The sequence below is a fragment of the Rhizophagus irregularis genome, chromosome 3 (genome assembly GCF_026210795.1).
Source record: "Rhizophagus irregularis chromosome 3, complete sequence".
NCBI classification, from domain to species: domain Eukaryota; kingdom Fungi; phylum Glomeromycota; class Glomeromycetes; order Glomerales; family Glomeraceae; genus Rhizophagus; species Rhizophagus irregularis.
The window spans coordinates 1,629,404-1,700,619 of NC_089431.1; the positions used below are offsets into that span (position 1 = coordinate 1,629,404).

The 71,216-nt window shown below is 32.1% G+C and overlaps 18 protein-coding genes across 18 annotated transcripts; 16 read left to right on the forward strand and 2 right to left on the reverse strand.

Annotated features, from left to right (window-relative positions):
• Positions 1 to 12,233: 12,233 nt before the first annotated feature.
• OCT59_020417 (uncharacterized protein) lies at positions 12,234 to 13,100 on the reverse strand (the record flags this gene model as incomplete). The annotated part of the gene is made up of 5 exons (XM_025329051.1): positions 12,234 to 12,262; positions 12,325 to 12,546; positions 12,615 to 12,684; positions 12,820 to 12,926; positions 13,001 to 13,100. 5 exons carry the CDS (start codon positions 13,098 to 13,100, stop codon positions 12,234 to 12,236), a joined length of 528 nt encoding a protein of 175 aa, XP_025164219.1.
• A 5,196-nt stretch (positions 13,101 to 18,296) lies between these two features.
• OCT59_020418 (uncharacterized protein) lies at positions 18,297 to 20,102 on the forward strand (the record flags this gene model as incomplete). The annotated part of the gene is made up of 6 exons (XM_066149165.1): positions 18,297 to 18,429; positions 18,511 to 19,013; positions 19,164 to 19,333; positions 19,425 to 19,758; positions 19,839 to 19,988; positions 20,073 to 20,102. 6 exons carry the CDS (start codon positions 18,297 to 18,299, stop codon positions 20,100 to 20,102), a joined length of 1,320 nt encoding a protein of 439 aa, XP_065990106.1.
• A 4,686-nt stretch (positions 20,103 to 24,788) lies between these two features.
• Positions 24,789 to 25,929, forward strand: OCT59_020419 (uncharacterized protein; the record flags this gene model as incomplete). The annotated part of the gene is made up of 2 exons (XM_066149166.1): positions 24,789 to 24,850; positions 24,906 to 25,929. The coding sequence occupies 2 exons, from the start codon at positions 24,789 to 24,791 to the stop codon at positions 25,927 to 25,929; spliced, it is 1,086 nt and encodes a 361-aa protein (XP_065990107.1).
• Positions 25,930 to 26,069: 140 nt separating this feature from the next.
• On the forward strand, positions 26,070 to 26,654 carry OCT59_020420 (uncharacterized protein; the record flags this gene model as incomplete). Its single annotated transcript, XM_066149167.1, has 1 exon — positions 26,070 to 26,654. The coding sequence occupies one exon, from the start codon at positions 26,070 to 26,072 to the stop codon at positions 26,652 to 26,654; it is 585 nt and encodes a 194-aa protein (XP_065990108.1).
• A 2,866-nt stretch (positions 26,655 to 29,520) lies between these two features.
• OCT59_020421 (uncharacterized protein) lies at positions 29,521 to 30,674 on the forward strand (the record flags this gene model as incomplete). Its single annotated transcript, XM_025323920.1, has 2 exons — positions 29,521 to 30,404; positions 30,485 to 30,674. 2 exons carry the CDS (start codon positions 29,521 to 29,523, stop codon positions 30,672 to 30,674), a joined length of 1,074 nt encoding a protein of 357 aa, XP_025189156.1.
• A 693-nt stretch (positions 30,675 to 31,367) lies between these two features.
• OCT59_020422 (uncharacterized protein) lies at positions 31,368 to 31,730 on the forward strand (the record flags this gene model as incomplete). Its single annotated transcript, XM_066149169.1, has 1 exon — positions 31,368 to 31,730. One exon carries the CDS (start codon positions 31,368 to 31,370, stop codon positions 31,728 to 31,730), a length of 363 nt encoding a protein of 120 aa, XP_065990109.1.
• Positions 31,731 to 31,923: 193 nt separating this feature from the next.
• OCT59_020423 (uncharacterized protein) lies at positions 31,924 to 33,114 on the forward strand (the record flags this gene model as incomplete). Its single annotated transcript, XM_025323919.1, has 1 exon — positions 31,924 to 33,114. The coding sequence occupies one exon, from the start codon at positions 31,924 to 31,926 to the stop codon at positions 33,112 to 33,114; it is 1,191 nt and encodes a 396-aa protein (XP_025189155.1).
• Positions 33,115 to 33,307: 193 nt separating this feature from the next.
• Positions 33,308 to 33,691, forward strand: OCT59_020424 (uncharacterized protein; the record flags this gene model as incomplete). The annotated part of the gene is made up of 1 exon (XM_066149170.1): positions 33,308 to 33,691. One exon carries the CDS (start codon positions 33,308 to 33,310, stop codon positions 33,689 to 33,691), a length of 384 nt encoding a protein of 127 aa, XP_065990110.1.
• A 131-nt stretch (positions 33,692 to 33,822) lies between these two features.
• OCT59_020425 (uncharacterized protein) lies at positions 33,823 to 34,663 on the forward strand. The gene is made up of 3 exons (XM_066149171.1): positions 33,823 to 34,010; positions 34,104 to 34,185; positions 34,252 to 34,663. Exon 3 carries the CDS (start codon positions 34,261 to 34,263, stop codon positions 34,549 to 34,551), a length of 291 nt encoding a protein of 96 aa, XP_065990111.1. The 5' UTR covers positions 33,823 to 34,010; positions 34,104 to 34,185; positions 34,252 to 34,260; the 3' UTR covers positions 34,552 to 34,663.
• Positions 34,664 to 34,761: 98 nt separating this feature from the next.
• OCT59_020426 (uncharacterized protein) lies at positions 34,762 to 36,135 on the forward strand. Its single transcript, XM_066149172.1, has 3 exons — positions 34,762 to 35,257; positions 35,322 to 35,632; positions 35,714 to 36,135. Exons 1-3 carry the CDS (start codon positions 34,867 to 34,869, stop codon positions 36,050 to 36,052), a joined length of 1,041 nt encoding a protein of 346 aa, XP_065990112.1. The 5' UTR covers positions 34,762 to 34,866; the 3' UTR covers positions 36,053 to 36,135.
• A 488-nt stretch (positions 36,136 to 36,623) lies between these two features.
• On the forward strand, positions 36,624 to 37,094 carry OCT59_020427 (uncharacterized protein; the record flags this gene model as incomplete). The annotated part of the gene is made up of 1 exon (XM_066149173.1): positions 36,624 to 37,094. One exon carries the CDS (start codon positions 36,624 to 36,626, stop codon positions 37,092 to 37,094), a length of 471 nt encoding a protein of 156 aa, XP_065990113.1.
• Positions 37,095 to 37,346: 252 nt separating this feature from the next.
• Positions 37,347 to 37,805, forward strand: OCT59_020428 (uncharacterized protein; the record flags this gene model as incomplete). Its single annotated transcript, XM_066149174.1, has 1 exon — positions 37,347 to 37,805. One exon carries the CDS (start codon positions 37,347 to 37,349, stop codon positions 37,803 to 37,805), a length of 459 nt encoding a protein of 152 aa, XP_065990114.1.
• Positions 37,806 to 45,277: 7,472 nt separating this feature from the next.
• Positions 45,278 to 46,832, forward strand: OCT59_020429 (uncharacterized protein; the record flags this gene model as incomplete). Its single annotated transcript, XM_066149175.1, has 6 exons — positions 45,278 to 45,313; positions 45,372 to 45,522; positions 45,600 to 45,769; positions 45,827 to 45,997; positions 46,055 to 46,426; positions 46,503 to 46,832. 6 exons carry the CDS (start codon positions 45,278 to 45,280, stop codon positions 46,830 to 46,832), a joined length of 1,230 nt encoding a protein of 409 aa, XP_065990115.1.
• Positions 46,833 to 50,868: 4,036 nt separating this feature from the next.
• On the forward strand, positions 50,869 to 53,606 carry OCT59_020430 (uncharacterized protein; the record flags this gene model as incomplete). Its single annotated transcript, XM_066149177.1, has 2 exons — positions 50,869 to 53,518; positions 53,593 to 53,606. The coding sequence occupies 2 exons, from the start codon at positions 50,869 to 50,871 to the stop codon at positions 53,604 to 53,606; spliced, it is 2,664 nt and encodes an 887-aa protein (XP_065990116.1).
• Positions 53,607 to 60,591: 6,985 nt separating this feature from the next.
• Positions 60,592 to 61,413, forward strand: OCT59_020431 (uncharacterized protein; the record flags this gene model as incomplete). Its single annotated transcript, XM_025329758.2, has 2 exons — positions 60,592 to 60,953; positions 61,032 to 61,413. The coding sequence occupies 2 exons, from the start codon at positions 60,592 to 60,594 to the stop codon at positions 61,411 to 61,413; spliced, it is 744 nt and encodes a 247-aa protein (XP_025164317.2).
• A 690-nt stretch (positions 61,414 to 62,103) lies between these two features.
• OCT59_020432 (uncharacterized protein) lies at positions 62,104 to 63,629 on the reverse strand (the record flags this gene model as incomplete). Its single annotated transcript, XM_025323148.2, has 6 exons — positions 62,104 to 62,519; positions 62,595 to 62,654; positions 62,728 to 62,895; positions 62,974 to 63,068; positions 63,138 to 63,364; positions 63,436 to 63,629. 6 exons carry the CDS (start codon positions 63,627 to 63,629, stop codon positions 62,292 to 62,294), a joined length of 972 nt encoding a protein of 323 aa, XP_025164318.2. The 3' UTR covers positions 62,104 to 62,291.
• Positions 63,630 to 64,173: 544 nt separating this feature from the next.
• OCT59_020433 (uncharacterized protein) lies at positions 64,174 to 65,298 on the forward strand (the record flags this gene model as incomplete). The annotated part of the gene is made up of 4 exons (XM_066149178.1): positions 64,174 to 64,306; positions 64,578 to 64,610; positions 64,778 to 64,846; positions 65,231 to 65,298. 4 exons carry the CDS (start codon positions 64,174 to 64,176, stop codon positions 65,296 to 65,298), a joined length of 303 nt encoding a protein of 100 aa, XP_065990117.1.
• A 1,093-nt stretch (positions 65,299 to 66,391) lies between these two features.
• On the forward strand, positions 66,392 to 67,033 carry OCT59_020434 (uncharacterized protein; the record flags this gene model as incomplete). The annotated part of the gene is made up of 1 exon (XM_025329028.2): positions 66,392 to 67,033. One exon carries the CDS (start codon positions 66,392 to 66,394, stop codon positions 67,031 to 67,033), a length of 642 nt encoding a protein of 213 aa, XP_025164319.2.
• Positions 67,034 to 71,216: the final 4,183 nt, after the last annotated feature.

Sequence of the window (71,216 nt, forward strand, 5' to 3'; positions counted from 1 at the left end):
TTTCTTCTGCTGGTAATAAACTTCTACTTGCATATGCTATTACTACTTCTTTTCCTTTTTCATCTTTTTGACTTAATACTGCACCTAATCCTTTCCCTGATGCATCTGTTATTAATAAAAATTCTTTCTTCCAATCTGGATGTTGCAATATTGGATATTGTATTAACTTTTCTTTCAATTTTTCAAACGCTTCTTGTTGTTCTCTTCTCCAAATGAAAGGTATTCCCTTCTTTCTCAAATCACTTATTGGTCTTGCTATCTTTGAAAAATTCTTCACAAATTTTCTGTAATATGAACAAAGTCCCAAAAATGATCTTACTTCTTTCACTGTTGTTGGTGCCTTCATTTCTTTTATCTTTTCTATCTTTTTATCGTCTGGCCTTAATCCATCATTTCCTACTATATGTCCTAAAAATTCTATATTTCTTTCCAAAAATCTACATTTCTTTAGTTTTATTATTAAATTATTCTCCTGTAACTTCTTTAATACTTTTTCCACATGTTCCATATGGTCTTTTAAATTTTCTGAATATATCATAATATCGTCAATATATACTACTACAAAATCGTTTATGTATTCTTCTAATATTTCATCCATTAATCTTTGAAATGTTGCTGGTGCATTAGTTAAACCGAACGGCATTACATTATACTCAAATAATCCTTTTGAACATACAAATGCTGTTTTTTCTTTGTCTTCTTCTTTCATTTCTACTTGATTAAATCCTGCCGCTAAATCTATACTTGAAAACCATTTTGCTTTTCTGTATTTGTCTAACAATTCATCCATTCTTGGTAAAGGAAAACTATCCATTATAGTTATCTTGTTTAACTTTCTGTAATCAATACAGAATCTATATTTTCCCATTTTCTTTCCTGCTAACGTAACCGGTGAACTCCATGGACTTTTTGATTTCCTTATCCTTCCTTGTTTTAACAATTTATCCACTTCTTCGCTTATAAATTTTGCCTTTTCATCTGTTTCTTTGTATCTTCTTTGCTTTATTGGTTCTACCCCCTCTTTTATTTTTATCTCATGTTGCGCCGCTTTTGTTCTTCCTTCTATCTCTTCGTCATATTCCAAAATATCTTGGTATTCTAATAGTAATTTTACCATATTTTCCCAAATTGGTTCTTCTACTTTCCCTATACTTAGTTTTTGCATAAATTTTCCACTTGGTTCGAGCATCTTTTCCGTCTCTCTCTCTTCAGAGCCAAGACTTTCTATTTAAAATTCTGGTGCATTTTGAATACCTCTCCTTCATCGTTGCTTTCATATTCTTCGTCATCCTCGCTCTCCTCACTTTCATATATTGCTTCTCTTTCATATCCTACTGGAATCGTTATTATTTCTCCTTGTTCTTCTATTCTTAAGGTATGATCTTCAAAATTTATTTTTGCATTATACAGCTTCCATATATCATTTCCCAAAATTAGATCCTCTTCTTCTGAATCGATTACTTCAACTTCTTTTAGTATTTCTAATTCATCTTTGTATCTCAAAGTTATATTTGCCTTTCCTAACGCTGCTATCTTTTGCCCATTTGCTATTGTACATCTAAATTTACTTTTTCCAAATATAGGTATATTCAATCTCCTCCTTAATTTGTCTGTTATCACACTTACTGCTGCTCCAGTATCTATTATTACATTCACTAATTGATCTTTAACTTCTAATTCTGTTCTCATTGCTGTAGTTCTTTTCTCTTCATTTTTCATAGTTCCCACCGAGTGTAGTCAATTTTTCTCGTTTATGCTTCTTGGTCTATATGTTCCTTCTCTCAATTGTTTATGATACTTAGTATTCTCATTTATCATTTGTCCAATTGTTATATTCGCTCTACAATTTTTCACGTCTTCCACAATATCGTAAGGTGGTATTCCATCAGTTAATCTTGGTCCATATTCTCTGGGCTTTCCTGTCCCTGATGGCTTTGTTCTAACCCAATTTCCAAATTCATCTTGCCGCATTCCAGGGTAAAATGCTTTGCCTTCTTTTGTGAACATTGGTTTATAAAATCTTCCATCTTTTGTCATGGGTCGCCGACCATAATTATAATCTTCTGGTCCTATTGGATTATCCCAATTTTGACTATCTTTGTATACATTATTTTGTTCTATCCTTTCGGGCGTATATCTTGGTGTTGTTGTTCCACTTGGTATTTCTCTATCATCCATTCTATTTCCCGCTTCTCTTAATTCTTCTTGTAAATTTCCTTCTTCACCATTATTTTTATATCCCACTACTGGATTCGTCCTTCTTGTTTGTCTTCTTGTCTTTACTGCGTTATCTTTTGCGTATAATTCATTATGATAATTTAATTCCCTATCTTCATAATCATCGTAATAACCTTGTGTATAATACATTTCACCGTATTGTGGTTCCTCATCTTCATATCCATTATAATCATATTCTTCTTGATCATAATACTCGTCCATCATATTCACTCCTACATTCCTTCTTTTCTCTGGACACTCTCTTGAATAATGACCAGCTCTACCACATGTATAGCATGTCGGTACTCTTTTTTGGAATGACTGATTTCTTTGAATTGGTTGATTTCTTTGCATTGGTTGGTTTCTTTGCATTGGTTGGTTTCTTTGTGGCAATCGCCTATAGCTCTGACTCGCTAAATTTCTTAATCTTTCATTCTCATCTTCTAACATCTTAATTTGTAACTTCGCAAAACTGTCTGCTAATTCATCTACACTTACCCCTTTATTATTCCTTACATTCCCTTGAACAATAGGTTCTTGTCTTCTTTGTTCATCATTAATTCCTTTTGGTTGTACTTTATCTGTTAATGCTTCTAAACCTCTTTCTACGTTTTTTGCTATCTGAAATGTTGCATTTAGATCTGCTGGATTTCCCATTACTACGTCTTTAGTAAAGTCCGGTTTTAATCCTCTAATAAAAATTCTCTTTTGCTGATTTGCTGCTACTGCTGCATCACCTCCCGCTCTCTTTAACATATATTTAAATCTCGTAAGGTATTGAGTTACATTCTCGTCTCCCTGTCTAATCTTTTCTAATTGTTCTAGCCATCTATCTTTAATTTCATCGCTTGCATACTTTCCAATTATTCTTACTCTTAATCTTAAATTATGATCTCCATTAACATTCCAATCGACAATATTTACTCCTTCAGTCTTTAACCAATCTGCTGCTCCTCCCATTAATTTCGCTTTTGCTAATCTAAATCTCTGTGCGTCATCATTCCCTAAACCATTCGCTGTAAATGTCTCCTCAAATTTATCTGCCCATTCTTCTGGATCTTCTCCACTGGTACCATAAAATACTGGTATTTCCACAATAGCTCCCCTATTTGCGTTTAAATTTTCTATTGCATTAGTATTCGCTTGAACTTCTCCTTGTAATCCTGTCAATGTTACTGGTGGTAATGCTAAATTGTTCCAATCTGCCCCAATATCATGATTATACATAGTATTCATTAGTGCTCTTAGATCCGCTCTGAGTTCATCTCTTGATGCTGCCATTGTTATCTTTGGTTTTATTGGTGGTACTGGTATTATTGGTATTATAGGTGTTTTCTTCAATTCTTTGTTTTCCTTTTTGCTTTTTGATTTTTTACTTGAGCCAATTTCGGGTCCTTTTATATCCTCTTCCACTTCATCTTCATTATCTATTGGATTTTCTTTATCAATATCTTTTTCACATTCTATGCAAGTTTCTTTTCCAATTTTGAATTCTTTCTTTAATCTTTCAATTTCACATCTTTCACATTCTTTTGTGTTTTCAACTCTCCATTGTAATATTTGTTCATCTAATTCTTCATCTTCAAGATTCCATATTGTTAAATATTTCTTCATAAATTCATATGTTGTTATTATCTTTGCGGTTACTCCAAATTTTCTTATTCTTTCAATTTCCGTTATTTCTACATCATATCCCATTCTTTTCAAATCCATTCTAATTATTTCTTCGAATATCTTTGTTGTTTCTGTTTCTTCAACATTATTAGATTCAATAGATTCATCAGATTCCTCATCTGACATTTCTTCATTTTTACTAATCGGTAAATTTCCTTCTTTCTCATCGTCTGTTTCTGTTATAGTATAGCTTCTTGGTGTATCATCACTATCTGTTTCATCTATATTTAATTGTTCAAACCCTCTAATCTTATCATAAACTTTTTCAACTATCTCTTTTCTAATTCCCCAACCATGTTCACGAACTCTTATGTGCATTGTGTGCAACATTAATCTAATTTTTTGTTTGAACGCTTCTATCTTTTCTGTTGACTCATCTTCTTTTAATTCAGCTTCTTCATATAATATATTTTTGTATCTTCTAATAGTGCTATCCTTACATTCTATAAAATCTGTTATAGCTTCTTTATACCATTCATAAAATTCCCCAAATCTTATATTCACATCCCAATCTTCCAAAATATAACCATATCTTATTAATTCTTCATTCCCTATCAATCTGTCCATTGTTTCATCTTCTTTATCATTTTCTATACAATCTCTCACGATTACTATTATTATTATCTTTAATCCTTTCTCTCTTAATACTGGTTGTTTCAAGTATCTTATCGATTCGACCATTACATCTAATGCATCTCTAGTCCTTCCTTTTGTATAATTATTTCTTTCTTCACTATCTATACTTAATAAATTTAATAACGCTCTTATAGTTTCTGCGTTATAATCTTTTATCGTATATTCAAATTTTTGCAATATTTTCCAAAATTTCTTGAAAACTTCTGGTGTATCTCTTATTGGATAACATATTTCACATGTTATATTTTCTCCTCTTAATTCGTCTATATCTATATTTCCGATATTTTCGTCATGTCTTAATTTGTGGTTCTCATAATCGACCCTCCAAGTTTCATACCATTCCATCGTTGTAATCGTTCATCCAGAATCTTAACTAAAATCTCACCTCCTTTTATATATTTATACTTCACTCTTATCGTTTTTATTTTCAATCTTCTATGTTTCTATTTTCAATCTTCTATGTTTCTATTTTCAATCTTCTAAACATTCTTTCATCTTTAAATAGATTGCTTCTTTCAATCTTTAAATTTCAATTTTATATATTTACTACGCCATATTCTACTATTAATTTTTACTGCGCCTCAAAATTTCAAAAATTATTCTAAGTCCACAATCTCCTCAGGCTGTGGAGGTTTTTTACTGCGCCATAAAACTTATCTTTTATCACCGATATCCATAATTTCACATGTCACAAACTCCAAAATTTTCATAACTTTTAGAGTTCGCGGATTTCCAATCTTTCTTATCGTCCACATAAATCCTTCCTACTATATATTCTATATTATATAAATTAATCTATAGTACACATAATGTCGTTCTTTTCAGATAAATGTCCTTCTTTTCAAATAAATGTTCTTTTTCAGATAAATATTCTTTTTCAAATAAATGTTCTTCTTTTAAATAAATGTCCTTCTTTTAAATAAACGTCCTTCTTTTCGGATTTTACTCTATTATTAAATACTGCACGTAATGTTCATTATACGGCTCGTTAATGTGTAAATATCCTTCTATTTTATCTTCTTTTAACGGAACATTGTAATGAGAGCGTGAACTAGGACACTACACCAGGAACCTTCGTCTGAAATGTAGCCTAGGACCTGTAACAATACAACGTATCCATTTTTCCTCCTTCGTTGGTCGACTTGTCTCTTAACGGGTGAATCTAACCTTCCAAAATCCAGTTTCAAAAGTCATCAGCTATCCATAAAACTCATCTAAACCAACTTATCTTTCCTCAAATTGGTGGACCTATACTGGGCTTATCTCTATCTTTTTCCCATTGGGTAAAAGCATGATAGTTTACAGGTTTGTCCCATTTTATCCATTCAATGTTTCTTGATAGTAGGTGTCTTTACAATCTTCATTCCCCGTCCCCAAAGCAATTTGCGCATTATTGAGCTGGGTATCCAGATTTGACGTAACCCATACGTTATAATCCTTAATGTCGAAGAATAAAAATTTTCCAATTTCGAGCATTTATCCAAAATTCAAACTCAGAGGTAACCCATACCACACAGATGAACCCCAGATAATACATTGGTGTTCTCCCATTATTAATCTTTATTCCAAAACTCATCTTTCACTTCCACATCTCCTTATAAAATTTCTCAGGTACTTTATTCCCGAAAGAAATATTCTTGTGCTTTCTATCAATTAGGTGATTACTTGCACAACAACAAACTTCAATCTTTCACCTTTTCAAGTTTTTTACTCAATTAAATCCTTATTGATTTATTGGTTCCTTTTGAACTCGTTAAAACCTGAAATCTAAAAATAAATTCTAAAATAAAATATTGATTAATAATACCTATCAGTGACTTACTAACGAAATTAAATTTTCATATTCATTATAATAATAATCATGTGATGATGATCATTTCCTTTCTCGGAGCATGCACCATATGAGATCCCCCAATTCCCTCTGTCATCAATTTACAGAGTTGCCACATCGAACGGGCATTCCCATGGTCGAACGAACGAATAAACGAACGAACGAACAATTAAACGAGCGAGCAATTAATCAACAACATAATTAACAAACAATATAATCAACAAACAACACACAACAACATATAACAGCAACATTCTTGGTTCACAACATAAATAACGTTAGTAATATAAAACGTCGAACGATATAAAATAAAATTTAACTTCTCTAAATTTTCCCCAAATTATATCCACTTTTACCTTTAATTTCAAACTTCGATAGCTCTCGCTACGAATTATTACTTTTCAAAAACGTATATTTAATTCATCTTAAATTTCCATTTTATTCAATTAAAATTAATTAAGCAAACATTAATTAAAGTTTAGGGCGAACCTATTACCTTTAATTAATATTAAACTTCACTAATAAGTAATTAAATGAAACTTATATTTTTATTGAGTTCTGTGGATGAGAACTATGGAATTACCTTGAATTCCGCTCTCTATATATACAATTTTTATGCTACTTTCTATTCTATCTATATACTATCTTTTATGTTCTTTTTACATATTATCTTTGAATTATCTTTCTAATATACTATCTATATTTTAAATACGCTATCTTTTAATATGCTATCTTTTAATATGCTATCTTTTTATATATGTTCTTTTTAATATATTATCTTTTACGTTCCATCTTTATACTATCTTTTTATATTATCTTTTACATTATTTTGTGTTCTTTAATCTTTCTGACATTATTTTATATGTTCTTTTAATTCGCTTTATGTGTTTTGCTTATAATCTATCTTTTGTGGCTTATAATTATTCTTTCTTATCGTTCTTATTGTTAAAGATCGCTAAGCCGCAATTGATCGACTCTATTTATCCTATTGGTTCTTTGTCAATCATTTGATAAATATTACATCATGTAGATCATTACTCTTCCTAAATGTTTATCCTTTTCGGCTAATTATTTATCCATCTACGCCAATTCATAATCAATTTGTTCGTTCTTAATATTTGGCAATTACATTTGGTGATTGGATTTTATCATCTTTTCGTGCTTGATATTCGACCGTTTACAGCGGTCTATAATCAACACACATTCGCAGGTCTCCTCCTTTCTTGTCTACTATTACTACTGGTGCAGCCCATGGGCTCATGGATTTCTTTATCATTCCTTGTTGTTCCAACTTCTTTATTTCTTCTCTAAGGAATTCTTTCTTCTTAGGGTTAGTTCTGTAGGGACTTCTTGCTTGAGGTGCAGCGTCTCCAGTGTGGATTTGATGTTTAATTAATCCAGTTCTCCCAATATCAGTCTGGCTCTTTGCACAAATATCTTCATTGTTGTTCAATATTTGTTGGAATCGTGTCTGTTGATAATCTGTAAGCGGTCCAACATGTAGGTCTTTTTGGATATTCCACTCATTTCCTTTTTCTGCTTGAGCTAAGAATAGTGCAGGATTATCAGTTTTATCTTCATCATCTTCAGTTAGGTAATCATTTAAAATATCTTCTAATAAATTATATTGGTCAGGAATTTCCTCCTTTTCATCCCAAGGGTTATAGTTTAGTGGTTGTTGATACCATTGTTCCCATATTTCTTCATCTTCACTTGATTCACTATTAAGAAGGTGAATCTCTTTTTCAATTAGGTCATCCTCATACTCATATTCATCAAAAATTTCGTCTATTTCATTGTCAATTTCTTCTTCTTGGAAAGATACATATCTGGGAACTTCTCCAATATGAATTGAAATAGGTGCAAGAATAGTTTTAGCTAGGAAAGTCAATTGAACTGATTTATTATTGAAATCAAGTACAGCTCTGGTACGCCTAAACCAGTCAGTTCCTAAGAGTAGGGTTTCATCCTTTGAGTCAATAACATGGAAAGTGGTAGGGATAAGGAGAGTTTGAATTACTATAGGTACTTTTTCTATTTGTCCTAAGGCTCTGTTTCTTGTCCCATCCGCAGTGACTACAATAGTGTTGGAGGGTTTAGTGATTTCCAATCTCAACTTTCGAGCAAGAGATTTGGTGATAACACAAACAGCAGCTCCTGAATCTAAAATTGCATAAACAGGATCTCCTTTAATTCTCACTGCACATTTCACAGCAGTGGTGTCTCTAGTATCACCTTCTTCCGAATCAGAGATTCTATCTACATAGTTAGTTTCTTGAGTCTTAGGTGGTCTTCTCAAAATTCTGGCAAAATCTTTCTTTTGGTCGTTATATTTCAAAAGTTGTCCAATCTTTGCTGAAGATGGCATATTTAATATGTCATCTGAAATGCGATAAGGAGGCATCTGTTCAATAATTGAGGGCATTCTTGGGTTCTTTTAACAGTTCTTTTTGGTGGAACAGCAGGAGTCGCAGTTGTTTCAATAACTTCATCCATTGGAATATTGATATTTTGTCTTGGTTGAGGTCTTCTCAATCTCTGTTCTTGTTGTGATTCAGATGAAATAATATTTTCTACAGCTCTTGGTTGTTTAGGTTTTGGCCTATAGTTAGTGGTTGGTTGAGATCTAGAACGAGTAGTGACATAGGCTTCAGCTTCCTCATAATTGTCATCGTAATAATCTTGATAATATTCATCTTCATAATAATTATCATAAGAATCATAAGTTTCTTCATATGTTTCCAAATAATGAGCATCTCTTCTTTGAGGTCTTCTTGCATTTCTTTCTGACATACAATCTCTAGCGTAATGTCCTTTTTCTCCACATCTGTAGCATTCGATATCTCTTATATCAGTTCTGGGTCTATTAGGTCTGAAAGTTTGGGTTAAATTATTTGGTTGAGTATATCTCGCAGGTTGGATTCTTCTAACAGGTTGTGGTTGAATGGGTTGAGTTTGAGCTAATAAAGCACTAGATAAATTTGCATAGTTAAGTGAAAGTTTCTGCATTTGTTGAGTTAATGCTTCAATTGCTTCCATTTGAGGACTTTCAGTTTTTGCAGGTGTGGTTGATACAGTAGCTACTTTAGTAGCAATTCCAGTAACACTTGGTCCTAAATGTGCGTAATTTAATCCGATTTCAACTTTTCTTGCATTACCAATGACATCAGATAAAGTATTAGCATCTTGTAAATGTACCATAGGAGTGATAGTAGGAGTTAATCCAAAAAGGAACATTCTAATTTTCTGAGCATCAGGAATAGCATTGGTAGTATCGACTCTCTTTAATAACCTTTGGAATTTAGCGGCATAATCATCTACTGTTTCATTACTACCTTGTCTTAAGGTGAGTAATTCCTGATACCATTTATTTTTGCGAGTATCATTTGCAAAATATTTTTTAAAAAGGTCTGTAAAATTATTGCCAGTGTTTTGTCCAGATTCCCAGTGGTTACCTATTGTAGCAGAATTAGTATCATATCAATCAGATGCAGCACCTCTTAAATAAGAAGTTGCAACTGCTAGTTTTCTCTCAGGAGTAGTCCAACCATTAGTAGCAGCAGCCTTTTCAAAAATAGCTAACCATTCGATAGGATCTTCATCTTCTTTTCCAGAAAAGGGTTCAATTTTTGCAATATTACTTCCTCTGCTCAAAAGATTGGCAGCATTATTACCAAAAACAGTTTGCAAAGCATTGGTGATAGCAGCTTCGTCAGCCATATTTTGATTATAAACAAGAGGGTTATCTATGAGATTATTAGGGTTATTATTTCTTTCAGTTTGGATATCAGTGTTAAGTTGAGCAACTAATTGAGGTGTAACAGGATTATTAAAATAGCTTGTTCTATGAGTAAGATTGAAGAAGAAAAATACTAGATTTCTGATAGGATCAGGTCTTTGCTGGTATCTAATACTAAAAAGTAGTTTACTAGATAGGATTAAAACTTGGAGTCCTTTGATTCTATTGTTATCTAATTGAAATGCTTGACAGAAGATAGGTAAAGCCCTTATAGTGTAGGAGGTATAACTAACTGCAAAGAAGTAGTTACTAATCCAATTCCAGAAATTTTGAAAGGCAGATGGTAAAACAAGAGGTGGAGGATAACAGATACGACAAGAATGATCTACAGTAGTAGGTGGATTTATATTTGAAAGATGTTGAGCAGTATGGCGAGTAGTTAATTGTAATTGTTGTTCGAAATGATCTTGTATGGTCATAAATCTCTTATGACCTGGCAGGAATCACCACTTTGTTAACAGGTCCGTCTCAGACTCTGTCAACTATAACTAAACGTTAGGGAGTCAATAGCTATAACGTAGTTTATATCAGCAAGTCACGCAAAAACACAATACGCAAAATATAACACAATCACAGTTCGTTTTTAATATAAGAGTTTATTAAATAGTTAATACAAGTTAATCCCTAACTTATACTATCTATTTTCTATCTATCTGACACACTGACATACACTTTAATTTAAGAAAAATCAAAAGATATTTATATAAAAATAAAATATAAATAAAATAATATAACTAAAATAAATAAAGTAAATAAAATAAATGTAATAAATAAAAGAAATAATAAAAATAATAAAAATAACATAAATAATATAAATAACAAAAATAACAATTGTAACGTTAATCAGATCTACAAAATTATTTGATTACATAATGATTGATCTACTAATTAATCATCTGATTTTTGAATCACGTGATTTTTACTGCGCCATAATCTTCGTTATCACCGTTGCCATCCCTATATATAATTACTTTAATCATGTGACTTACAACGATCAAAATTTTTCATTTTTTTTTTGTTAATAAAAAAAATTTTTTTTAATTTTTTTTGCAAACAAATATAGAAATTTTTTTAAATTCTTTTATAATTTATTTAAATATTAAAAAATATATTCGCTGTTTAAAAAGAAAGCATTAACTATAAAATTTTTTGCCACATTTAAATCGTAATTATTAATATAAGACTGATGATTGGCTAAATTAATCTTTTTTTTATCGAAATTAAAATAAAAAAAATGATCTACCTTATGAAAAGAAATGTCTTTAATAATTAATAAGAGTACAATAGAACAGATACTTTTTATTAAATATGACGGATTTTTTTTGCAAAATTAATATTAATAAAGATTTTTTTTTTTTTGTCAATAATAACTTTTTATTTCAAAGTTAAACTAAAATAAATGATTTTTTTGAATGATTTATTAAAAAATACAATAGAGTATTAATAAATTTAATAAATAAATAATAATCTAAGATTTTTTTTTTACCAAAAGTATAATCATTTGAAATTAGGGATGGCAACGGTTATGATCATAACCGTTTAACCGACCGTTTAACTGACCGTTTAACCAATTTTTAACCAATTTTTAACCAATCATAACTGACCATTTAAATTGCTATAACCGATTATAACTGACCATAACTGACCGTTGCGAGATCTTCTTTTCTTTGTTAGAAATAAAACTAAAAATCAACATCATAACAGGTACATAAAACTCAACCATATGCTTGCTACAGTATCATTAGATTCACTATTCGCACCTGAAGTCCTGAACAAGCATATGTTACAATTAGTCATGCTAAAACATGGGACTTTTTAACTTTGACTGCACTTATGAAACAAGTTATAATAGAATATTAGTGAAATAAATATAATATCGACATTTCTTATTACAATGTATAGTTATTTATTAATATTATTTATAACAATAAATGTTTAGTTATTCTAATTTCAAGTTATTGCCTCACATATAACAGTTTAGGACACCCTGTCAAGAACTAAGGCAACTAGTTATTATTTATAAATTACATCACTTTACATAGGTTCTTACTGATCAAATTTTTAAATGAATCATCTCTATCTAGTCTCCATCCATTCAGGAAAACCTTTATATAAAATTTCAGAATTAAGTTTTAGTAATAATAATGGTAAACTTCTTATCATTTACTTTCATCGTCTTCTTCTAATGATTTTTCGTTGTCTTCTTCTAACAAACTAATATTGACGACATAATGTTTAAGGAATTCTTTTAAACCATTCAGTTCTAAATTGTCATATTTAAGATTTAATGATGTAGAATCCAGTGTCAACCTATCATTAAAAGTTTTCTTTGTTGTCCCGTTAAAAACATATTTATGCATAATTCCCCATGGCTTGATAGAGCTAACGCCTAAAAATAATTAATGTGTTATAAAGAGTAAATGTCTTTTCTGCAATAATGTATTAGTATATAATTACCAAATAGAAAGGCGTAAAATGTTAATAGTGCTCCTCCAATAGCCAGAACGTTAGAGATAACGGACAATGCCTAAATAATAAAATAGTAAATACTACTGTATTAATAAAAAACCTGCTCGAGGCGGCTGATCGGCAAAAACAACCAATTTGGTTGGTCTGGTCAGATAATTACAAATGTTGTTCTTTAATTAATAAATTTACTTACATTCTTATTCCGTTGCTCAGTTTGATCTTCAAGTAAGAAGCTACTCGGGTCGAGCATGAAACCTGATGCAGCATCCGCATACCATGAGGCGTTTCTCGTGGTTAAATCTAAAAAAAAACATTAATTATCAACGATATATCTTATCAATAATAGACTTTTTTACTTAATTTATTTAACTTACAAGCAAATGCTGTAATATATGTCAGCATTTTGCGTGTTGGAGGAAATCCGAAATCGTCTTTGGTGGATTCTATAATCGTTCTGGTGGTTTTCCTTGACATTCAGACATGGTAGATCTAAAATATAGATATATAATTTTCATTATATTTAAATAACTTTATAACGATCAATGGACCATCACCCATATATCATCGTTATTACTTACATAATTTCTCCCCAGAAAATATCTGTTTGTCCGGTAGATTGACGCAGAAAGAGGCGATGAATCGAAATAATATTTGTCATTAACTAGCGCCTTGTACATGTCCTGAGCCAATGTTTGATTTGTTGAGTCAAACATTTTGATTGTAAACGCAGGAATGTCACCATATATATAAACGTCGTTAGGGACGTTAAATTTAAAAAGGATCCTTTTTAGCTAATAAGGCGTTTCATTCCTGGGAAACGCCAAATTATTTATCGGCGAAAATTTTTCGGTCTATTGACCGCTTTCTTCATTAAATGTGGGTTAAGTTAAGTACTCCGAACAGTTGCTATGATCATCTATTAAATGGATTATTGAGTGAAATAAATATACAGTAAAGGGTAGCATGAATATGATAATATATGGTCTTACCATAATAATCAAAAATCTGGAAATAGCACGTTATTGTAAAGTTGTTCTTAAGCTGAAACCCCACTATCGGGGCAGGAAATTCAGCCATTTCAGAATATCCATTGGTAACTGTTGACAAGTCATTATGTACACCAATTGAGAGAATGATTAAATAAGCCAGTAAGATAGTGCCAAATATTGCGATAATAATCGCTTTACAGAAGTTGAGTGATTTTATCTTGAACATTTTTTTTTTAAAAAACTGTAACATTTTTAACATTTTTATTTTTAAAAACTGTAACATTTTTTTTTTTAATTAGAGATTTTTTTCGATATTATTAAATTGATGCAATTCTTACATGGATAGAACTTCATTGTCGTTTACTTTTTTTTAGACTTCTTTATGCTTTCAAAATATTCTGAATTCGAATTTCAAATACATCGGGAAATTTTTTGGGGTGCAGAACTGCGGAGATCTGTAAAATTAGCAGATCTCCGCTTTTTTTTTGTCATTTTTTGTGTATTTCTGCGAAGTTCTGCAAACTTTGCAACTTCGCAGATAATTGAATATTTTTATCTATAAAATCAGTAAAATTCTGCAATTTTGCAGAATTTCATTTAACAGAAAATTTAAAACATGCCAGTTTTGCGAAGTTCTGCGAAATAGCAGATCTTCGCTTTTTGTCCTTTTTTTTTGCGAAACTCTGCGAAATTCTTTAACTCAAAATTGCGGGTTTATAATTGCGTTTAAACTTTGAGTAACTAACTAATTAAACTTTTCGATTTCAATTAGTAATTAAGCTTAATTAAGCTTTTCGATCATTTCCGTTGACAATTTATTTTCGCTAAAGTTTTTTAATAGTTTTTTTTTAATACTTTCGTTAAAGTTTTTCAACAAATTTACAAATTTTATTTTTTAAACTTTCTGACTTTACTTTCGTTAAAGTTTTCCAGTTTTCCAGTAATTTTTAAAACATGTATTTATTTAACAAATAACGATTTACTTTGCCAAACCTTGGAACTATATGAACTTTTTGGTTAATTGAACCGATTGGTATTGTGTTGTATTCTTTGGTGTAATACAACTGCGGACACCCGTACAGTTCGGGTTCCTCCGTAATAATATCAAACCAACGAACCAGAGCAAGTTCATATGGCTCTTTGAAAGAACCTCGGAAGAATTTAAATAATAACAACACCTTATAAAGAAAATTGATTAATGACATACAACACTTTATCAATCTTAATCATTCACTTACTTTTCCATACCAAGCTCCCTCATCCGAATTGTATTGCTCTTGATCTTCCGCAGGAGTTACCACAATATTACCGAACCATTCTTTACCTTGGAATTCTCCTGTCGTTCTTAAAATATGTCTATCTTCCAGGTGTACTGAATCATAAATTTTAATGTAAAATTCGTCACTTTCGGACTCCTGCGAAGATGTGTCCAGAAAGGTATCTAAAGTTGAAATTAATTGCGATAACCCTTCAATGAAGTTTGAATGTGGTGGATTTTCAGATTTTTTCAACGATTTTATTTTTTGGTCGATATTATCTAATGTTAGTTCCCAAAGTACTTTTCCAAATCCTTTGGCTTTACGATGAATAACTTTTTTAGCAGAAGATGTCAATTCTTTGTGTTTTACCTATAAAAAATATTATTAAATGTATGTATATTTCAAAGAAATTGATTTCAGTCATGTCGGATTCAACTAACAGCGTTCACCAATTGTCTCATTACGTCTTTTCTGTTTGATAACCGATATGGGGTTTTGACATATGATTTGTGGAGGGTTTCGTACGTTTCCGTTGACAACCCATTCAATGCACCATATTTTCTAATAGCAGGCACTGAAAACAATCAAAATAAATTAGGATAAAATCATATACTGTATGTTTACTAGCGTCCTACCTGCGTGATACCGCCAACTGTGTAACTTCGGAAAATTGCAGTCAGTAGTGGACAATGGAGAGAAGATCTTTTTGAAATCAATGCACCAATCAATAATTGCTGACTATAATTGATAATCTTTAGTGTGTTGATGATTTCCAATGTGACTTTATGAACTTTGACTTACTTCAAAAATTTTCAGATCTTCTTCAGTGTACATTTCTTTCCTGCTCATTATGTACATCTTACTAAACTTTGCGTAAAGTTCGCAAAGTTCTTTACAGGTTATTTCGTTCCCTTCAAAAATTTCATCTAAGGCAAAAAGGGCAATTTTCATTATGTTACGATAGTCTGACGCAGTAAGTACGTTTAAATGTCCTAATTTATGTAAGAGTTTAAGACCCGGGAAGCGAGGAATCTGACGAAGTCGATCATCAAATTTTTTTTGTAGTTCTGTTCCTCCGACTGCCTTCAAAATATCTTGTGTAAATTCCAATTGGTATTTGAAGAGTCCAAGATCGATATGGTGCATACGGTCAGGAACGCAGGCTTCGTATATATTCAAATTTCTGAAACAAATTATACGTGCGTAAAAATTTACATCTTTGAAATTCATTACAGAAATATAAAGATATTTACGGAAATTTCCAGAAGGAATTTTCAACAGAATGCACAGAATACTCCTTTCCTTGGCCATCGTTGATTACTTGCTTCATATTTTCATGAGTTCTATGAGGTACGTTCTCTAGTTTAAGACTCATATTGTTCAGATCACTTTGCAAAACCATGCAAGTATGGCATGGCATTTTGCACCGCGCTCCTTTATATGTCGCAGTTATATCATCAGCTTCAAGCATATCTGCGAGAAAAAAGATATCCGTGCAGCGAAAGTAATCACTTGTCCATTAATTCCAAAATATAGCGCTTCAGATTTTTCTAATAAAGGTTGGAGCATAATTTTGAAGCATTTATGATATACATCGCGCTGTAAGCTTCGAAAACTTTCTGTTGTTTTGATTCCTGTATCTTGGACTTTAGGGAGAAATCCTAAAAGAATTTTAGCCTCCGGCAAATTTCAAACACGATTTGGAATGTTACCAAGAGTTAAAAAAACTGGATGGCCTGATGATTTCCCAAGTCCATCGAAAGTTGTTGCGTCTGAGTATAAGATGATGGACAATAGTCGATTTAATGATGGAAGGTTCTTTTCGGTTTCTAACCACCAGTTACCTTCGAAAGGTTCGCCAAATATTCTTGTTTCACCTCTATCATCCTGAGAATATAAACAACTAAATAAGCATAAATAATGTAATTTATCATTGCAGACGGAAATCAAATTATTATACAGACCTTCATTTTATTTTGGATTCCTTTATGGACGAAGTTATTGGCTACTTCCGGTCGTTGCAGAAGAGCTTGAATAGCACGAAAAAGTGGGCGATAGTAGAGGGTAAAATTAATTTCATTATAGGTCGCAACAACCTTTTTTTTAAAGTCTATCAAAGGTGAATTTATTTGATTAAGATAATCCTTGCCATTTTTCGTAGAACTTGGCAATGGTAATTTGTCTAAATTACTATGTTTGTTGAAAAACTTTATTATTTTATCACCTATCTTATTAGAGATATTACCCTCTACTATCAACTCCAAAAAGTCGCGATATGCATTATTCGGCCATTTTACTATGCGCTCTGGTGTGGGTTTTCCATCAACTACATCTATGGCATCATCTAATGACGCACCCTGAAGGTCTTCAGGATCAATGAATTCAGTATCTTCAAAGTTTACTAATTCTGATTCTGCTTCCGATTCTTCAAAATTTGCTTCGACCCTCTCTTCTGACCGTAACCTTTTTTGCAAATGATAACGTGGTTCATCTTCTAACTCATCTGCAATATTTACTAAGTCTTCATCTTGAGATGAAGGTTCAAATTGCTTCATCTCATCATCATCATCCTGTGATGTAAGCTTTTCTTGCGAAGTAGTTGGGTTTGGCATAATAATTGACGTGCTCCAAAGTTCTGCATCATGTTCTGATCTTATCATTTCTCTTAATGGCTGCAACAAAGATCTTTGCTGTACTGGTGACTCATTTAGTTGGGAGGATCTCATTTTTCCGTGATGTTTAGCATTGGCATGTTGTTTTAAACCGCCGTAAGTTGAAAATTCTCTTTTACAAATTTGGCATTGATATCTAACCATTTTTATTTGAAGAACAATTTATGAGGATTTATTTGCGGTATAGTAAATATTTGGTTTTATTTGTTCTTTGCTAATTTTAAGCGAATTTTAGTGATTTTATTAATGATTATTTAATTAATGCGAAATTATGAATTTTGTGAATTTGCGAATTTTAATGAAGAATTTGATATTTCTTTCGTTTGTGTGAATTCTCAATTTTTTTTTTATTTTTTTTATTTTTTTACATTTTTGGCGCAGGGGTTCAATCATATTAATTTACAGATTTTTAATCATTCTATTTTTAAATTTTAATCATTTTAATTTGCAGATTTCTTAATTATTTTATTTAATTTTAATCATTTTAATTTACAGATTTTTAACTATTTCTATTTTTAAATTTTAATCATTTTAATTTACAGATTTTTAACTATTTCTATTTTTAAATTTTAATCATTTTAATTTACAGATTTTAATCATTTTAATTAATATTTTTACTGATAATTAAATTATTTAATTTATAGATTTTGGATTTTTTTATCGATTTCGGTAATCAATTTTTTATTTAAATTGTTTCGTAAATTTCAAGTATATTTTTTCCTATACAATTTTCTAAATTAGTTGTTAATAATGTCAACGAAAAATACTAAGAAAAAAACTGGAAAAAATGCAAAGAAAAAAACGAAAGTTTCCCATAATAGTCCGGAAAAAAAAGATGAAGCTTCTCAAAAAACTGGAAATATATTATCTCAAATTTTATCAGGTACAGTCCGTCAAGGAATTGCATTTCTTACATTAATTTAATATTATAATTAATCTTCGCTTGTTCAATCGACACCAACAGCTGATGATGTATCATCACAAGATACAGGAAATGTTGATGATAATGCTTCAGCTTCAACATCTTATACTGAAACTCGTACTGGCCCTGATTACGATAATATTTTAACTTCAACACCCCATACCGAAGGACCGTTCGTGTTGGTTGTTCCAGATGAAATTCTCAAGTCTTCAACATCCAATAATCCTACAAAAAGTATCAAAAGTGGCAAGCCAAAAAAAAATCGGGGTAGATCATTAACGCCCATTGTTGGTAATAATTCAACAAGAAATCTTGAAAATTCTCCAATTAAACCCGATGATGATTCAAACCGAAGAACTTCCACACCTATCAGAGCACCCACACCTATCAGAGCTTCTACACCTATCACACCTATGCAAATTGATGACGAATATTGTAACTTCGAAGAACGTGACGAACGTTACCTTACAATCGAGAAATTCAACTATACTATGAAATTATTAGACGAAAAATCACTTCAATATATCGATTGTGCCGACGTATTAGTGAGCAACAACGATTAGATTCTCAAACGATACAGAGACTTGTGGTGGTCGACGAGCTTTCAGATGAATTTTGGAACGTAAGTTACTTTAATAGATTTAGCAACTTTATTTGATCTCAAGATATTTAAAAATAACTGATTATCTTTACAGAGCGCATATAAAAAGGTGTCCAAAGAACTTATTCCGAAGATCCTATTTCCCTCAGATACGGAGTACCGTGAAGCTTTAGAGAAATATCTCGCTGAACATGCTAGTCATTATATTGAAAATCTTGGAAGAAATACGTGGGTTTCCCTATTCGAATCAAAGTTATTACCGAAGTACGTGAAATCATTAATAATAATCAATAATAATAATAATAATAATAATCTGAAATTATTTGATTATTAAGATAAAAAACAAATGCCGAAGCAAGCGAAATGATTTAGCGGCAAATATTCGAAATACTATGTTTTCTAACTTCGGTGAGCAGAAGTTAGAATGTGTGGATAGCAGTGCGTCCTCTAAAAAGATTGCCGAATGGAAAAAAAGTGCAAAAACGCGAGAAGCATATCGAGAACTTTTCGAAAATCAAGGTATTCTCACGAAAATAACCTCTTCTGTTTTCAAATCATACGAAGGCAGTGAGCTTCCTCCAGAACACTGGGTTTATGTACTCACCATCTGCGATATTGTCTTAAATCCCAGTAGCCCTGGGATTAAATGCAACGACAAGTTAGTTTTAAAGAGAGTTGATTTTCTTATGGTAATAATAACGTTCATCAGTACTTTGAAGTTAAAAATTTTAAAATATTTCGCAAATATTAATGTATAATCAATTATCAGCAATCGATCAAAAATAAAGTTACTGTAACTCCGCGTTTGTTGCAGGAGTTAGCGGCGAAAGAAGATTCAGAACAAAGTCCAGAGATTTCGTCTATAATCGAAGAATCGAGCGATGCTGATGATGGTAATAGTAGTAGTTACGAAGAATTAGTAAGTCAAAGTTATTATCTGGTATATAATGATTTTTACACCGCGTTAATTTATTTTACTAATCTAAATCAAAAAAATTTACAGCTCAAGAGTTTAGATTCGAAATTCTCTTAACATTCGTCGAATTTCTTCGTATTACATTAATTTTCAGAATTCGGAAATTTGTATTTGAAATTCTTCAATTTTTTTTGAATATATTTTATTAAATAAATTACATATTAAATAAATTACTATATATAAAATTGTTTGTAATAATTGTGATGATCAGTGAAATTAAATATATTTGAATTATTTCGAATATTTATTTTTTAAAAATCTTCGCAGAATTTCGTTATTTGTTTTTTTATAATCTTCGCAGAATTTCATTATTTATTTTTTAAAAATTTTCGCAGAATTTTGTTTCTTGAAATTCTGCGCAGTTTTTGATGAATTTTTTTTTCCAAAGACTGCCGACAGGGTCGCAGATCTGCGCAAAAATGTCACCTGCAGATCTGCGCAGATCTGCACCCCAAAAAATTTCCCGATGTAACCAATAGATTAAGAAATTGAAAAAACTGGAAAAGTTAAAAAATTCGATTGGATCGATAATTTGTGTACTGTACGACGGTCATCTAGTGTGACATAAACCCTAACCTTATTCGCGATAGTATACTTTTAATGTGATAGTTATTGATGATCACTTTCCAAATAAATGTACTTTTTCGCTTAATTTGGTATTTGTTGTGTGATCTTCAAGTATTTTTTCAGAAATTTGGAAGTGTGCAACGTGAACTTTAGAGTTCAAATTTATATATATATAATATGCATATTGCATATTGCATATGCATATTCGCAATTTCAATAGTAATACATTATTTAATGCTAATATTTCAAAAAATATTGCTATATGCAAATATTGCTTCTTTTGACATCATTAGAATAAAATCATAAATTGGGCACTTCTGTGATACTCTTATTGCTTGTTAAGTTTAATTATCAAATAATAAACTTTTGTAAAAAAAAATTTTGTTGATCATCTTTTTTCTTTGATCATCGTCAAAGAGATAAATAAAAAAAAAATTAAAAAAAATTAAAAAATGAAAAAACAATTAAATTTAATTAACATTTAATTAAATAATGAAGTTTTTACTAAAATTTATTAAATAAAAATAATATATTGTTTTAATTATTTTATCCATTACAATATAATTTTTATATTAAAAATTAAACCAATAATACTAGTGCATTGATCATTTCAATGATCAAAACATTGAATAATAAAAAAGCTCCGAACAGTTCCAATTTTCAATTCTTTTTTAATTGGTCAGAATTGTTTTCACGTAATAACTCACCATCCAGTGGTCATAGAAAGACGATTAAGAGCTCATTAGAATCCTCTTATCGAGAGCTTTCAAATGATGCCAAAATCATCATTTTAGCATCGATAGATGGCGAGTTATTTTGACACATTATCAAAAAAAATAAAAATTGGAACCATTTGGCCAGAAGCTTTAAACAATACGCAAAATAATATTATGTACTGATTATTGACATTTACTGAACATTATTCACTCAAGAATTGCTCATTGTATTGTTCAATACTATATTATTTTTTGTAGAATTATTTTACTTTTTATTCAATACTTATCAATTTTTAAACTTCACAAAAAATTTAATACATATTTAATCAAAGGTCATCTGATTTAACTTCAAGAAACTTTCAGTTAGTAAAGTTAATCCAAAATTAAATTTTTCATAAAATTTTATCCATTTAACTTTTATAAATCTAAATTAAATATGTGTTATATGTTCAAATAATCCAAATTTATCAGAAAATAAAAAAATTTTTTTTATTATATTTAAAAATAAAGATAATAACCAATTTTTTTTTTCAATCACTTTTCAATCACTTTTTTGTTAAAAAAAATTAATAAATATGAAAAGTGGTTATTTTAAACAGTAAGTAAAAAAAAAATTATTATTCATAAGAAAAAATTATTTTTTATTTGTTTTAACTTCAGTTCCCTACTTTTTTTTATATAAAATATTAAAAATATAAGCTATAATATAAGATTTTTTATTTTTTTTAAGTTAATAAGATTCTAAAATTTTTTTTTTGATAAGAAATGATAACTTTATGTTAGTTTATGCAATTAACAAGTTCATTAATATCTTGGCATTCACATATACTAATCAAATGATTTTAAACTCATTTGAAAGGTAAGAATGTACTTTATTTTAGCATTACTAGGCATGGTGATATCAACAATCAAAGATAAAAATTAAAAAAAAATATATTGAATGCATTTGCTTAGCAACCAGTGAATCAATTCATTTGTTTTTGGATTCATTAGATAGGTCTTAATTTTCTCTTTTGGATGAATATAAATTCATCCATTTATCTTACATAGACATCAAGTTATTTGCAATTTTGTTCCAAGAATTTTATAATGATTATTTAAATTTTAATAATGGTGTATTAAAAAAAATATGATTAACAATTTTATTCATAGATTATTATTTTGTGCAACCGGTAATTTGGTAAAGTTTGTTTTTTAGAATCAAAAAGTGCTAATTCCAAAAATTGGCATATATGAACAAATGATATGCTTGGGGGACGAAGTCCCCCTTATTTAAGAAATAAATAAAGTTAAAAAAATTAAAAACATATAGATGATCATGCAGATCTTGTGATAATCAATTAAAAAAGTGTTAGACGAAATTTTTTTTCAAAAATTTAAAATTTTTTCTTTTTTTATAAAAACATCATAAAATTTTTTTTACATTTTTTCTATTTGTAAGATTAAATATTTGGATATTACATAATTACAAATTAAAATTATAAGTGTAGCCGTTTATGACTAAATAATATAATTATATTATTTAGTTATAAACGGCTTAGACTAGGTTATTTAGTAATAAAATAATCTAACTATAACTAAATAATCTAAGTATGACTATAAATAATCTAAATATAACTAAATAATCTAAGTATGACTATAAATAATCTAAATATAACTAAATAATTTAAATATATCTAAATAATCTAAAGTTAATAACCTAAATATGATTAAATACTCTAACTAAATAACCTGTTTGTGACAATTTTGTATACCTAGTTATTTTTCTTACTATATTCCTTCCCTTTGAATCCGCTTTTCTTTAGCTTTTTCCCATTTATTATTTGTGATCATGTGATTAAATAACCTAAATATTACTGTTACTAAATAATCGAAATGTACCTATTTTTGTTTGGTTCTCTGCGCCAATAATCATTTTCTAATATAATTTATGTTATTGGGGTTCTATGGTTGATTGGTTATTAAATTCTATGTTGGAGGTCCAGCCTGTCTGCAATTATTTGGATTCTAAGTTTTATGATGAAGTTTTTGCCATTCTGCGCCTCTTTGGTTGTCTGTTAAGGATTCGAGGGTGCTTTTCTTTTTTACCTATTTTGTTATCTATCAAAATGCTGAAATATGGTAAAAAAATATCATGTTAGGTGGTGCAGTAGATCTGCGATTAATTTTGGCCAGCACTATACCATAATTTTGGCCGATCTTTTGGGCATGTGATTCAAGGATCCAGCTTAGTACCATGATGGTGACTTGATAGTGTCCTGGAACTTCTGTGAAGCTGTCATGGAACTAGTGAGGAACCATCATGGAAGTGTTATGGAATGTCAGCTTGGATGCTGACTTCTTATACCCAAAGTTCTGACCAAAATTGTGGAATAATGCTGGCCAGTACTGCGCCAGATACGTGATACTGTTCCATCACCAGAACAGCCATTCATAGTTACGGGCTAGTAACGGGAACATTTCTGGAACATTTTTGGAATCCAATATATATGCATTTGTATCACATATTTTTGTATCCATATATTTCTGAAATCTTCCTAGCTCCAGTCTGGCGGATGGTTGGTTAGTAAAGAATTGGAGGTGCAATATGTAAACATATTTTTGAGATGGATTTCGTTCTAAAAATTCCATCCTAATTGTCTAAGTTATTGGGTCAACTAGGACGGGAACTAGGATGGGTTTTGATATAGGAGAAAAGCTTTTTTCTTTGATCTAACTTGTTCTTATATACTATGTCCTAGTTGTCATAGTTGTCCTAGTAAAAAGTAAAGTTCTAGGAAAAACCGATTTTTTATATCTTATGCATGCTATGTATGTATGTTATATATGTATGCTATATATACCTATATGTAAAAAAATAAAAAAGTCTGGGATTTTGTGTTTTTTCTAGGACAACTATGACAACTAGGACGGGTATTCAAATTCCCTTTAGTTTGATTTGACAATGCCATTTAGCTATAATTTTCCATCCTGGTTTCCGTCCTAACTCGTCCCAGTAAACTTGGACGGATTTTTCTAGTAAATCCCAAAGGGATCGTGTCACTAGTGACAAGTCGTATTATTTTTGTTTATATCTAAATTACCTACCAGTATCTCTGTCGAAGCCAACTTAGCCTGCTTTTTCTGATGATAATGTTCCCTTGATCTATGTTTTTTTGCATGCGTATCGCAATAGTCATATTTGGATCTTGTATTCTCTTTACACCCGGGTTCTTTGCAAAAAACTTGCCTAGAATTCCGATGGACTTTACATTCCTTTGGATCATAGCATCTCCGATTGCACACTTCTCCAGTCCTAAGAATATATGGACAATAATAAAAATTCTAAGGTGTCAGCTTTTTTCTGCCTCCCATTTGTATATATCAATTAATAATGTTGAGGAATTATTTTCATTTTAAACTTTTTTCTTGCGAATAATATACCTTGAGATTTAGTATAACTATAAATCTTTCGAAAAAAATGGCCGAACATTTCGAGCTTTCAGAGTTCCTCTCCTCCGACGCCCCGCCGCCCATACTATTGTGGGTTTAAAGCCTCCGATGTAGGTTAATACCGATATAAAATTCGTGATGATAGTGTTCAGCCAAGAAATTTCCTTGGCGCAGATAACGAGGACGAAATAGAGGCCATACTTGCAGAACGTGAAGGCCATTCCTTATACGAAATCATCGATGGTGATGAACCACTCCGCCCTATTATAGATTTTGACTTACTAGTAGAAGCATTAAATGCTATTACCCCCAAGCTTTCAAGCGGTCAGGCAAAAAATTTACTTTGTCGCGCCTTTAGAGATACTTGCCTAGAAATATTTCCAGAATGGGATAAAGAAACTATGTCTATTGCCGAAAGTAGTGATGAGAAAAAAATATCTCTACATATCTTAACTTTCGGCATGAGACTTCCAAATATCGCTAAGGTTTCAGCTTTCACCGAACTTGTTCGCAAGAAACTTCCAGCAGGATTACAGAAAAAAGGGATAATTGATAATATAGCAAATATAGGTTCTTTCAAATCTTTCTCCTTACGGATGCTTGGAACGCCCAAATATGATAAAAAAATAGACAAACATATTCGTATAAAAAAAGTTATTCGTCCAAAAGATGGATCTATCTTTGACTTTATAATTCGTCCACCCAATGATGATTCTAGAGTCATTGACAGTCCTCTTTTGGTTGTTCCAGAGTCAGAAGTTAACAGATGTTCGAAGGAAAATAATGATACAAGTAGCGAAACTACCCAGGCTGATTTCGATTTTGTGGAATCGTTACTTGGGGGAAACAGTATCGAAGGGTATACTCTCTCATTCCCCTCAGATAACATTCCAGACTTGTTTCCATTAACTCGCAACTCCCCATCACATTGCCCAATATGTGATCGGGAACATGAAAGTGATAACGGATATATCTTACGAAATAAAAAAATATATAGATTTTATTGTCATCGTGCAAACCACGAAAGAGAACCTGGAACTAGAAATCCCTCAGTAAAGCTTACCATTAGTGAAACTGCTTTGCAACGGGAACAAAAGCTTCCGAGTCCTATAAAACAAGACCGAAGCAGAATTTCAAACCCAAAAGACCATTTCGTATGGTGGATTTAATACGTATGTGTACTTCGGGTAAGAAATTCTCCCGTGCTGAAGATTATGAAGCAATCCAATCAACCGTTGCTTATATTCAAAAGAAAATACCAATCTGAATATTAAAACATAAGGATCCAGAAAATGGGCTTTACTTCGATATGGGAGCTGAGCTAAAGCTTGCCAAGTTTGAGATTAAAATAATCGAATATGGGGGTGAATCGGTAAAGTTAAAATCATTAATAGACCAGGCAGTTATTAAAGGTCTAATTGTTTACGAAGATTATGACTTCCTCCCATATCCCATAAGCGTTCCTCAACCAGATTCAGATTTCTTTAACCTTTTCCTAGGATTTTTAGCTAAGCCAGGGACAAAGGTTAATAAAGAAATTATGGATCCGATTCTCTGGCATGTAAAGAATATAATTTGCAATGGGGATGAAAAACTCAATAAATATATCTGGAACTGGTGGGCATATTTGGTTCAGAAGCCAGAAAAGAAGCCTCGAACAATCTTAGTACTAAAATCCACTTTACAACAGTGCGGAAAAAATATTATCACTGATTTTATTGGTGATAAAGTTCTAGGAGAGCATCTTCATTATGCAGGATCGGATTTGGAAAAAATGCTTGGGCACTTTAATAGCGTCATCAGGACCCCGAAGAATACATATAATACTGGGATCCAATTTTGTATAAACTTACTATGTAATTTCTTAATAAGTCATATGTTTGAAATTGTATAACCAAATAGCAGTTATGCAAAAAGTCAGATTTTTATTTGTATAACAATAATGATTTTTACAATAAGTAAGATTTTCATTTTGTATAACGGATATTAGAATTTTTTTTTATATACGTTTAAAATTTTTTAAAGTTTTTTTTTATTTTTTGTTTAAGAAATTTTTAAGATATTTTTTAATAAAGAGTTTTTTTATTTGTTTTAAAAAACACTTGAAATATTTTTTAATAGAAATTGTTTTTTGTTTAAGAAGTTTTTAAGGGTTCGTTTAAAGACATTTTTTTAATAAAAATGAAGAAATTTTTTTAAAATTCATTTACAAAATTAAAAAAAAATACATTTTATTATATATCTCAGCATCCAGTGATCATAGAGAAATGAAACACAGCTTATTAGAATCGTCTCAATACGATGAGTCGAATGGTGGTAGCTTCATATTTCTAGGCGCGATAGATGCCGAGTTATGTGATAAAATGTAAAAATGCACAGTAGACGAAAATACAAAGTGCCGATGTGTGGTATAGCTCATCATCTATCACACCTAGAAACACGAAACTACTACCATTCGATTCGTCTTGTCAAGACGAATCCAACGAGCTGTGTTTCATCTTTTTACGATCACTGGGTGGTGAGATATATAACAAAATGTATTTTCTTTTATTTTGTAGTATACACCCAAATTTTTGCATAAAACTTACTATATTATACATATTGGGCATCAATATCTATCGGGTATTTAAAATTTTAACATGCAATTTTGTTTAAAAATTTTATTTAAGTTATTTTTTAATAATTTTTTTTAATAATTTTTTTTAAAAAAATTTTTTAAGTATTTGTTAGAATTTTTAAATAGTTTTTAATAATATTTATTAAAATTTTCAATAAAATTTATTTGAAATTTTTCTTTAAAAATTTTTTTTTTATATAAACTCAGATTTATAATTGTATAATTTATAATAAAATTTGAACTTATGTGATGATTTTGTATAAAGCTTCTAATAAAATTAGGCATATAAAGTTATATTAAAATTTTGGGTCTGGATCTGAGTTGTATATGTATTCTTCGGGGTCCTGCGTCATCCAAGCTCGAAAACTTATTGTTATGAATGAGACTGGGATGTCTAGTGGAGAATGGCATAGATTTAATGGGCATCTTAAATCTCTTATAACAGAAGGGAAGGTATCCATAGAACGCAAAGGTCTTGAAACTAAGAGATTAAAAGATTTTGCCAGATATATGGTTACAAGCAATCAGGACGCCCCACTCAAAATAGATATAGGAGATTCCCGTGTAGTTTGTTTTAATGTCTCTACATGCTGTAGAGGAAATACAAAGTATTTCAAAAGACTAGGAAATATACTTGACCATTCTGATGCGCCTGGCGTAGTTATGAAATATCTTCTTAGTCTAGATATCTCAGATTTTGATCCACAAGAAATTCCTGCAACTAAAATGAAAGTAGATATAATGCGCGACCAGCTTCCTAATCCCATTTGATTTTTAATTGATCATATTACATCTTGGGTTGAGGATAAAGTAGCCAACCCAAGTCGTACATCATTGTATCAGAATTATCTTGAATGGTGTGGAGAAAACGGTGAAAAGATATTCCCTAACAACATTTTCGGTAAGAAGTTATTAGAGAAAAATATTATTGAATGCAAGAGAGCAAGTAGTGGAATAAGAGAATGGCAATATATTCTCGACCGCTCCAAGATCGTAGCTAAGCTCCGTGAATCTGGCCTAGGTGATATGGAAGAATTTTCCGATATACCTCAAGACGACTTGCCCGAAAATGAGACTACAGACATACCCATATTCAATGTGCCAGAAACGGTCCTAGAGGGACCAACTATTCCACAGAAAATAATCCCACCTCAGCCAGAGCGCCATAACAGAGTAGCCGATAGAAAGAATAAGCCTTCACCTAATACCAGTAAAGATAAGAAGGCCAGTAATCAGGATGATTCGACTCAGGCACTTTTCGACTATATGGCAGAAGATACACGTGCTCCGGTCGCCCCAACATCTGGTACATCCGAGACTTCTAAAAGACCTGAACCAGTAATCGATGAACCAGAGACTTGTAAGTCACCCAAATCTATTAAATCTAGTAACGAAGTATTATCTACCATACTTCTGGCTAGACAAGAGCGAGAAGAGTGCCTCAGGAAATGGGCTATTGATTATGGCCAAGATCCAGACGTATTCGTGACCATCACAGAAAAAGATATCAGACTATCTCATGAATATAGGGACAGAATGATGTCGGACGCAGATGCCATCGATTTCGCGAAAGAAGACGGTATGAATGTAAACGATATATTTTATATGTCTAGGAGAGAAAGGCTAATAAGTGAAGAAATATATCTCTGCAACTTCGAGAATGCATGTAAGCTCCGGACATATGTTTATGATGATGAGGAGTGGCAAAAGGGTATTAGCATACTTCAAGAGAACGGTCACCTATGGTAGGTTTGATATCGACAAGAAATGACAAAAAATATAAGTATACTCAGCGCAAGCGCAGAGAATGGTATGCTTTGGTAAAGAGTGAATAGAAGTGGGTTATGAAATATTAGTAGGGATGGGACTTTTGTTCTTTACAATTAGGCAATATAAAATCCCAAATTATTATTATTTTTTTCGCATATCCTATCTACCCGCAATTTTCAAATATATATAAAAGATATTCTGGCCGGAGCTTGTGACCTCATAGAGAGCCCGCAATAAGTTATAATATTCTTTTTGCCTACCGACCATGGATGTCAGAATAATTATTTATTTTTTCGAATTGAACTTTCTCCGCATAGTATATACCAAACAACCTAGGTATAATCAAATATCTTACATATTACCAAATAATAACATGGCTGGCATCGCTACTAGATATGTAACAGAAAACGAGCTCAATATCGAGATAAGTATCGAAGAGCTTAGTAACCACGCTCCGGCATTGGATATCCTTTTGACGGATAAAGTTAAGAGGGATCAGGCACGACAACGTCTCCAAAAGGGATATAACTTTAGCAAAGAACAGGTATTTGCATTAATTCCTAAGCAAACAGCTGGTCGAAAAAAAGGAGGAGCCTTACCCAATGCTCCCAATGCTCCTGAAACTCCCGATATCACCCAAGAAGCAGAACCGGACGCAGTGAATACATGTCAAATTTCACCGAAAGAGACTATTAGAGATTTGGCCCAGCGTATCATTCGGGATAATCTTGGTGAAGCAGAAATAAAAGTTATAGCTAATACCTTAGCTAAATCCGCCTCTAATGCTAGCGCTGGTTCATCACGCCTTACTAGACTTCGAAGAGAGATGAGAGCCCTCGAGGCTTCAGAAAAAATAGTCTCTGATACAAAGATTCCAGACACAACCCGTTCAGCTAATAAAATTCAAAAGGAGAATAGATTGTTACATGAAAATGAAGGAATCGATTATCCAGACCACTTCTCATTAGAATCGGTTAAGGAAAGACTGGATTTATATGATGTGTCCAATATACCTGATAAACAAGCCCTAGCCGATGTAATGATAATGCTTTGTATTCGCCCTGCTAAAATTAAAGACTTACGCATATCTAATGAAAGCGTAACTGAGTATGGAAAAAACCGGGGACAACAAGACATTCCCTGGGTATTCAGATCACTAGAGAAGAATGAGGAACGGGCGAAGCAATTGCTTATATGGATTCAGGAAGCAATTTCTTCTGGACAGTTAAAAGACCCAGGAAAGCCAGGTGTATTATGGTTCAATACATTCCTAAAAAAGGATGAATTCCTCCCTAAAGTAGGCAAACCACTACTTCCTAGTTCTTTGCGCAAAATAGGGCAGTATTTGCAGTTGTAGCTCATGGAGCGAAGAATTTATCGAAAGCTGAGACCATTGCTAGTGAAGCACTTCGCCACAGTCCCGACAACCATGCCTCTCCTGCAAAAAACTATACTATAGTAAATTATCGGTTAAGAGGGGAACCATATAATCAGGCAACGGTATTCAAGCTCTCCGGTGAAAACTAATCACATATAAGGTTAGAAGACCAGAGTATTCAATAATATTCTTGGTGTTTAGCTTCCAATTTATTTCTCTATAATTCATATGCAGGAATCAGCTATACAATATTTCTTCCACCGATCATGAGCAGGTCCTAATTGGGAATTTTATTTTTTCTCTCGAGGCAAGATCTAGCATATAGAATATATTACGAAAATGGTAGCTGATCAAAAGTATTCATCTGATCCAGCGAGCAGGAAGTTATCAGATATACAGAGAAATTAGCCCAGTTATTAGGAACAGATAAGCAGAATGCAGAGGTATATATTACGCTTTCTGACGAAAATAGGGTGCTAAAGAAACAGTTGGAAGAATATCATTCCCAACATAACACTTTAGAAAGGGGGTAAAAAGGTTAGAAAGGGATGTAAAAGATCTGGACGAATGCGTGGATAGGGAAACTGTGGTCGACTTAATACAAAAAATAGTCCCCTCGCTGGTTAGAGAAAAAAGCCCAATAAAGAATAATCCTTCTTCCTGGCTCTTCGTCTGACTATTAATCTGATTCTGATATTGATGAAATAGTAAAAATGATTAAGCATCAAAGGATTCGAATCAGATCCGGGAGCGCCAAGTCCAAAGGAAGGTTTCAGAAGAAAAATGTATATCATCCAACTAGTCTGGACCAGTTATCACTCCGCGCTATAGCTAACCGATAAATGCCAGTTTGCAGTGATAGAAATTTATTTTTTATATTTGGATATTATATATGCCATAATAAAAATGATATTCGTGAATTGTGTAATCGAAGAAACCAGCCCAGCCAAGCAGTACTCGATACAGGCGCTGATGTAAGTTGTGTTAGCCAAAAACATATTGGTGAATTAGGAATTACATATCACAGTGAAAGCAATAGCATTGTAACTCCGGATGCATTCTATTCCACATTAGGAAAAGTCAATCTGCATATTGGTTTTGAAGATGGCGAGAAGCATAAAAGCACACCCGTTGAATTCATAGTTTCTGGACCAGATTGGCCTGATTATTTTCCTGACTTAGTATTGGGAGGGCCATGGTTTTGAGAAAATGGTGCAACTTTGGATATATGCGATTCAAAACTATTATTAGATGATAATTTTGCGATCCCATTCAAAGAAGTAAAAAATGAACCTAATGCAAAATAACAATTATCCGAAGCAGTGGTCATCAATATATGTAATTTTGCAAAGCATCTTAACGGCTATTTTTTTATTAAAGATACAGCATATATTATCCATGGCACATTCTAGCGATATTAATATACCAGAACTATTAGAGCAGATTCTATATTTCCTAGCGGTAGAAAAATCCCTCTACCCCGCTCTATTTGTTTCCCGATTGTGGTACAGATGTGGTGCCTCTTTTCTATGGGAACGCATTGAGCTAAAGGGGAATGACCTGAAATATGGCCATCATTTCCCAGACGATTATACTTATCATAAGAGAGACTGTACTCGATGTAAAAGATTTATAAAATTAATAAATGAAAAACATAAGCCAGCTTATGTCTTGAATACAACCCACCTAGAAATTACTTTTTGCCATTCACTTTCAGATAAAAAAATAAGAAGTATTGTGGAAATGTTCCCAAATATAGTTCATTTAGATTTCAAAGATAGTATAGGTTTTGGTGATAAATCAGCGGAATCATATCCTAATTTAAGATATCTCAATTTGTGGGATGCTCAAGCAATAACCGATAAAGGCTTATGTGCAATCATAGGATCATGCCGTAAATTAGAACATCTAAATATTTCTTACTGCGAAAATATTAGCGATAAATCTTTGTTTGCGATCACAGAAAATTGCCGTGATTTACAAGAGTTCCATTTTGCCAAAGCGCGTTGGATTACAGATAAATCTATAAGTTGCATCATAAACTCATGCCCAAATTTACGAAATCTTGATATTGCATGTAGTAAGGGGGATGTCAAAGATGCTAGTATGTTAATACAGAGATGTCTCAGCATAGAGTATCTTGACTTTAGTGGGGCTATGGCTTTGTGGAATGATGAATTGATTATAGCCATCATCAAAGGATCTCCGAATTTAAGACACTTAGAGATCGATGGTAATGATATCACTGATAAGGTTACTGAAGCACTGGCCCATTCTTGTCATAAATTAGAATATCTCGATCTGGGTTGCTGTGATTTTGTTAGTGAACCATCAATTTGTAATGTTATACGTTCCTGTCTAAAGCTCCAACATCTTAACCTTAGTCACTGTAATATTACCAGTACGACTATCAAAGAAATTGCTCGCTCATGTCTCAGTTTAAAAATTCTAGATTTGGAAGGATGTGAAAATATTAGCAAAAAAGCTATGGACCAGCTAAATCCAAATATTAATATCGAAAATTTTGATGAAGATTACTGTTCCGATTCGGAATCTTCTAGCTCTGAAACCGAATCAGAGTCTGAATAATCTAGCTAGTCCGGAGCGGTGATCACTTCGCTCGAAAGAAGAATTTGCTGGGCCACTCCTGTGCGACAGAAAAATAAGTGGATCATCAGTCAGGTCATGTGCAACATAATTTTCGCATATACTGAAAAGAAGCTATGTACGCTACCAGTACTTTATTTTTTATTAAGTATAATTGATCTACAATATTAGCAAAATGTTTGATGAGGATATAGATGCTGAGAAGGAGAAAGCCTTCGATGAATTTACCAAAGAATATGGACAGAGAGAAGAGGATTGGACTATTTATGATGATTGGTATGACTGGGATGACCTTTTTTGTGAAATTAAGACCCATTGGAACACAAAAGCTGTCAAGTATTGGAGAGAGAAAATACTTAAGCGATTTGTATATAGTCTACCCAGTGTAAGTAATCCAACGTCATTATTCCATGTACTCTTACAATCCAATGTTATTTATCTCCCACAAATAATAAGTCTAATAGAATTGCCATATTATCCACTTGAACTTCGATCAGAAATATGGGGTCCCTCCAGGACCTGGCCGGATGGTATATATTGGTCAGTCCGAGGTCAGTGATCTGGTCCTCTTCAGCTCGAAAGAATTTGCTGAGCCACAGATTGTGTGACAGAAAAAGGCCGATCACCAGGCAGGGTTTGTGCGACATATTAATTTTCACATATATATTCGAAAAAACATATTAACCTTTATTCTTTATTTTTTTCCCGAACAAACATGAGAAAATGTGAAAGAATGTCTACAAGCAACACAGGACCAACTCTAAAAGTAAATAGCGCCGGCAAAAGCATATGTTATGAAGGGCTGAGGGACTCACAATTTTGAGATCGCCAGGCGTAAAACCAACTATAGTCTCTCCGGTAGATCTACATGTGAAAAGGTATGAGATTTCCGTTTGCATGCGCTTTCATAGGACTCTTGGCATCAGACGACAGTACTAATTACGCCTCATACCTTCTTAACTCTTTCCCAGCAAGATATAAAGCATGTAGGAGTATGTAGAAGTTCAGCCAACTTTCCGCAAAAAACTTTCTCGTAAAATAACACAAAATAAGGTATGTATATGCCCTAAATTATGTATGTATGGGAGCGAGTTTTCTCACTATGGGTCTTATATTTAGGAAAACAAAATGGACGAAATCACTCTCAATTGTCTTATCGTTCCTATAGGAAAACTTATGAATATCCCTTGCGTTAAAGTAATGCAGGCGATTAGAGTTGAAAAAGATGAAAATTATATCATGCTCGAAGCTACAATTCAAAGCAGATTGGATGTTGAGATCCCACTCAAATTATGTATAATTCAAGCCGGAAGCAATAGTGAAAAGGTAATGGATAGTAGTACCCCTATTTCCGATTATTTTACTGAGGAGCCTAAAGCAGAGCACTTTCATATTACTGTATACCCCCGGTCAGAATAATCTTCTGTATCATGTAGCGCTATAGTCGCAATTTTATGTATTGTAGGCCGAGTTCCGGCAACGTTTTTTTTATTTCTTAAATAAAGCATATATTACGTTCTTGTCGTAAATCTTGAAAAATATCACGTGTAATGATGTAATATAATCGCCTGACAATTCTGTACTACATCTTAATTGCATATATATTGGGCAAATGCATTATGAATCGATACAAAAAAATCTATCATTTCTCCCGAGCGCTTTTTATATCCATAAACAAGCTTTACCTGTAACTGCATATTTTTTCGCAAGCACAAACTCACATATATAAAAACCATGTCTTCACAAGCTTCTTCACCCGCTTCACCCGCCTCAATAACGGAAGAAATATCCACTAGAACAATGTCAGACGTGGTTAGGGATTTTAATACAGAGGAGCTTATCGAATATTTGGGGAGGAAAGACTTGAAGCTCAAGGAGTCTCACTTTAAAATTTTACGCAAGGAAGAAATAACCGGTCGCTCTTTCCTCAAATTAACCGAAGAAAAACTTGAACGTTATGGTATGAAAGGAGGACCTGCAACAGTTCTTGTAGAATTTATTGAAGGCCTCAGTCAGAAATTACGAAACTATTCCTCGCTTAAAACTCTCGACGACCTGAAGGAAATGTTACGTAGAAATAAGGTCAATGGGGAGGATATAACAAACATCAAGCAGTTTACTCCCGGTAGGTAATTAATTATTTTTTCGAAAGTGACTAGATAGCTATATTAACTTTATTTTTTCTGTAGTCTTCGAGGAGATTAGTGATGATGATAAGGCATTCAAACACTGTATGGAGGATATTATTTTAAAACTTTCGAACGTGGAAACCATGACCGATGCTAATGAGGCGACGCGCTGTGAATTTATTTCAGCAATATTACATGCATCTATCGCGATAGCTAAAAATCTCACCTCTCAAGACATATTTATAGTTTTGCAGAAAGACGTTTCCGGTGAAGATGCCACTGGCCGAGTAGACTACGCGATCAAAAGTTTGGAAGACCTACTTTGTATAACTGAGGGGAAACCACGCAATATCAAGATTGGATATGCGCAGGTAAGACTACTACTCAAATTTATGTTTTTAGAGCACCAAGCCGAAAGAGAATCAATAATATTAACGCATTTTATTTCTTAGAATCTGGCGCAACTTGAAAGTGCATTTCAGACAAATAAAAAGAAACGGACTGCGGATCAAGCATTTGGGAACGACTATTTTGATTATATATATGGTATTGTGACTACAGGCACAGAGTGGCATTTTATCATATATACTCCTGATGGTATATACTCTACGAGCGGTAGTGAATATCAGATCAATCTCACGAAGTCCGCAGTTAAAGATAATCCCGAATTACTTCGAAGCAATGTGAAAAGGGTAATCGGCATAATTGTAGGGTTATTGAAGGATCGGGTTAGTGTAGATAGTTCCCCAACTAGCAAGAGGGCTAGGATCGAAAAAATTATTAAAAAATAATATGTATCCTGGGCTACATCCCGAACATTTGTATTTATTTTTCGCATATATTAATAAAAAATTTTTCATTTTTTTCTTGGCAAATTTCGCTTACGGGCCGTAAGGGAAAAACATGTGATATATTTTTTTATTTTGAATGCTTATATACATTGTATTAGTTATATAGATCATGTCATCCGAGCTTGAATCATTGAAACAGCGTATCACTGAACTTGAGGCTGAGAATGCAGAGCTTAGGAAGGAGAATACTGAGATCCGCGATCTTAGAATCAAGCTCTTGGTGTCTGATGCTGAAATAGCTGAACTTAAGCATAGGAATAACGAGTTTCTAAGAGCGAATGCGGAATATAATGAGAGGCGTGATGCTGAAAATGCCAAACTCAGGGCCGAGAATGTTGACTTTAGAGATAGACTCACGAAAGTGGAACAGAATCAGACTCTACAAAACGCCTTAACGGCAAATGATAATTCTTTTAACAACAATTCATCTAACTTTGCTTCAGCGCCTTCGGCCAATTTGGTTGCAGAGCCAACGGTAACACAACATGAGAAACCGTCAGTGGATGAGGAAATGGATACTTCATTACCTGAAGAACCGATACCAGAGGAGTTGACAGAGGTAATCATATCAGCTGTTAATATGTCTGTTATGGACCAATGTGATCAGAAATCCTTGGAAGATAAGGAGACGGTTGCTTTCTTGGATGAAGAATACAAGAAAAGGGTTAGCGATGAGATCAGACAGCGCAATAGAGAGAAAAAGCTTCGAGACTTGGGTTTACCTGGTACTTCTGATATCCCTTCGTCAGAATCATCCACAAGTTCGCATCCTATCCCTAATAACCCAGTCTTATCAGAACAAAATGCTAAAATAAAAGCACCTGAAATAGATATACAGCTTTTGATACAAGAATTGCTTATAGAACCTTCGGAAGAAGATTGTGTTAAGGTTGTTAATGTGGAGGAGAGTGATCAATCGCCTGCAATCGAATTAGCACATCTATATGAAAAAACGAAATTTGCTGAAATTAGGACTATATGAGCCAAACAAGATGAAATCATGAGCTGGTATTGCTATAGAAGGTATTTTAAAAAAAGACATAGTGAGATTTTACCTGGAATTCTGGAGAATGGAGTTATTACGAACAAAAAAGCCTATGAACTTGCGAGTGGGCAGATTTATGATGAAATGCTACAGTATCTTTCAGGAGTCTCTTGTGTAAACTTGCGCAAAAAAACCCAGCTAACTAAGCCTATATATATGTTAATTAACGAAATTGGAGAAGATAAGATTATGCGAATCAAATCTTATAGTGCAAACAAACTCTCAAAGTTAACTGACATGCAAATCGATACTATTAAAAATCATCTTACTACACAGCGTGAAAAAAATTCACGCACTCACGTGACTTCAGAAATAATCACCGGTGATGCAACTGCGCCTGTTGAATCTATGGTAAGCGTTCCTAATTCTTTAGGTGATTCCAAAGTAATCGGTCCAGATAATTCACCACCTATTCCACCAGCGCCATGCGTAAGCGCCTCCGGCCAAGATTCACATGTTCCTATCAAGATATCTAAATTCCCTGAAGATAGGAATATCATCTATGAAGCTGTACGTAAACGTTTCCCTTTCTTATCATGGACTAAATCAATTACAAAATATCGAGATCATTTCGAATATACCAACTCTGAAGCCAAGTGCCCAGCATGTACGAGCATTCACACACATCGAGGCATATGGGGTGATTAGACTTGCCAAAGTAAAGATAATTTCTATTATCTTATGTGTCCCTGGGATATTCATTAAAACAAGAAAGTCAAAATTGCTACACAGGTTTGCTAGATCGATCATCTGGCCGAAGGCACTTAACGCAAATGCGCAGAAGATGATAAAGGACTGAATCATCATCGTATCTTTTTTTCGACTCACGTGGGTGGCTTAGATATCGTGCACAGTAAAACGTCATCTGCAATAATACGTCACTGGCTCATGCGCAGTAGTGTGGTCGCAGTCGTTATTTTTTAGAGAATCTATTAATAACCCCGGCCAAGAGCAATATTTTGCGTTACTATACTTATGAACATTCTCCAAAGTTCCGGTATGTTCTATCTCACTTGTTACGCAGTTCTAAATTACTAATAAAAAAACAGATCCTGATTTACATTGCGGATCGTAAGACAGGGCGCTGTTAAAAAGAGAATCAAAAATGAAAATAGAGCCGATTAGAATCTATGATTTACAGATCCTCAGATAAACGGTATATTTTTATTATCCTACTGACGTTTAGCGCATTCAAATTACGTATACAGGTTAATCACATATTAATCCGTTTTTTGAATAGGAATTAGTTGTACATGTGTGATTCGTCATCTACGGATCTCGATCCATGATGAACAAATATTCCGATTTTTATTCTTACAATTGAAATAGGGGTAGGGTAATAATAACTATTCTACATAACGAACTTCCTTTTTTGGGAAGGCTGTGAACTTAAACAAAGATACCCACATGCGATCTTCTGTTTTGCAAGAGATCTTAGAAGTAAACGGAAAATTTTGAGATACGGCATTGCTCCATTAGTGTTACATTAAGTTGTCGGATTTACTTTTAAGCTGTATTGTTAAATTCAGGGAGGAACATTTGTTATTATTAGACGAGATCCAGGCCGTTATAATTGCTTTAGCTGAAAAAATATAATTACATCAGGAAATTTTATAGCGCGAAAAATTGCGTAAGTTTACGATTTTGTAAGTTTATGAAAGTTTATGGCATAATATTTTGAAAAATTTCAAAATATTACGTAAGTTTACAATTTCGTAAGATTTATGTGATATTACGGTTAAAATATTACGTAAGTTTACAATATCGTAAGATTTACGCAATATTACGGTCAAAATATTCTGCAAATTTACGAAACTGTAAACCTGCATAATATTACAGTTGAAATATTTCGAAAATTTACGAAACTGTAAACCTGCGTAATATTACGGTTAAAATATTTCAAAAATTTACGAAACTGTAAACCTGCGTAATATTACGGTTGAAATATTTCGAAAATTTACGAGACTGTAAACCTGCGTAATATTACGGTTAAAATATTTCGAAAATTTACGAGACTGTAAACCTGCGTAATATTACGGTTAAAATATTTCGAAAATTTACGAAACTGTAAACCTGCGTAATATTACGGTTGAAATATTTCAAAAATTTACGAGACTGTAAACCTGCGTAATATTACGGTTAAAATATTTCGAAAATTTACGAAACTGTAAACCTACGTAATATTACGGTTGAAATATTTCGAAAATTTACGAGACTGTAAACCTGCGTAATATTCCGTTTCGAAAATTTACGAGATTGTAAACTGCGTATGCAGTAGAACGTATACAAGGGGCATGTGATACTATTGAATAATCAAAAATAATATAAACACCTTTTCTTTTATATAAACACCTTTTTTTTTAAGTTTGGGAAAGCAAATTTATTTTTATTTACGAATTTTTTATTATTTACAATTTTTATGTTAAAAATTAAAGTAAATTCTAATTTTTATTATAACTTAATAAAAAAATATACATTTGATACTTGTTCGCTACTATTTTATAAAATAGTACCCAGGCTGTACGGCGTGGACATCAGTATCAGTCACAGCCCAAAAAAACGTGAGTCTCCAGCCGATATTTGGTACGGACTGGGCCTAGCTACTCACTTAATAAATAAAAAAATAAAAATAATTATCTTTTACGATACGTAGGTAAGTTTCTCCTTCTCTTACGATCGTCACGCGTATCTAAAATTGATCAAATTTATCAAATTTAAAATGTGAACGTAAAATAGAATGTAATATTAATTATAAAATTTTATTATAGTATAATTACCCGGCCTCTCACAAAATCTTGTTCTAAATTCGCGATAATATCTTTGGCCGGTACGCGTCCACAGCCGCCACCCAGGCCGATCAGGGGTACCATTACGATAAAGGACATAGTTCTAAATATCAAAATCAGTTTGAATATTCAGTAAATACATTTAATTTATATGAATGTAATTTTATTTATTTACTTACATGGTAATCCCTGATGAGGTTCCTCCACTTTTGGCTGCACTGTTGCCCGGAAACCCTCGTTCGAAATATTCTATTTATTCTGATTCAATTAAATGGATTGGTTAATTTGAATTTAAATTCTTTCTTAAAGAAAATTATAGATATTAGTCATATGAACCTATTGGCAACAGAGTCCCAAAAATCATGGCGGCTTCTACCATTAATATTATGGTAGGCGCGGTTTCTGTCGCGGCGTATGTCGACAAGTTCGTCCATCATAGCCCAGTTCCAATGGACGTTATAGGAACGATGACGTGTTTGGCGAGGCATTATTAGATTTGATTTGATTTTTATAATTTGATTTTGGGATGAGTAAAAATTTGAAAGAAAGTCGTAAAATGTCACTTTAAATAAAATTTGAACAATACCTCTTTGGTTTGATTTTATTTCTCGTTTCAATTAAAATTTAATTTATTAGACTTTTCATCATTAAACATATTAATTAAATCTCATGCGGATATGGATTATCTAAATATAAATATCATGATTCTAAATATAGATATAAATCACTTAATTTATTTTAATTTTTTTTTAAAAAAAAATCTTAGTTTGATTTCAATTAAAAATAATTAAAAATCATGTACATGTTTTGGTTATTTAAATATAAATATCAATATATTATATTTAAAAATAAAACAATTTATTATTAGCACATTCTATTGAATTTTAAAAAAAAATCATCAATATATCATATTTAAAAATAAAACAATTATATTCTGATTAAATATTTTGCGTACATTTCTTAAAAAAATCATAAAAAAAATCTTGTACGTCGTACATGCAATTACTAAATATCATCCCCTTGTGATAAATAAAAAATTACGCAACACAAATTCAACACAAACTCAACACAAATTTAACAAATTTAACGAAATTTGGCCAAAATTAACAAATTTTTTACTAGAATTATCAACACAAATTGAACACAAATTTCAGTCACGATTTATTTATATCACGCCCGTGTTGTTAATAATTAAATAAATAAATCTGCATTTTATTTATGATATGGAAAACGTGACCATAAATTCTTTTAAGGATATAATTTTATTAAAATAAATCAAAACTCCTATATCAAGTGACTAAAAAATATATTTATTTACGAAATATTCATTTTGTTTATCAAATCGGGGTACTATGTGAACGACACCATGTATAGACTCTATAGCTACAAAGTTATATAATTCTATCAATTTTAAGTGAGGACATCCATATAAATATGGGTTCCTTTTAGATTTAAAATCGTACCATTGAATTAATGCGAGATTTAGTGGTGGGTCTGTTAATACTTCTGCTAACAATAAGGCCTATAAATAATAAATATTTATTAATACTTTTATAATAAATTATTACATAAATTGGAAAAATACCTGTCCATAACAAAGTCCTTTGTCTTATATATAATCATTTGATTCTTCAGAATCCATTGAAATAGCTATGTCGCTAAACCATACTTTATTATGATACCTGTTTGTGGCACGCATTATGGCACCATTTTCCAGTGTTACCGATCCGTATATGTTTATTCGGGTTTCACCAATAATTGTGAAACCATCAAGTAAATCTAGATATGAATCCAGACAACTTATAAATCTAGCAAAACCAATCTGCATTTTATTGTCTACGGAATCTTTTTTTTCATTAAAAAATGTATTTGCATCTTGTAAAGAGAATTCAAAGAGTCTTGCAGAAAATTTACAAGTGCGAGGTGTTTTTGCCGGATTCACTGAATGTTGAGACATTCTAATAGATATTGCTTGACGTTTTATCTATTAATTTAATTTCCATCTTAAGTTATATAATAAATATATACAATAAATAAAATTTTCAAATACTTACAGTTCGTAAAATCTGAGATTCGACATCTTTTTTATTGCTAATTCGGTAGGGTATTTTAATGAAATATTTGTGAAGACTTTCGTAAGTTTCTGTAGTATAGCCATTTATTGCGCCATAAGATCGTATTGAGTCAATAATATGATAAACCCATGAATGCAATTTAGGTAACTTCAAATTGGAAGGAGAAACAAATTTAAAAGCCTTGACAAACATCCGGGCCCATCTATGTATTGCATTCTAAAACTTAAATGTTAATTTAATTTATTTAATTTAAATTTTCAATTTTACTAAAATTTTAATACATACATTAAATTTCTCCAAGTCACTTTCACTAAATTCTTCATATCTACTTAAAATATACATTTCATTCCAATATTCGTACAATTTCGTAAGATCATCATTATTTACAAAATTATCTACTTCATTGTTATTTTCATCATATAAATTATCAATAACAAATATCATGACTTTCATCAAACTTCGATATTCATTAGCAGTTAATCTTGCAATTGACTGCAGTCCATTGGAAAAAATTTTAATGGCGGGAAAACGTGGGATTGCTGCTAGATGGCGATCTACTTCTTCAACTAATTTATTACCATTAACATGTTGCAATTTTAAGATATCGCACGTGAAGATAATTTGATAACGAAATAAACCTAAATCTAAATGATGCATTCTGTCAGGAACAGTAGCCAAGTAGATATTTATATTCCTTGATAATATAAATATTTATAATTAATAGATATATATGTTATTATAATTATTTCTACTTTTGCATACTTACGGTAAATCCCAAAAAAAATTATGTACAGATTCTATGCAAACAGATCTTTGTGTATCATTTTCAAAATGTTTACGCATTTCATCATGAGTTCTTAGTATTACATCGTTAACCGATAAGTCTATATTTGCAAGATTTTTCCTTTTAACTAAACAGGAGTGACATGGAAGGTTTGAATTGGAGGATTTATAAACTAAACAAAAACTTGCGGCTTCCGGCCAATCTGCAATAATAGTTGAAACTCTAGGATAAAACCAGGTATTTTCATTATTTATAAAAAGGTCTATACCATCTTTTAATAAAATAATAGGTTCTAATAAATGACGTAAAGATTTATGAAAGGTATCACGAACCAGATCTTTATTTGCAGCTTCTAAAATTGGTAAATATCCCAAAAGTTGCTTTGCATCCTGTTTATTACGACGCCATATTGGGATATTACCTAATGTAATATATATTGGATGCAATTGACTTTTTCCTAATGTATCTGTAGTTGTTGCATCTGAATATAAAATAATTGATAATAATTTGGAACCAGTAGGTAAGGATTCTTGCGTAGTTTTCCACCATTTTCCAGTGTTTTGTTCACTGTAAATACTTTCTCTATTATACTATAAAATAATATAAATAAATTAAAATAAATATTATTTAAATTATTGAATTAACTAATATTTACTATTTACCTTATAGTTTTCGTAAGATAGCACAAAATTTTGTGTTATGTCAGGAACAGTTAAAATATTTTTGATGCACTGTATTAAGTTTTGATAATAAAGAAAATAATCTTTATCTTTATGTTTTGTTATAAGAACTTTACTAAATTCTAAATTAGAAAACTTCATATTATTCATAAATGCTCGTCCCTGTTCGATATTTTTTGGTAATGGTGATTCTGTAAGATTTGAATGTTTATTAAAAAAACGTATTATTTCATTACCACCTTTATTATTTATTTTATATTTCGTTACTAATAACATTAGATCTTTATAAGCATCATTAGGAAATTCTGTGCAAGTTTTGGTATTGAGATTTTTGGGTTCTTCAAAAATTTCAGGCTCTTCAGAAATTTCAAGCTCTTCAGATGAATCTAATATATTTTCAAAGTTACTATCTTCAAGGCTCATCTCTGATATTGCACTTCCAATACTGTCAAATGACATATTTTGTACATCATTATCATCATCCACCTAAAATTATAAACCAAATGAGTTAGTATAATTTGAGCTTTTTTCTTAAGAGCTTTAAAAAGAATAATCTGGAATAACATAATTACCTCAACTTTATCATTTTCATATTCACTACTTAGATTACTTCTTGTATCCATTTCACTGCTATATTTTTCACTATCATTATTATCATCATCTTCTTCTACTTCTAATTCTACATTTTTTAAGCATTTTTGGGCGTGTTGAGTATATGCAAAGCGTTGACTGAATATTCGCATACAAAGGGGGCATTTGAAACTCATGTTGCTAAATTAACGCGTCAAATTTGATGAAAAGTATCAATTCACTATTCAATTTATATAAGATTTTGTGTGCTAATAAAATTATATTGCAAATTTATTGTAAAAATTTAATGAATTATTGAATGGATTACAATTGATTGAGTTATTTGAATAGATACAACTACGCAAATTTACGCATTAATGAACTGTAAGAATCTGATGGCTAATGTCACGGAATAATTCGCAAATTTACGCATTATAGCAAAATTCAAAATATGCGAAACACTCAGCAATTTTGCTGCCAGTACAACTACGCAAATTTACGCATTAATGAATGGAACTGGCTGTAAGAATCTGGTGGCTAATGTCGCGGAATAATTCGCAAATTTACGCATTATAGCAAAATTTAAAATATGCGAAACACTTAGCAATTTTGCTGCCAGGAACTTGCCGAGTTCGTGAGCTGGCAAATTTTGAATTTGCTGTAACGGGCTGTAAGAATCCGGATGGCTAATACGGCTTATTCAATCGGCTAATCATCTGATAATCAGCCACAAATTTATTGGCTTAACACATTTTACAATAATGGACGGATGATCAGCCACAAATTTATGCGATAATCAGTTATAAGCGTTCAAGATCACTATCAATCTAATCAGCCAAATGAATTCACTCGCTGCAACTTTTTTTTGCCATGCATACAAGCCCCAACATGTGTAACATGTTATTTTTTTATAAATGGATGTTGATTAATACTTCAATTGTACTATATGCTTTTACGAGAGTTTTTTTAAAAATTCTCTCATGAAAGTGTTACAATTTTTTTTTCATAATATCACAATGCAAAATTTTTGCATTAGTTCATTCATTTTTCGTAATATTTCGCATTAGTTCATCCATTTTTCGCAATATTTCGCAAGTTTTTTTTCTTTTTTAGTATAGAATGGCGGAAATGACGTTATGACAACTTGCCTCCTTTTTCTGAACCTCTGGTTCATGTATTCCCCCTTTTTCGTATTTTTAGTTCCTCATTTTCAAATTTCTGATTCATGTCTTTCCCCTTTTTCTCATATTTTTCTCCTTTCGTATTTCTAGTTCCTCTTCAAATTTCTAGTAATATCTTTTTCTCCCTTTCGAGTTTAGTTCATATTTCCTCCCTCACATATTATCCCGATAGCTACAAAACGTGGTGAAAAACGAAATATTGATGATAATGAAAGAATCTCAAGACGTAATACTGAGAAGAGTAGTGAAGCCGAGAAACGAATAAGATTATCAGACGATAATGTTGAAGGTATATATGACATGATATGTATCATATTTTTTATAAGAAATTATATAATATATAGTAATTATATTTTATTGTTAAAGTTAATAAAAAAACAATAGAAAAACTATTAAGAACCAATTCGCAGATAATTTCTAAGCTTGAAGTTCTTATTACCAGACAAAAAAATCTTGAAACCCGTCTCTCGGGTATAGAAAAAAAGCTCAACGATGATAACAAAAATAATAATACAATAGATCCGGAGTATATAAAGGTAATAAAGATGAATATTATTTAATGTAAACCTGAAATGCTAACCTCATTTGATTAGGAGCTTGTTAAGAAGGTGTCAAAAATTTTATTTGAAAATTTTGTTTATCCTTCGCAAGAAGAGTACAGACTTGCTACCGAAAAATATTTAAAAGATGAAAATCCAGAATTTATACGCCAGTTCAAAAAAAATCAATGGATTCTTTTTTTCGAAAAAAAAAATTGCCCAACTGTAAGTTAAAGCAATTATGAATTTTATTAAATTTCATACTAATATTTTTTTTAATAGTTAGTACAACAACATAGGAGTATAAGAGGGACGTTCACGTCCAGAGTAAAAGATGTAATGTATTCCGTTTATGAAGCAACTGGGCATAAATTACCGTCCATTAACACTCAGGCTAGTCCGTCAAAGATTCAGGAATGGAAGAGTAAGCCGGAGGTGAAAAGATGTTACAACATCCTATTTAAAAAGGTTAAAGATGGACAACCTACGACATATATGTCGCTGATAATTGATAAGTTGCGAAAAGATAATAAAAATCCCTCAAAAACACAAATAGCGTATGCGATTAGCATATGTGAAACGTACTTAAATCCTAATAATCAAAACATTCAAATGAGTGAAAGTATAATGAAGTCGAAGATAATCAACAACTTAGTAAGTTTTTAATTTACAATTTGCAAAATGTGAATTATTTGAATTACAGTTTATTTATTTATTTGTTGGTTTTTAGCAAAAGTTGGAAAATAGGGATAAATTTACACATTCGGACGATGATTCTCATGATGGTAATGATGTAGATGATGGTGGTAATGGAGCAGCTGACGATGGAGCAGGTGCTGCGACTAACGATGGAGCAGATGCTGCGGTTAACGATGGAACAGGTGCTGCGGTTAACGATGGAACAGGTGCTACGACTAACGATGGAGCAGGTGCTGCGGTTAATGATGGCATAGCTGACGATGATATACTTTCTAGTGACTCTTATAATACAGAGGAGGAAGATCGGTATGTAGATAGTTTATTAGAGAATTATGGGTTGCATAGGAAACAAAAGAAATAAATATTATTTTTTATATATATCACACGTAATAGCATTTTTTTTACTATAATAATATAGTTTTAATAAATAAAATGGTTATTAATTCTTAACAATACGGGTGTGACATAAATAAATCGTGGCTGAAATTTGTGTTCAATTTGTGTTGATAATTCTGGTAAAAAATTTGTTAATTTTGGCCAAATTTCGTTAAATTTATTAAATTTGTATTGAATTTGTGTTGATAATTTTTAATTTATCACGAGGGGATGATATTTAGTAATTGTTTTTCTGGCCAATCAAAATTAGGCTGATCCTTGCATGTGATTTAATCATTTAATCATGCACGCGTTTTTTGTCTTATTTATTTTTGTCTCTTATTTCTTTATTCTTTTGTTCAATATTTTTAATTTTTTTGTCTCTTCTTTCTATTATTTCTTTAATTATATACAAACAATATATTTACATATATTTCATAATTTATTGCTTTGCAGGTATAGAAATATTTGTTTATTAATACTAATTATTTTCATTTTTTTTTACCTCTTTGTTACTTTGTATCGTAATACTAACAATAATATCCATGTTTTCTTTATTCCTTTTTACTTGTACTTTAATACTAACGATACTAACGATACTAACAATACTAACAACATGTTTATTTTTTCCTTTCTCTTTATTTCTTTATTCTTTTGTTCAATTACTTTGCAGGTATAGAAATATTTATTTATTAATACTAATTATTTTAATATTAACGCGTTTTTTTTTACCTCTTTGTTACTTTATGTCGTAATACTAACAATACTATCTACGTTTCCTTTATTCCTTTTTACTTGTACTTTAATACTAACGATAATATCCATGTTTCTTTTACTCCTTTTACTGTTTCTTTAACTCTTTTTACCTTAATACTAACAATATTTCTTTTATCTTTATATCTAATACTAACGTTACTATAGCTGTTTCTCTTCTTTTTACGTCTAATAATATTGTTACTCTTTACTCTTTCTTTTTTTTACTTTTATGTATTCTGTATATTAATAAATACTTGTAATTTTTTATGGTTTAATAAAATTATATCTAATAAAACATACATTATATAAACTTATAGTACAGAAAATGAAGTATTATTTTTGAAACATTACGAAATATTAAGTTGTGTAAAATCACAGAATATTACGAATCGTCAAATTATGGAGCATTACGCATCATAGAATTTCGAAATATTTTAAAAAGTTGCGAAGTATTACGCTGTAAACGGCCAAATATCAAGTACGAAAAGAAGATAAAATTCAACCACCAAATGTAATTATCAAGTATTAAGAATGAACGAATTAATCGTGGATTGGCGTGGATGGATAAATAATTAGCCGAAAAGGATAAACATTTAAGAAGAGTAATGATCTACATGATGTAATATTTATTGAATGATTGACAAAGAACCAATAGGATAAATAGAGTCGATCATTTGCGGCTTAGCGATCTTTAACAATGAGAACGACAAGAAAGAATAATTATAAGCCACAAAAGGTAGATTATGAGCGAAACACATAAAGTGGATTAAAAGAATATATAAAATAATGTCGGAAAGATTGGAGAACACAAAATAATATAGAAGATAATATGAAAAGATGGCATAAAGATGGAATATAAAAGATAACATATTAAAAAGAACATATATAAAAGATAACACAGCCACAAAAGATGAATTATATCTTTACGACATAATATTTGAAAGATTATTTTAAAGAAAAGATAGCACAGCCATAAAAGATGGGTTATAAATTATTTCTTTACGATGTAATATTTGAATAATAGAAAAGATAATATATAAAATAATATATAAGATAGCATATTAAAAGATAGCGTATTTAAAATATAGATAGTATATTAGAAAGATAGTTCAAAGATAATATGTAAAGAACATAAAAGATAGTATATAGATAGAATAGAAAGTAGCATAAAAATTGTATATATAGAGAACGGAATTCAAAGTAATTCCACAGTTCGCATCCACAGAACTCAATAAAATATAAGTTTTATTTTTTAATTATTAATGAAGTTTAATATTAATTAAAGGTAATAGGTTCGCCCTAAACTTTAATTAATGTTTGATTAATTAATTTTAATTAATGAAAATTTAAGATGAATTAAATATATACCTTTGGAAGATAATAATTCGTAGCGAGAGCTATCGCAGTTTGAAATCGAAAGTGGATATAAATTGAGGAAAATTCAGAGAAGTTAATTTTATTTTATACCGTTCAACGCTTTATATTACTAACGCTATTTATTTTGTGAACCAAGAATGTTGTTGTATATTGTTCGCTGATGTTATTGTTTGTTAATTATGTTTTGATCACGTGTTTGTTCGTTTGATTGCTCGTTCGTTCGTTTGTTTGTTCGCTCATTCGTTCGTTCGACCATGAGAACGCCCGTTCGATGTGGCAACCTTGTAAATCGATGACAGGGGGAATTGGGGGATCTCATATGGTGCATGCTCGCAAGAAAGGAAATGATCATCATCACATGATTATTATTATAATGAATATGAAAATTTAATTTCGTTAGTAAGTCACTGATAGGTATTATTAATCAATATTTTATTTTAGAATTTATTTTTAGATTTCAGGTTTTGACGAGTTCAAAAGGAACCAATAAATCAACAAGGATTTAATCGAGTTAAAAACTTGAAAAGGTGAAAGATTGAAGTTTGAAGTTGTGCAAGTAATCATTTAATCGATAGAAAGCACAAGAATATTTCTTTCGGGAATAAAGTACCTGAGAAATTTCATAAGGAGATGTGGAAGTGAAAGATGGATTTTGAAATAAAGATTAATAATGGGAGAACACCAATGTATTATCCGGGGTTCATCTGTGTGGTATGGGTTACCTCTGAGTTTGAATTTTGGATAAATGTTCGAGATTGGAAAATTTTTATTCTTCGACATTAAAGATTATAACGTATGGGTTACGTCAAATCTGGATACCCAGCTCAATAATGCGCAAATTGCTTTGGGGACGGGGAATGAAGATTGTAAAGACACCTACTATCAAGAAACATTGAATGGATAAAATGGGACAAACCTGAAAACTGTCGTGCTTTTATTTCAATGTGAGGTATCTCCAACGGGTAAGAGATAGAGATAAGCTCAGTATAGGTCCACCAATTTGAGGAAAGATAAGTTGGTTTAGATGAGTTTTATGGATAGCTGATGACTTTTGAAACTGGATTTTGGAAGGTTAGATTCACCCGTTAAGAGACAAGTCGGCCAACGAAGGAGGAAAAATGGATACGTTGTATTGTTACAGGTCCTAGGCTACATTTCAGATGAGGGTTCCTGGTGTAGTGTCCTAGTTCACGCTTTCATTACAATGTTCCGTTAAAAGAAGAAAAAATAGAAGGATATTTACACATTAACGAGCCGTATAATGAACATTACGTGCAGTATTTAATAATAGAGTAAAATCCGAAAAGAAGGATATTTATTTAAAAGAAGAACATTTATTTGAAAAAGAATATTTATTTGAAAAAGAACATTTATTTGAAAAGAAAGACATTTATCTGAAAAGAACGACATTTTGTGTGTTATAGATTAATTTATATAATATAGAATATATAGTAAGAAGGATTTATGTGGACGATAAGAAAGATTGGAAATTCGCAAACCTTAAGACTCCAAAATTTTCATAAAGTTTGTGATATGTGAAACTATGAATCACGGTGACGAAAAGATGCGACATGTGAAATTAGGGAAATCGGTGATAAAAGATAAATTTTATGGCGCAGTAAAAAACCTCCGCAGCCTGAGGAGATCGTGGACTTAGAAAGATTTTTGAAATTTCGAGGCGCAGCAAAAATTAATAGTAAAATATGACGAAGTAAATATATAGAACCGAAAGATGGAATCTAAGATTGAAAGAAGTAATCTATTTAAAGATGAAAGAATGTTTAGAAGATCAAAAATAGAAATGATAAGAGTGAAATATATATATATAGAAAGAGGAATCCGATTGAGATTCTGGATGGATATTCATAGCAATTTAACTAAAGCATATAATGGAATGGTACCATCAATGGGAAAGCGAATATAGAACACATAAAGAAGAACACGAATTAGGAACGGAAGAATTGAATGAATGTTTAAATTGTGAATTATGTTATCCAATAGTAAATGAACCAATAGTATTCAAGAAATTTTGGGACGCGTTATTTAAATTTGAAGATGCAATAATAATATACAATGACGTAACGATTAAGGGAGTATTAGATTTATTAAGTATGAATAATTCAGAAAGGGAAGATACAATACATAAAGGGAAATGTAGAGACATAATGGATAGAATAACGGAATCAATAAGATATAGAATACAACCAAAAATGAAAGAAAGGGGATTACGAACAATTATATTAGTAATTGTAAGAGACTGTATTGAAAGAAATCTGGGGAATGAAGTATTTGATAGATTAATTGGAAATCCTGAATTAATAGAACACAAATATATTTTGGAAGATTGGGATGTTGAAAGAAGGTTTGAGAAATTTTGGCAATGGTATAGAATCACATCAAAAGAAATTGGACCATTACGAGTAAAGACGGGAGCAATAGAGACGTTTAGGGAGTTACTATATGAAGAAGAAGGAATAGCTATGAATGAGGAGAAAGTAAAGGAACTAATGTCCAAAATAGAATATGAGAACATACATATAGAAAATGTTCACGAATATCACAAGAATATGATGCAAAAGATAATAAGAATATTTATAGATACTAGGGGATTTACAAAAGAACCAGAAGATTCAGAAAGTGAAGATAGTCCGGCAAGTTACGAATTGGAAAATGATTCCGAGGAAGAATTAGAGATAATAATAGGAGATAAATCATGGAAATTTAGTGAATTAAGAAGAAGGTCAAATGTTATGGATGAAGACCAACTGAGGTACATTTGGAAAATAGGAATAAAGTTGATGATAGAAATGGATATATTGGTAACGAGAATATTTATGGATAAAATTCAAGAGATAGAGGAATTGGATGAAAGGGAAAAAGAATTGAGGATAAAAGAATGGTTAGAAAAAGAAACAATAAGATGTGAAAAATGTGGTAATAGAAGGTTCGAAATGGACGAAGCGGATAGCGAATGCGGGGAATGTGTTAAAGAAGCGCAGAAGAATGAACAAGATGAGCTAATAGAATTAAGAAACAACTTAGAAAAATTGGGATATGAAATAGATGTGTCAGAAATTCAAAGAATGAAGAGTTTTGGGGTAAATAATCGAATAATAGTAACTAAAGAATTTGTGGAAGAATATATGGAAATGATAGATTTGGAAGATAAAGAATTAAGAAAAGAAATTCATAAGTGGTTAAACCAGAATACAACTTGGTGCGAAAGATGCGAAATAAGATGGATGAATGATATGTTTAGATTAGGATGGATGGATGATATGTCTAGAGTAAGAGGAATGGTATGCAAAGATTGTGAAGAAGAAAATATCGATGAAATTGATAATCGGGTAAAAAGATTACAGAAGATTTTTGAAGATATTGGAACAATAATAACTGAAGAAGAATTGTTAAGATTAACTAGTATGGGATATACAGATGGAGAAATTTTAGATAAAGAATTCATTGAAATCTTTCAAGAAAATAAAAATGAGTCGGAAAATGAATTAAAGAAAAAGTTAGATAAGTTGTTGAAAGAACAAGCGGGAATAATAGATAGTGAAGAAAGTGGCGAAAGAAGCGATAATGAAGAATCAGAAGAAGATAATACAGATGATTCAGAAAAGATTGGAGAAATACTAAGTCCGGATGAAAGATGGGACGAAGATATTGAAAATTTTAACGAAGAAGAGTTTGAAGATGAAGTTGAAAATGTTATAAATAGAGGGGATAGCGACTTAAGTCAAAATTCAGATACGAATAGTTCATTAAATATTAAAAATTCTGACAACGAAAGTGAATTATCTGATTACAATTTACAAGATTTATTTCAAGAGAATATATTGAATATGGCAACTGAGGGTCAAGTAAAGAGAATGTTAGAGAACGCTTTAGGCTATCCGGCTAATACTTTGAACGCAGCAGTAGGAGCAGAAGGAAGTTTGATAGATAGGATCGAAAATGCAGGAAATGAAGCAGGAGGAACAATTAGTATACCACTCTTTTATGGAAGAGAAGATGAAGATGTTACTGATTGGGTTAGACAATTCGAGGTAGCATTTGCAGCAGTTGGAAAAGCAGCGGGAGCTAATGGCGTAAGACAAGCGGTATACGCAGCAGCACATTTAAGAGGAGCAGCAGCGCAATGGTATAATGAAATGAAAGAAGTAAATGCAGGTCACTTAGTGAATTGGGCAGATGCAGATAATGATAATGATTTAAAGCATAGAATAAAAAGAAGATTTACCAGAGAGGATGTTAGAAGAAAGAAAATGCTAGAATTAAGAAAAACTCGACAAGGAACAAATGAAAGTGTTGAAGAATATACAAGAAGATTTAGACAAATATTAAGAATAGCAACTAGAGGACATGCATTAGCAGATGAATATCAAGTAGATTTTTACATCGAAGGATTAGAACCAACAATAGGATATCAAGTTAGAAGACAGAATCCAGCGAACTTAAATGGGGCGATAGAAATAGCAGTAAGAGAAGAAGGTGCAAAAGACGAATTTTTAAGAAAAGCAATAGGAACACCAATTAGTACGAAAATAGATATCGGAAAAGATGACAATAGACAAAATATGTTCGCAAAACCATTGAACGAAAATTATGAGGACGAATTAGCTGAAATGTTTAAAGAGAAGGCGAAAATTAGTAAATTAGAAAGAATGGTAGCAAATATGGAGAGAAGATTAAACAATGATAATAGGGATAGGTATCAACCAAATATGGGAAGGAGATTAAATAATGGTAATAGGAATAGTTATCAATCAAACCAGAATAGGGTACCAACGTGTTTCGGATGTAATAGAATGGGGCATTACAAGAATAATTGTCCCGAAGGAAGGAATGCGAGAGTAAATATGATGGACGAATATGATGATCAAGAAGAATATTATTATGATGAATATGGATACGAGGATCCACAATATAACGAAGTATATTATGCACAAGGCTATTACAATGATTATGAAGATAGAGAATTAAATTATCATAATGAGTTATACGCAAAGGATGACGCAGTAAAAGGAAGAAGACAATCAAGAAGGACGAGTCCAATAGTGGGATATAAAAATAATAATGAAGAGGGAAATTTACAGGAAGAATTAAGAGAAGCAGGAAATAGAATGGATGATAGAGAAATACCAACTGGTATGATAGCACCAAATTATATACCTGAACGAACTGAACAAAATGGGGATAGACCAATAGGACCAAAAGGAATGAGATGGAGTAATAAAAGGCAAGCTTATTATGACCCAACGGAAGGACTAAGAAAATGGAGAGAAGCAGGAGGACCAATGAAGCCCAGGGAGTATGGACCAAGATTAACTGACGGAATACCACCTTATGATATTGTAGGGGATGTGAAAAATTGTAGAGCGAATATAACATATGGACAATTAATAAATGGGAATCCTAAGTATCATAAACAATTGAGAGAAGCAACATATAGACCAAGAAGTATAAACGAAAAAAATTGACTACACTCGGTGGGAACTATGAAAAATGAAGAGAAGAAAACTACAGCAATGAGAACAGAATTAGAAGTTGAAGATCAATTAGTGAGCGTAATAATAGATACCGGAGCAGCAGTAAGTGTGATAACAGATAAATTAAGAAGAAGATTGAATATACCTATATTTGGAAAAAGTAAATTTAGATGTATAATAGCAAATGGGCAAAAGATAGCAGCGTTAGGAAAAGCAAATATAACTTTAAGATACAAAGATGAATTAGAGACACTAAAAGAAGTTGAAGTAATAGATTCAGAAGAAGAGGATCTAATTTTGGGAAATGATATATGGAAGCTGTATAATGCAAAAATAAATTTCGAAGATCATACCTTAAGGATAGAAGAAAAGGGAGAAATAATAACGATCCCAGTAGGATATGAAAGAGAAGCAATATATGAAAGCGAAGAGAGTGAGGACGATGAAGAATATGAAAGTAACGATGAGGGAGAGGTATTCAAAATGCACCAGAATTTTAAATAGAGAGTCTTGGCTCTGAAGAGAGAGAGACGGAAAAGATGCTCGAACCAAGTGAAAAATTTATGCAAAAATTAAGTATAGGGAAAGTGGAAGAACCAATTTGGGAAAATATGGTAAAATTATTATTAGAATACCAAGATATTTTGGAATATGACAAAGAAATAGAAGGGAGAACAAAAGCGGCGCAACATGAGATAAAGATAAAAGATGGAGTAGAACCGATAAAACAAAGAAGATACAAGGAAACAGACGAAAAAGCAAAATTTATAAGCGAAGAAGTAGATAAATTATTAAGACAAGGAAGGATAAGAAAATCAAAAAGTCCGTGGAGTTCACCGGTTACATTAGCAGGAAAGAAAACGGGAAAATATAGATTCTGTATTGATTACAGAAAGTTAAACAAGATAACTATAATGGATAGTTTTCCTTTACCAAGAATGGATGAATTGTTAGACAAATATAGAAAAGCAAAATGGTTTTCAAGCATAGATTTAGCAGCAGGATTTAATCAAGTAGAAATGAAAGAAGAAGACAAAGAAAAAACAGCATTTGTATGTTCAAAGGGATTATTTGAGTATAATGTAATGCCATTCGGTTTAACGAACGCACCAGCAACATTTCAAAGATTAATGGATGAAATATTAGAAGAATACATAAATGATTTTGTGGTAGTATATATTGACGATATTATGATATATTCAGGAAATTTGAAAGACCATATGGAACATGTGGAAAAAGTATTAAAGAAGTTACAAGAGAATAATTTGATAATAAAATTAAAGAAATGTAGATTTTTGGAAAGAAATATCGAATTTTTAGGACATATAGTAGGAAATGATGGATTGAGGCCGGACGATAAAAAGATAGAAAAGATAAAAGAAATGAAGGCACCAACAACGGTGAAAGAAGTAAGATCATTTTTAGGACTTTGTTCATATTACAGAAAATTTGTGAAGAATTTTTCAAAGATAGCAAGACCAATAAGCGACTTGAGAAAGAAAGGAGTACCTTTCATTTGGGGAAAAGAACAACAAGAAGCGTTTGAAAAATTAAAAGAAAAGTTAATACAATATCCAATATTGCGACATCCAGATTGGAAGAAAGAATTTCTATTAATAACAGATGCATCAGGAAAAGGATTAGGTGCAGTATTAAGTCAAAAAGATGAAAAAGGAAAAGAAGTAGTAATAGCATATGCAAGTAGAAGTTTATTACCAGCAGAAGAAAATTACCCGATAACAGAATTGGAATGTTTAGGAATAGTTTGGGGAATTCAACATTTTCATAAGTATCTAATCGATAGAAAATTTAAAGTAATAACAGATCACAGTGCATTAAAAGGATTAATGAACGCAAAAATACCGAAAGGAAGAAGAGCAAGATGGGTAATGGAATTACAGCAATATAATTTCGAAGTAGTACATAGGTCGGGAAAAGAAAATACGAACGCCGACGCACTAAGTAGATTATTAAAGATAGTGGAGGAACAACCAGAAATAGTAATAATCGATGGAGTAGACGGATTGGGAAAAACAAGTATAGTACAAAATTTAATTAAAGAATGGGAAGAACAAGGATTAAAAGTAAGATTCAATACTTATAAAAGAAGAAGAAAAGATAAAGATGAATTTCACGAATCAAAGATGGATACAGAATGGAAATTCAGAAAAGAAGTAGTGGAACAAATAAATAGAAGAATGGTAGAATACGATGAAGATACAGATATAATAATTTTGGACAAATCACCATATTGTGAATATTATTACCAAAAGACGAAAAGTTTTGACAGAGGATTAATTACTCCACATGGAAATCATGAGATGGAGAAAGAAATATTCAGACTGAAAGAAACAATAGATAAATCAATAGTGATATTTTTAGAAAAAGATGGCAATGTATGTTGGGAAAATTACATTGGAAGAGAAACAAAGAAAACGGAAAAACCATCATATCCAACATTAAAGAAGGATGAATATTTGGACATGGTTAAAATGTTTGAAGAAAATCAAAGTGTGTATAAAGATACCAAAAGATACAGTCGAGTAAAAGTTAAAAATGACAATAGTAGTTGGAGAAAAGTATTTAAAGAGGTGGAAAAATGGAGAAGAGCACAGAACTAAAAATATAGAACACATAACGAAAATAACAAATTCAGAAGTAGAATCAATTAAAGAAATATTATGGAGGAAAATAATTATAAGAGAATAATTGACAATATCGAAAAAGAGAATAAATATGAATTGAAAGAAGGAATTTTATATAGAATAAAAGGACAAAACAGATTTAGAGTAATCAGGGATTATGAATACGAGGGATTGATGTACATGATGCATGATAATGAATTATCAGGACATTTTGGGATAGAAGCGACATTAGATAGAATAAAAGAAAATTATTGGTGGAAAAATATGAAAGAAGATGTAGAAGAATATGTAAGGACGTGTTGGAATTGTCAAATGAGAGGAAAACCAAGAGGAAAGAACGAATTAACGCCAATAAAGATAAATGAACCATTTGAGATGATTGGGATAGATATAGTTGGACCGTTAAAAGAGACAGAAAAGGGAAATAAGTACATTGTAGTAGCAATGGATTATTTTACAAAATGGCCCGAGGCCGCACCACTAAAAGAAGCTACAGCAAAAGAGGTAGTAGAATTTATTTGGAGGGACATAATTTGTAGACATGGATGTCCAAAGAAAATAATTAGCGATAGAGGGACTCACTTTAACAATAAAATGATGGAGGAATTAGTAGAAAGATGTGGGATAAATCATAGATTAAGTACACCATATAGGCCACAAACAAATGGTTTGGTCGAAAGATTCAATAAAACCTTATGCGAAGGATTAGCCAAATTAGGAGAAGAAGATTGGGATAAACATATACCATCCGTATTATTTGCATACAGAACAAAGAAGCAATCGTCAACAAGAATTAAACCTTTTTATGCAACGTACGGAAGGAGAGCGAAATTACCATTAGACAGAGATGAAAACAAGATAACGTTAGCTAATAGAGTAAAAATACTAATTGAGGAGCTACCGGTAATAAGAAGAAAAATAAAAGAAAATGTGAAAGAAGCTCAAGAAAAACAAAAACAACAACACGACAAAAGGGGAATTAGAAAACCTAAATTTGAAATAGGAGAAAAAGTATTATTATATGAAGCATGGAGAGAGAAACAATGGTCTGGAAAATTACAGAGCAAATGGAAAGGACCATATTTAATTCACGAAGAATTTGGAAACGGAGCATATAAACTCAAAGAATTAGACGGAAGAATATTGAAAACACCACAAAATGGAGAATGGTTAAAGAAATTTTATGATCGAAGGGAATTTACACCAAAAATAGTAATCAAAGGAAAAGAGGTATTCGATAAGACCCGAGTTCGATTCAATTAGAATTATTATGAACGAGACCCGAGTTTGATTCTTTTAAAGTTATTTGTGAGGTCACAAATAGCGAAGAGGGGGATAATGTAAACGGCCAAATATCAAGTACGAAAAGAAGATAAAATTCAACCACCAAATGTAATTATCAAGTATTAAGAACGAACGAATTAATCGTGGATTGGCGTGGATGGATAAATAATTAGCCGAAAAGGATAAACATTTAAGAAGAGTAATGATCTACATGATGTAATATTTATTGAATGATTGACAAAGAACCAATAGGATAAATAGAGTCGATCATTTGCGGCTTAGCGATCTTTAACAATGAGAACGACAAGAAAGAATAATTATAAGCCACAAAAGGTAGATTATGAGCGAAACACATAAAGTGGATTAAAAGAATATATAAAATAATGTCGGAAAGATTGGAGAACACAAAATAATATAGAAGATAATATGAAAAGATGGCATAAAGATGGAATATAAAAGATAACATATTAAAAAGAACATATATAAAAGATAACACAGCCACAAAAGATGAATTATATCTTTACGACATAATATTTGAAAGATTATTTTAAAGAAAAGATAGCACAGCCATAAAAGATGGGTTATAAATTATTTCTTTACGATGTAATATTTGAATAATAGAAAAGATAATATATAAAATAATATATAAGATAGCATATTAAAAGATAGCGTATTTAAAATATAGATAGTATATTAGAAAGATAGTTCAAAGATAATATGTAAAGAACATAAAAGATAGTATATAGATAGAATAGAAAGTAGCATAAAAATTGTATATATAGAGAACGGAATTCAAAGTAATTCCACAGTTCGCATCCACAGAACTCAATAAAATATAAGTTTTATTTTTTAATTATTAATGAAGTTTAATATTAATTAAAGGTAATAGGTTCGCCCTAAACTTTAATTAATGTTTGATTAATTAATTTTAATTAATGAAAATTTAAGATGAATTAAATATATACCTTTGGAAGATAATAATTCGTAGCGAGAGCTATCGCAGTTTGAAATCGAAAGTGGATATAAATTGAGGAAAATTCAGAGAAGTTAATTTTATTTTATACCGTTCAACGCTTTATATTACTAACGCTATTTATTTTGTGAACCAAGAATGTTGTTGTATATTGTTCGCTGATGTTGTTGTTTGTTAATTATGTTTTGATCACGTGTTTGTTCGTTTGATTGCTCGTTCGTTCGTTTGTTTGTTCGCTCATTCGTTCGTTCGACCATGAGAACGCCCGTTCGATGTGGCAACCTTGTAAATTGATGACAGGGGGAATTGGGGGATCTCAACGCAGTAAAATTACGGAATATTACGAATCGTAAAATTACGAAGCCTTGCATATAGTAATATTTCGAAATATTTTAAAAAGTTACAAAATATTACGCTTACGCAAACTTGCGGCGGGTCTGAAAACTTACGAAATATTATGTAAAATTACGAAATATTGCGAACTGCAAAATTACGGAATATTACAAATCGTAAAATTACGAAGCTTTGCATATCGTAATATTTCGAAATATTTTAAAAAGTTACAAAATATTACGCTTACGCAAACTTGCGGCGGGTCTGGAAGCTTACGAAATATTATGATGTGTAAACTTGCGCAACTTTTTGCACTATATAATTTCCTGATGTATGAAAAATATAGTTATGACAAATACACGTAATTTTTATTAAATCGGGTTAAATTCTCTTTTCGCGCATAGTAGGCATACAGTATAAAATAAACCTTTTTCCCAGCGCATTTACGCAAGATAACTATTGCTATTAAAAAAATCAAGCGATATTATCTAAAAAACTTGATCCACCAATAAAATCTCAATAAAATTACTACGCCTAATCATGTCCAGTTTGTTATTGCTCAACTCTTCGGGAGTCATGCCTTTTTTGACCTTAACCGCTGTTTTTTTGTTCATTGGTCCAATTTTCCCCTGCGTAACTGTGAAAAGTGCGTTTTCACGTGATCACCCACTTTATTCATCACGAGGCATCACACCTGCCTCTAAACGTGAAATACTATTTATCTAAGGGACTTAAGGTTTTTTCGAGTGGGCAAAAACTTATTTGTCATCTTTATTTGTCACATGCACTTTCACGTAATGCCGTAATGCCAGCCCTGTAGGTGCTTTTTTTCACGGTTACGCAGGGGTAGTTATTGGTCCAGTGTTAATCATAGGGATCGCTACCATGTGGTCAAATCTCAAACAAAAAATTTCCGATGAACTTTCTGCACGTGTCATTAAAATTCTCATCGATCTTGGTATACTAAATAATATACCGGGAAAGAGGTCACTTCATGACCAGATCTCTACTGAACTTAATGATAAATTTGACACATGTATTTCCGATATTAATTCTATTTTCACTGAGAAGCTCGACAGAATCAATAATGATCTTAATAATAAACTTACCGCGAAAGCCGAAAAAAACAAGGCACGTGATGATGACTTCACTAAGGAGATGCAGAAAATCTTTTCAATGATCAGTACTGTTACCGAAAGGCTTGATAGGATCGAAGAAGCCTGTCATAATGATTTTGGAAACATTTCGTCCGAATTTACATCAATCAAAGCTTCTATTGAAATTCTTCAAAATGATTTGGCCCAACGTTATGCGGTTGTCTGAAGAGCCGATTTTGATCAACAAAGCGTGTCCAATGAATCTGAAACTAATGTATCTGGACTGGGAAGTTCGCTAGACTCTGCCTCAGCTTCAACTAGTTCAAGCTCTTCATCTGAAGGTTCCAATTTATCTGGAATTTTTGATATTACTGGAGACATTAAAATTCGCTTTAAACAACACTTTGATCGACTTATGAAGGCGAGGAATTATACTGTTGATGAGATGTGTTTCTCGGTAGTAATGGATATTCGTAGTTTTGGAGGGAATATTAAAATCTCAACAGTGAAAACTTTTTATAGTGGTGTTAGTGGTAGTAAAGTTAGCACAGTTAGCACAGTTAATCAGATAAACGCATGGGTAGCTAGTTTTAATAATAATGCGGAGTAGCGGGTAAGGAACTGCCAATATATGGGTTAGGGCTCGGCAGGCATTTATGCTTTATTCCTACCTTGAAACAACCTGCTACTCTATTGTTTTTTTATTTTCATTTTTTACTTAGCCGGCCGGCCCTTTCTCATGTATTACTTTGCAATAAAGAATGTTTTGATTGATTTTTAAAATGTGTGCGTTTTGCAAATGTAAATATAAATCTATACATGTGTTATCAGGTGATTATTAACTCTCATGATAGTAAATTAAATGATTCCCGATTTATACTTTCATTTGAGAGAAATGCATGATAGCGTCATTATGCGTGTAAACAAACGAAACTGAGTGATTCCTGTTTTATATCTTCATTTGAGAGTGTTACGCTCTTATTATTGAGCCTTTCAAGATTGAGATTTTTTTCATCTCCAAATATAATTGATTATCATAATATATCTTGTCCATTAAAATGTTTGAGATTTCTGCAAATATATAAAGGCCCAGATTACTTGAAAAAAGCCTTTTTCGCAATCATGGCAGATCAAGATCAAGATCGATGTCGTAATCTAAATCCTTATCCAACAACATTTAACTTATTAAATGAGGCAGTTAATAATAATGATAATTTGAAAAAAGATTATGATGCGAGAAAGTTTATGCGGATAGACGAAAATACAATTAAAGCAATATAACAACGTAAGACACTTCATTAAGTAATATAAGCAAAAAACTTTTTATTCATGATGATTCATGTGATTATATTAATTAAAGCTATGAGGAGATAATTATTTTTACAATATAAAAAAGATACAATCTTTATGAAAAACTTTTATCGCATTTGAGTGAATTTTGAATTCCCTTACTAAATTTTCTTCATTGCTAGCACAGAGTATTGAAATCTAATTATTTAAAACAGCATAATGAGCATAAAACATATCAATGGGAATGAGATTAGGTAAAGTAGCAAAGGGGTTAGGTGGAGGAAGTTGAGGAGGTGGTGGTGGTGGTGGATTCAAAACATTGGCCGGTACCCCATGGTAAAGGCATGCCAATTGAATGTTGATAACGCATTGCCCAGGTTGCAGTTGGATCTGAGCTCCATTACGATTAATAGTTCCAAATTCATACTAAATAAAAGAATACCTTAAATTTATTTTCTACGGATTTAACTTTTACTAAAAGCATATAAAAATATAACATACCATCGTGGGATTAAATGCACCGGTAGCCGTTCGCGGATGATTAATGCAATAGTGCCAAGCCTATTAAGAATATAACAACAATCGGACATTACTAAAGAAATTGAGCAGAAATCGAATTCTTGTCATTTCTTACCGTCATCACTGAAGGCCTTGTAGCAGGTGCGACGGGTTCCTCTATTTTAATTGCGATGGCATCATGAGCCCGACCAGCTTGAAGCCAGTAAGTTTCGACTTTTCTTTTGACATCCGCTTCAGATTGTGTGTACGCAATTTCGATTACTAGATTCGGCCAGGGCTGAGTCTAAAAATGTAGTGTCAAATTAATACTGTTAAATCTTAAATAAAATCAGAAAATGATAAAGACAATAACTCTTCATACCCCATTTCTGTCACATCCGCCCCTAATCAATCGAGGTTTCGCTGATGGTGTCCATGCGTTGTCAGATTCTTTGCCTGTTCTACGAGTTTTTGTTGCTTTTACCAAGGGTTAGAGATAGACTTAGCTAACGCTAATAGTATCAAAGGAAACTAACAAACACTCACTTGTAGATCCATCATTAAGCATGCCGAGATTAGTGCCCCTCACACTTCTCATTGCTATAGCAATTTCATCGATTATGGAACCAACACAACGTTCATGAAATTTGGTGGGTAATTCAATGACACGGACGGTCCCATTTTCCCACTCCCACCAGCCGTGAATATTATATTTATCCGTACGTTCGACATAAGTATCAAAAGGTACCTCAGTAGCTAGCTCATACGGTAAACTTGAACAATAAATCAACAATTAGCTTACAAAAATAGTCAAGTTGTTGAAGTAAATAACAAAATGACTTACGTTGCCTCTTCCCACCTGGCCTTCGAGTGCATTTGACCAGTTTTCCACCAGTAATTGCGATATCTTTTCAGTTCGCCGGGCTCAAAAACATCGGAAGTGGATGTAAAAGAGGTGGTTGCAGTATTTTGGGTTGATTGGGTACTTTGACTAGTTGACATATTTCCCGGAATAGTAAAATCGTCGTTCCCGTACATGTTTATGTGTACAGTTTTATATACTTGGAGAAAAGAGTGATCACAAATATTACGCAATTTCAAAGGCTACAGTAATTATATTGATTATTAATTATTCTATAACTTTCCGTCGCACAATTCAAGTTTGATGATTTAATCGAAAAATAACGGTGGCTTAGCTATCATTAATGGAGGTGAAATCTGATTGGTCGATCAATCTCGTGATTTATGGAAACTCGGAACTCTCCTAAAACTATCGAGGAACTGGCAGGGAACTGGTGGAGATCACTTGTGATACTATATACAGTACATCATGCCACAAACTGATTTAGCCGAAGATGCTGTGCATATGCATGTAAATATAAAATTAGCATAGCCGGCTAGATATGACCCTATATAAATCCCATAAAAATGAATTTGAGTTTAGTCTCACTAAATCGGCTACAAATCGATAAAATCGCTTATAAAATTGAATCTGATATTTATTAGAGTATAATATTGCTAAATCAGCTAAAAACACTATAAATCAACAAAACACTATTTTATCGCTTAAACATTTATAAAGATGGATTTAGATAGTAATGCTTACTATAAGCTTTGTTTGCCTGATCGTGATAATAAATATAATAAGATATTAAAAGCAATACAGCTTTTACAACATAAATATGATCATGAAACACCAGAAATGTGGTGCTCTCGTATTCGTGATCCATTTAGGAAAATACTAGAAGAGAACTATTCCAGGGAAATCCTTTCTAAGAATGGATATATCACAATCCCTATAAAAAATTTTTTATGAAAGTATTCCGAATTTTATCTGGTTTTTGTATTCCGAAAATGTTCCGATTTTTACTATTATGATTCCATTCCGAAAAGTGATCATTTTTCGGAATAATACTTTAGGTTATTACCCGGAAACACTCAAATTATACTCAGTAAATTTATGAAATTTAAACGGAATATTATCAGATAATTTACACAGATATTATCCGAAAGTATTCAGTAAGTTTTATTGAATGCAATCAAGATACACTTCAATTATATTTGTAGGATATTATCTGAAAGTATTCATGAATGTGACCTATGTATTTTTCAATAATACATAAATAAATTGATACATTAATAATAGGACTCTCTATATTAATAAGATTCTCCATCATTATTTCTAGCTTTCTTACAAGTGTTGTGTGACCTTTGTTGTTTTGGTTATGTTGACCTTCTTTTCCTTTCTCGTAAAGGTAATTGGGCGTCATTAGTTTTTATTTTAGTAAGAACTATACTTGATGATCATTAAGAAATAGACATGGATGAAATAGCAATATCAGTATGTGGAAATGATTCAGAAATTGGAGTATTTTCGTCCATTTTTGGAGATATTGGTATATCAGGTGACGTTCTTAGAAATTGGAATAGGTAGTGATACCACTTTCTCGAGTTTTTTATTAGGTGTGATATTTTTGCACTTAAGAGGTGGATTGATACCTTGGATAAAAGCTTCTTAGTTTTTTTTTGAAGGGTTTCACTTAGAAAACATACTAGGTTTCGCTTATAGATCAAAAATAAGATGCCAAAACCTACAAAAGAAAATAGTAAACGTGTCATACTAACGTATTTTATTAAAGTTTCAGACTTTTTTCAAAAACTCACCCAAGATTCAGAATCAAGATTTAACCAGATCTCTATAAAGTAGAAATAATGAAATGTTACAGTAATAAACATTTTTTTAAATTAGTTTTTGAAAGATTCCAAAAACTCACTATGATTCCAGTGCTTTGAAATCAGAAGTCGTCTAAAAAATAAAAAAACATGTTAGCAATCATTTTATTTTAAAATAGAATTAATTCAAAGGAAAAATATTTACTCATCGAATTTTCCTGCATGTCCAGATACTCCAAAGAACAAAAAAAAAAATGAAATGTTCTTTGTTAAAATACTTTACTAATGCACACTCCAGAGACCAAAAGAGCCACTAAAAAAGAAATGAAATGAACTGTTAGTACCGTTTGTTAACATAGATGAATTATAAAAAGAACAGGAAAATAGCTCGCCAGATTCTTACACGTCCAAAAACCCTTCCTACCATTTAAAAGATTAATGATTCCACGCAAAATTTCCATATGTTCAAGGCTAGTCCATTAAAAAAAGAGAAAAAATGAAACATTAATAAGACATTTGTTAAATGAATAATTAAAAAGAAAAAAGACAAACTGCTATAAAGTTCGTTAAAATAAAATAAAAAAATTTTGAAAAACTTATCAAAATTTCGCGTTCAAGGAGACCGAAAAAATGGCTAAAAGTTTCGTTTAGGATTTTTTTTCAACAGAAAGTACGAGGTGGGAAAGGAGAAAGAAAGACAAAGAAAAGGAAATGGTAGGGAAAGGACAAAAAGAGGGAAGGACAAAGAAAGGACGAAGGGAAGGGAAAGAAAAATGAAGGAGAGTTTAAAAAGTTAAAAAAAAGTGTAAATTAATTGATTTAGGAGTCTAATTGCTGATCTTTACCGTTACTAATTGAGGTCAAATATGGGCCAAATTGTATTATTGAAATATATTGTAAATAAAAATATTTTAAATAATCGGGATATAATCGGAACATTTTCAATTTGAATACAAATTCGGAATATCTTCAAAATTTTTTCGGAGTATTTCCTAATACTTTTTACCATATCAAAACTTCTAAATTTTAACTTGAAATATAATCAGAATGTTATCAGTATAATCGGAGTATTTTCAACAAATTCGGAAAAAAATTGGAATGTATCCGACAAAAATTTTTTATAGGGAATGTATGGAAAGCTATATGTAGATGATAAGATTCATAATCGTCCAACCAATTATATATATTGCAGTGTATGTAACTCCTTAGTTTTCACACCTGCAAATAGTCTTTTTGAGGATCGCTATGGAGATAATCACTTGAAGAGATGTATTTCTGGAAATACTATTTCGAATGAACATGCAAGAAGAAATGAAATTCTCCAAACTATTGATAGAAGGGAATTTCAGATCTGGCAATATAAACAATACATATTACAAAAAGAGGCTAAAATTAATCGTCTTCAGCTAGAGCTTTCATCCCAATCTACTCCACATTCAGAAAAGGATAAATTGGCATCGGTATCATATGATATTGATGGAAATTTTACGGCTAGCTATGAAAATTATGCACAATCTAAAGCAAAATATACTATGCCAAATGCTCCAAATTTCGAGCCAGCTTATATTTCACCTACTAGACAAGAAATGATTTTACCAACTTCTTATCAATCATCAAGTTCTAGCCAAAGGCGCTCAGAGCAAGGGATTACAAGTGAAATATTTATCTCATCTCAGTATGCTAAACAAAATAACTTATTACCATCTATAGACCATCTTAATCAGCCCACATTAAGATTGAGAGATGGTACAAAAATCACATTCGTTTAACGACTGAGAAATATATTAATTATAGACTATTGAAGATTAATATCATTTAGCTAAAAGCGCAATGTATAACTTATACTTTATTTTTTATGCTAAATAATCTGCATATATGATAGCCTAGTAAAATTGGTTGAAGGCGCTATACATTTCATGTATTACCTGCCAAATTTTCCAGATTAGTCTTTAACCCAGATCTCGAATATTGCCTTAATAAAATAATATATTGTCCACACCTTATGGCCTAGGCATGTGTGACATAAATTTTTGATCCATCTAGCGTGTCTCTTCTTATTTATAAAAAGGCCATAAATGTATTATTTGTATTATAATAAAACTGATCCTGGTGGTCTATTTTTTTGAAATTTCATGGAATTCCATTTTTTTGCGCCATGTATAAATATATAATGGCATTTAACCAAGCATATTCTGAATTGCTAGCTAAGTTACCAGCTTCCATAATAAATGAGGCATGGATTCGTCTCACATCACGGAAGCATAACCCATTATCTGAGAAAGAGGCCAGTGAAATTAATCCAATTGTAGAGTCATTTTTAAAACATGAAGCTATTAGATATCAGAAAAGATTAATACGCCAGAGACGAACCCAAAGTTGGCCAGAATGCCCGACATCGTTCAAAAAAATACCATTTATATTTGTCTCAGATAATGATACTCAAACTGATAATATCACTTGGCCGGAGGCGCTAAAGTATGATCACAAGGAAGAGAATAATCGCCGGGTTATGAATGAGCTTAAAGTACTATCCCAGCACCTGCTCGATTATAATAAAAGAACTTTCGAGAAGTTCATGCGAGATGTAAATCTAGAGTACAATGAGTGGGTTAATACAAATAAGAAAATGCGCTATGAGATCAAAGATCTGAAGATGTAGGTGCAGGAGGCGGAAAAAGAGCTGGCATCCATGAAGTCAGATTCTACTCGTCCAGCTTCAAAGGAGTAGCCCAACCTAGTCTAATCGCTAATGGATCATCTATCGCCTTAGTAAAATCAAAAACTATAAAATTCTGATTTCGCAAATGCTTGTCAATAATCTTGGATGTCTTTTTCGGATCATCCGTATATTGACGCACAGTCGTCGGGCTGGGTGTGGGAGGTGCAAGCACCACCCACCTCCGGGTCTACGACCCGTCGCAGTACCTCCTTCCCCCTACGGGGGATCAGGAATCCCCTATATCTGTCACCATCTGTCAATAACATCAGTCATATAACAATATACTAAAAAAGGATAAATAAGGGAAAAGAGAGGAAAATACGATAGAATCAGAGGGGTATGACAGATATGACGGATATGACAGACGTTTCAGAAAAATCGGGAGAGGGGTATCCCCAGAAAAAAGTTTTGATTTTACCCCCCAGATCTGTCATTCTGTCATAGTTATGTCATATGATCAGGATTCCGTCTAATAATCTGTTGGAAGCAGTGAGATAGCAAACCAGATAAGTTAGCAGGTAAGCCCCTAGAAGGTCTATAAAGCCAGTAAGACCAACCCCGTCCCGCCCCCGTCAGAAAAAATAAGTAATTGAATAATGAGTATTGAGAATAGAGCATATCCAGATAAGTTTAGAAGACAGTACTAATCCGTCTTCCTCTTTTTTGCCTCCTTAAGGCATTTATCAATACACTGTTTACACGCGTCATCAGAATCTAAGATTTTCTGTCCAAGTTTTTTGCATTGCCGATTGTAAGCCGTCTGCTGTCTCTTAGCAGCGGTTTCTTTCCTTTTCTCCTTAGTCTTCTTCTTGATCACCCAGTCTATTCCAGTAAAAGTATTCTTATGCATACCACAAATTGTGCAGTCACCATGCAGCCGGTAACGCCCATTTGTAGTCATATCTTGTATTTCACTAGCCGTCTCAGTTTCCTTCTTGCACTTTAGGCAGTAAAAACGTGTCATTTTAAGATTTGAAGTCTAAAACCATTCCTTTAATTTGTCGTAATATGTCACACTTAGAGAATTACTATAAGTACTACAATCTCTCCAGAATATCAGCACGAATTCTAAAAGGTGAAGAGCACTACAACCTATACAAAAAGCCCCTAAAGGAAAAGTCAACAGAACGCCCAAAGGTAATTGTATGGAAACCAAATGCAACACATCAGGCAGATCTTGCAGAGATGCCAGTTGACCCCAAAGGATTCCACTATTTTCTCGTAGTGGTGGAAGTTGCAGGAAAGAGAGTTGATGCAGAACCCCTAAAGGATAAGACTGCAAATAGAGTTCTAAACGGGTTTGTCAAAATCTACAGAAGAAATCGTATCAAGCCTCCAACACACTGACTGGAGACGGACTCCGGATCAGAATTCACTAACGACCAGGTACGTGATTTTTTCCTGAACAGCCTAGGGGTAATGATGAGGTTCGGAGAGCCAGGAAGGCATAAACAGCAATCTTATGCTGAAAGAGCTATCCAAGCCATCCAAGAACCCCTTCTTAAACGAATGGTAGCACAGGAGTTGAAAACCGGGGTGACATCCATGGAATGGTCAGAAGATTTCCATAATATAGTGAGTAAAGTAAATGAACTCTGGCAGAGAAATCCCCCAGACATTCCGACAGGGTCACCCAAAGTGTCAAAAAAGACAGACCTCCTCTCTGAAGGAGCACGTGTCCGAGTAAAGTTAGATGAACCTATCTCAGTACTCGGTAATAAACTTCATGGAAAATTTCGTACAGGAGACATAAGATGGAATCCCAATATCCGTGTCATCAAAAAAATGATCCTCTCACCCGAACAGCCTCCTACGTATCTTCTTGATGGGCCATATGGTCGATTAGGTGTATCCAGATGTGCATATACCCGAAAGGAATTGCAAGTAGTTCCTATTAATGAAAAGCCTCCACCTGACTCTGTGATAAGAGGACAACCTGAAAGATTTGTTCCTGAGCAGATACTTCGGCATCGCATTAGAAAAGGTCAAGACCAGTATTTGGTTAAGTGGGAGCGCTATCCAGACACTGAGGCTACTTGGGAACCTGCTGACCGGTTGAAGGAGGATGTCCCTGACTTAATTCGCAAATTTTGGGAATAAAAAAAAATAGAAGAATTAAAAGGTCTTATTTTTTGTCTCCTCGATTCACGTCAGAAACTATCGGGATAAAAACATTCTTCTCATTACAAGTAAGGGCGATATGTTCACGTGATTCATGGACATCATAATTGTAACGTTTCAGACACGTCCGGCTCAATCCAATCTCCCTATGCTTGTAATCGCTTAAAACCGCAAGATTCTCAGTGATTACACAATCAGGGGTTAGTTTGATTGACACACCTTTTACCATGCCGAATGTCCTACCAGAACCCGGAGCGCCGGATATGTTATGTGTAATACTCTTGTCGATATCCAACCCTAATTCTTCAGCGGCTTCCCTCTGAATAAAAGACGCGTTAGCACAAGTGTCTGCTAAACACTGAATTGCTATCCCATTGACCTCCCCATCCAGCGCTAAAAGATCTTTAGTATTCTCCAAACGAGCTATGTCAATATCCATCAGGTCATCTTCCCTGATATCCTCTTCTTGTTTTTCCTCAACTAGGTCTTCAGGAATCTCCGTACTTTTACGAGCAGACTTTAATTCTTCCCGAAGAATCTCGCGGAGTAATTTTCTAAAATCTGCAGACCTTAATAAACTTAATGAATCATTTTTGGTGACGGCTTTTATAAGTGTGGGCTTACTACTAGTAACCTTCACAGGAATCTTAATAGGAGTCATTTTAACTGATTTTTTTGGAACAGATTTAAGAAGTTTCGAGATACTTACACCCTTATCCGAGTTTACTTTTTTTTTGTACTTCGAACCGCACAAATCCGAAAACCACCTTCCTCATCGGGAACAATTTTCAAGTCATCAAAACTTGCGGTATTAGTATCAATATCCATAGCATCATCATTAAGATCGAGGTTTCTCATTGCTCGGGCTAATTCCAGATCATCGCGTCTATCTTTAGCCTTCTGAAGTCTCTTTGGAAATCTTTTAGACGTCTCATATCCCATAATAAGATCAATAACATGTTGATCATCCTCACTAGTCCACTCAGGAGCATCAGGGTTACCAGGGTCATCACCAAAATCATGATCTACATAACCATCATCCCAATCAGGATCCTGATGATCCTGAACAACGCGTGGCCGTGGCTTTGGCCGAACAGGTTTAATCTGTTGTC

Coding starts and splice junctions, on each gene's coding strand:
- OCT59_020426 (XM_066149172.1), top strand. CDS start 34,867: ATGTCTTCACAAGCTTCTTCACCCGCTTCACCCGCCTCAATAACGGAA. Junction 35,258..35,321: donor CATCAAGCAGTTTACTCCCG/GTAGGTAATTAA, acceptor TTTTTTCTGTAG/TCTTCGAGGAGATTAGTGAT. Junction 35,633..35,713: donor TCAAGATTGGATATGCGCAG/GTAAGACTACTA, acceptor TTTATTTCTTAG/AATCTGGCGCAACTTGAAAG.
- OCT59_020425 (XM_066149171.1), top strand. CDS start 34,261: ATGGACGAAATCACTCTCAATTGTCTTATCGTTCCTATAGGAAAACTT.